Source organism: Cherax quadricarinatus, chromosome 74 (genome assembly GCF_038502225.1).
Source record: "Cherax quadricarinatus isolate ZL_2023a chromosome 74, ASM3850222v1, whole genome shotgun sequence".
Lineage (NCBI taxonomy): Eukaryota > Metazoa > Arthropoda > Malacostraca > Decapoda > Parastacidae > Cherax > Cherax quadricarinatus.
The window spans coordinates 4,884,191-4,956,279 of NC_091365.1; the positions used below are offsets into that span (position 1 = coordinate 4,884,191).

The 72,089-nt window shown below is 41.1% G+C and overlaps 1 protein-coding gene across 10 annotated transcripts; it reads left to right on the top strand.

Annotated features, from left to right (window-relative positions):
- Window positions 1–13,736: 13,736 nt before the first annotated feature.
- Window positions 13,737–54,985, top strand: LOC128700176 (ipis-1). 10 transcript variants are annotated; one of them, XM_070100709.1, is made up of 9 exons: window positions 16,189–16,282; window positions 20,233–20,411; window positions 22,107–22,254; window positions 24,881–25,063; window positions 27,104–27,317; window positions 28,621–28,835; window positions 41,050–41,235; window positions 50,497–50,638; window positions 54,661–54,985. In XM_070100709.1, exons 2-9 carry the CDS (start codon window positions 20,335–20,337, stop codon window positions 54,816–54,818), a joined length of 1,323 nt encoding a protein of 440 aa, XP_069956810.1. In that variant the 5' UTR covers window positions 16,189–16,282; window positions 20,233–20,334; the 3' UTR covers window positions 54,819–54,985. The 10 variants fall into 10 exon arrangements, with proteins under 10 accessions (XP_069956816.1, XP_069956820.1, XP_069956813.1 ...); XM_070100715.1 differs by lacking the exons at window positions 16,189–16,282; window positions 20,233–20,411 and adding an exon at window positions 13,737–13,884 and having other exon boundaries at window positions 24,928–25,063; XM_070100719.1 differs by lacking the exons at window positions 16,189–16,282; window positions 20,233–20,411 and adding an exon at window positions 13,881–13,999 and having other exon boundaries at window positions 24,928–25,063.
- Window positions 54,986–72,089: the final 17,104 nt, after the last annotated feature.

Genomic DNA, 72,089 nt, shown 5'->3' on the forward strand with positions numbered 1-72,089 from the left:
TCCACTAGTCAATATGGCTTTCCCAAGGGCCATTCTACCATTGACCCCTTACTACACTTAGATACGTATGTCCGTAATGCCTTTGCCAGTAACCATTCAGTTATCGCCATCTTTTTTACCTTGAGAAAGCATATGACAACTTGGAGGTATATCTTGTCCCAGGCCCACTCCTTAGGCCTTCGTAGCAGTGTACCATTTTTTCTTAAGAACTTCTTAACTGAAAGATATTTCCATGTTCAGGTTAATAATATGCTTTCCCCGGACTTCGTCCAAGCTGAGGGTGTCCCCCAGGGGTGTGTTCTGAGCACCACTTTCTCTCCTGGCTATTAATGATCTGCCCTTGTGGTTTAGCACTTCTTTTGATTATAATAATAATAATGATCTGTCCTTTTTTTTTTTCCAACAAGTCGGCCGTCTCCCACCGAGGCAGGGTGACCCAAAAAGAAAATACTGTCATCATCATTCAACACTTTCACCTCACTCACACATAATCACTGTTTTTGCAGAGGTGCTCAGAACACAACAGTTTAGAAACATAGACGTATAAAGATACACAACATATCCCTCCAAACTGCTAATATCCCAAAACCCCTCCTTTAGAGTGCAGGCATTGTACTTCCCATTTCCAGGACTCGAGTCCGGCTATATAAAAATAACCGGTTTCCCTGACTCCCTTCATTAAATATTACCCTGCTCACACTCCAACAGATTGTCAGGTCCCAAATACTATTCGTCTCCATTCACTCCTATCGAACACGCTCATGCACGCCTGCTGGAAGTCCAAGCCCCTCGCTCACAAAACCTCCCTTACACCTTCCTTCCAACCTTTTCGAGGACGACCCCTACCCCACCGCCTTCTACAGATTTAAATGCTCTCCATGTCATTCTACTTTGATCCATTCTCTCTAAATGACCAAACCACCTCAACAACCCCTTTTCAGCCCTCTGACTTATACTTTTATTAACTCCACACCTTCTCCTAATTTCCACACTGAATTTTCTGCATAATAATTACACCACACATTGCTCTTAGACAGGACATCTCCACTGCCTCCAACCGCCTCCTCGCTGCTGCATTCACAATCCAAGCTTCACACCCATATAAGAGTGTTGGTACTACTATACTTTCATACATTCCATTCTTTGCCTCCATAGATAACATTTTTTGACTCCACATTTTCCTCAACGCACCACTCACCTTTTTTTCCTTCATCAATTCTATGATTAACCTCATCCTTCAAAAATCCATCTGCCGACACATCAACTCCCAAGTATTTGGTCATCACACTGTATTGATGACGTCGCTATAGCTTGTGCAGGTGCTGACTGTCACCTCATTGCCGTTTCTCTCCAGCATGTGGTCAACAGTGTTTCCAATTGGGCCACCACTCTTGGGTTTAAATTTTCTAGTAATAAAACTCGCCAAATTACTTTCACTAGACATTCTGTCATCTCTGATCACTCATTGTACCTATGGCTCACATACCCTAGAATGTGATATGGTCAGGTTTCTCGGCCTTCTCTTTGACCATAGGTTGTCCTGGAAACCTCTCATTACCTCTGAAGGCAACTTGTCATAGCTGGCTGAACCTCCTTAAAACACTCGCTCATCTTTCATGGGGGACTGATCGTAGAACTCTCCTTTGACTACATTCAGCCCTAATTTTATCGAAACTTGATTATGGCGACCAGATGTATTCGGTGGCCTCTCCTGCAACTCTCTCTAGCCTTAATCCCATCCATCGCCATGGATTACGTTTATGCCTCGGTGCTTTTCGCTCTTCACTGGTTGAGGGCCTCTATGCAGAGGCAAAAATTCCATCCTTGTCCAATCGCTGTGATGCTCATAGGATAGTCACTGATGCTAGTAGATGTTCTTTATTTGTTCGTCACCCCTGTTTACTCCGTCCCTTTTCTCTTCGCCTACATTCACTCTTGTCTTCTCTTCAATTACCACCTTTCTATGTTCATGTAGCATCTCACTTTTCCTTACCCCCTTGGGAAGCTCCAACGGTTTGTGTGTGTTCTTTCCCACTGCCATGCGTGAAAGCCCAACTGCCTACAGTGGCTTCTCGCTCATTTTCTTAACCACTTCCAATCTCGTTCTCGTGCCATTGCAGCGTACACCGATGGTTCTAAGTCTTCTCCCCTCAAGGAAGGTTCCTTGATGTTGGTGAGGGGCTCTTGATTTAGGGAATTGGATCTGTGCTCCAGTTCCCCGAATTAAGCCTGAATGCCTTCTACATTCCCCTCCCCCAGGTGCTGTATAATCCTCCGGGTTTAGCGCTTCCCCCTTGATTATAGTAAGTCTTCTGATGGCGTTGGATTCACAGCATTGTTTCTGGACAGTGTCATGCAAGGGCATTTATTATCCTCGGCTAGTATTTTTACGGCTGAATTGTATGCCATTCTTGTAGTACTTATCTGTATTGCATTTGTGCATGTGTCACCATTGGTTATGCCGTATCTCTAGCAAGCACAAAGATATTGTTTTTTTGTTGGGGCCCCGGTCATGTTGACGTACAGGGCAATGAACAGGCAGATACTGCTACGCGGTCAGCGATACATGACCTCCCAGTTTCATATAGAGGTGCTCCATTCATGGACTATTTTGCTGTAATTGCTAGCCACCTTCGCACCCGTTAGCAACAATGTTGGTCTGATCTGCTCCATAATAAACTACAGTCTATTAAACCGAGTATAGGTTTCTGGCCGTCTTCTTGTCATCAGTGTCAAGGTTGGGAGACTACTCTCTCCCGTCTTTGCATCGTCCACACTCGTCTTACTCTCTGGTATCTCATGGAGAGGAGCCCTGTTCCACTCTGTGAGAATTGTCAGGTTCTGGTCTGATACCCACATTCTGTTGGACTGCCCACTATCAACGAGCATGCAAAATTTACCTCCAACGTCGTCACTGCTCTACTGCTCTTACTTTGCCTTCCCTTGCTGATGGACCCTCCTTTAACCCAGACACACTCATTGACTTTTTGACAGCAACTGATTTACTGCACAACTCTGATGATGATGACTTTAGCACTCCTCACAGACCTTTCTACCTCAATCTCTTGCTACCCTCTACCCCTACACTATCCACTGCCCCACTGCACTCCATGCCCTAATAATCATCCCTCTCTCTTGTTACCCAATACCCCTGCATCCTTCCCTGCCCTGCTGTGCTGTATGACCCTTGCAGGTTTGGCACCTCTTTTTTATTATAATAATCATATTCACCACATGACTGAGCACAGACTAATTTGTGCCATTAATTTAAGCATACTCTCCAGCTGCAGGTACTGTTGTATGCCTTTTGCCCCTCAAGGAAGGTTCCTTGGCACTGTTGAGGGGCTCTTGATCTAGAGAATTGGATCTGTGCTCCAGTTCCCTGAATTTAGCCTGAATACATCCACATCCCCCCACAGGCGCTGTATAATCCTATGGGTATAGCGCTTCCCTCTTGATTATAATAATGTATGCCCTTCGGGTAGATATTTTAAAATGTATACCCTGGTGATCATACTGCCCTCTTACATATTCATCTAAAACATCCTGTGGGAACTAGGAGTACAATTACACAACAGTGTTTTACATCAAGGAAAGTAGTTATACCTTGTAGCAGGTGAAGGACTTGATCCAAGGAGCAACCTTCCTTCCCCTTAATTGGCATTTGTGGTTTAGCGCTTCTTATTTGATTATAATAATTTCCCTTAATTGGATGAAACCTGATTTCCTCATATTTCTCCAGGGACTACAACTTCCAGTAGGTTTGTCACTAAATATATAATATAATGACCCCTTCAATCAGATCTGATCCGAGGGAACTTTACCTCTGTATTCCCTTGTGGGTTTAGCACTGTTTTGATTATAATACCTCTGCATTGGCTTCGCAGATGCTGGGTCCCTCCCAGTGGTAAGTCACGTAATAAGGGGTGCTCGATCTAAGGAATTGGACCTGTGCTCTAATTCCTTGAATCGAGCCTGAATGCCTCCCACTCCTGCAAGCGCTATTGAAAGGTTTGTGCTTAAGGGTGGCTGGTCTTTTGAGGGGAGGTAGCAGCGCTGTATGGCCCTTGTGGTTTAGCGCTTCTTTTTTGATCATAATAGTGGGAAGGGAAGTGTGCCACTCCCCACAGGGTGCTTGCCTGGTTAAGAGCTCAGTATCTTTCGGCATACGTGGTGGGGAACTCGAGTGGTTTAGCGCTTAGTTTTAATTATAATAATAATAATGGTGGGGATAATTTCCCCTTGTCTAAATTTGTTGACACTTACGGGCTATGACTGTACAAATTAAATAGTATAGATGCAGAATAGTTTCCCATGTGGTGTATGACCCATATGGGTTTAACACGACCTTTGTTTTGTAATATCCCCTCAAGGAAGGTTCCTTGATGTTGGTGAGGGGCTCTTGATTTAGGGAATTGGATCTGTGCTCCAGTTCCCCGAATTAAGCCTGAATGCCTTCCACATCCCCCCCAGGCGCTGTATAATCCTCCGGGTTTAGCGCTTCCCCCTTGATTATAATAATAATAATAATGTTTTGTAATATGGGTTTAATATTTTCCCCCCCCCTGACAGAAATATACCAAGCAGTTTACTTGATTCGTAATTATGATTTATGTAATATGATAGTGAACTGATCATGGCATTAGTAAGCTGGCAGTGTAAATTTGAAAATCTTAGACACTGACTATATAAGTAAGTTTAGGCATACTCTCCAGCTGCAGGTCCTGTTGTATGCCTTTTGCCCCTCAAGGAAGGTTCCTTGGCGCTGGTGAGGGGCTCTTGATCTAGGGAAATGGATCTGTGCTCCAGTTCCCTGAATTAAGCATAAATACATCCACATCCCCCACAGGCGCTGTGTAATCCTACGGGTACAGCGCTCTCCCTTAGTTATAATAATGTATCCCCTCAAGGAAGGTTCCTTGATGTTGGTGAGGGGCTCTTGATTTAGGGAATTGGATCTGTGCTCCAGTTCCCCGAATTAAGCCTGAATGCCTTCCACATCCCCCCCAGGCGCTGTATAATCCTCCGGGTTTAGCGCTTCCCCCTTGATTATAATAATAATGTATGCCCTTCGAGTAGAAAAGCTGAATTAGCAAATAGTTCGTGCTATGTAAATAGTATTCAATGAACTACACTTGTTTAACACAATAAATTATATAATAAAATAGGTGTGGAGCAGTGCCGCGTGCCTCGTTGTGCTCCGGGTTTTCTCGTGTTTACACGGTCGCTCTTACGTGCTAGAACTTTAATTTGTGCCATCAATCCTATACGATACATCCCTCTAGCGCCTGGAACCAATCTTGGGCAAGTAAGTAAGTAAGTAAGTAAGTTTATTCAGGTATACACAAATACAGTTACATAGAATTATCATACATAGCAGCATATGTGTAGAGAACCTAGGATAACCCAAAAAAGTCAGAGTGACTTATTTCCATTGGGCGGAAAACATTATATACTGAGTCAAAAAAAGGAGAATTAGTGTGCACTACCTAGCAGAGTTTACTGCCAGAGGGGAATCATAGGCCTGTGTCCCGTGTGCAAAATAATAATAACAACTTTTCTTTGTCAGAGGAAAGAAAGTTTCCCTGATAACATTGTGTATACATAGTGTATAGTGCATACTACAGTGGCTCCCTAGTATATAGATGATAAAGGCTAAAGTGTCATTTGAAAACAGGTGAATTTGTAAATGAAGTGATAAGCCTATAGAGGCAGGTGCCAGAAGTCGCCAGAATCTTACCACAGGTCAGCTGTTTTAATAATCTTCCTGGCTTGCTAGTGTACTCGCATATAATCTAGTGATACCAGTGAATAGCAGAATACAGTGTTGTAGTAGCAACTAACCAGTATTATAATGGTACTTAGTGGAGTGGAGTGACTTTCATTAGTTTCTTTTTTCTTGAAATACCAGACGTTACTGTGAATTTCATATAACCTGTAGTTACCAGCGGTCGCAATATATACAACGAGAAGCAATTATTATTACAGAAAAAGCGTCCTTCCTCCAAAATTTCCACCAGTCAACTATAATGATAATATAGCATTTATTGTGGTGGAGACGAAAAAAAACTAGAAAAGCTAGATACAGCAATTGATAAACAAGGGTTGAGGCTCGATCGTTCGTCACTGTAGGAGCTGCCAGAAATCACCGGCTCTTCAACACGCAAGTTATACTTTTGTATCAATCAAATCACATATTACTCGGGTAGATAATTTCAAGTAGATCCTTCATGTGTTAGCCCAAATCACCGACTAGTATGTTTTAAATATGTGACCCACTGATCAGATCAGATCGACTGGTCCGAACCCTCGACTGGTCCGAACCCTTGATGGTCCGAACCCTTGACTGGTTTCAAACGGATTCGTTGGACAATAAAGCAGACTGTAAACGGATGGGGTTGTAGGCGCCCTTATCAAACACAAACAATAAATATAAATCAGGAACGTACACGGTAAGCTGTCCAATATACAAGTACAGTTAGAAATAGAAATACAAATAGCTAGAGCTTCATTTAAGGAGGTTATTAATAGAGTATTCAAGAGGTTGCTAGTAGAATTACAGTAAATCAACCATTCAAATCATTATGAAGCTCTGTATAGTCTGCAGTCAATCAAACAAACGGGCTTCCACATGGATAAATTGTCATTTTTGTGGAAATTGGTGTCACGCCCCTTGTGCAGATATCCAAGAACTAGCTACAAGCAGTATTAAAACAGGGAAGTGTTTTTGGATATGCCCAAATGAGGAAAATCTGTGGACTAAAATCACAAGGGTATTAAAAGAGGATAACATCAAAGCTGCTTTCATAGACAACCTGGAAGCTTTCTACAACAGATGGGAACATAAAAGTCTGGGCTGAATGGTACTGCCCTTGATACTGGCCATGTAGTCAGAAACTGTAAGGCTGGAGGTGATGTCCTTGTAGTCAGTAAATGTGGGGCTGATAGTGCTGTCCTGGGAGACAGTAATGGTGAAGCTGGAGGTGCTGTCCTGGGAGACAGTAATGGTGAAGCTGGAGGTGCTGTCCTGGGAGACAGTAATGGTGAAGCTGGAGGTGCTGTCCTGGGAGACAGTAATGGTGAAGCTGGAGATTTTGCCCAGGTAGTCGGGAATTATACGCAGGAAGGAATACATATAAATGACCTCATAGGGGACAGGAGCCGTAGTGGGGAAACAAGTGTAGTCAAAGATAAGATAAAACCAATATTGCAAACTAGAAATACCGCAGGAAATAGCAAACAAGAGGACTCCACTAGCTATAGTGAGGATATATTACCAAAAACAACTGGTGGGAGCTCCATTGTTGGTGCTAGGGAGGATAGGAATAAGACAGGGTAACATGCACCAACAGGGAATACAGTCACAGAAACCCAAGGCAAACGGAAACCAAGCCTGTGCACATACTATGCACTTGGTATCTGCAGACATGGGAAATCTGGAAAAACAGACGGGACGTGCAACTATGACCACCCTAGAAAATGCCATGCCCATATGACAACAGGAAAATGCAAACTCCCTTCCTGTAAGCTTTTTCACCCTGAAATGTGTACCTCTTCACTACAGGAAAGACTGTGCTATAACTTAAATTGCCAGGCACACCATCTAAAGGGTACAAAAAGATACAAAACATCCAGGCCATGGGAAAACCTGGGTAGCCACAGCCACTCAAGAGGGAGAGGTTTTTAGTGCCAGGAAGGAAAAAAACTGGCAGGAAATGGCAGAAATCGTACACCAAATCCAGTCATTCCTGGAGTGGAACCACAGTCGATGGCCTCCACTCCAAACCAACAGATACAGATACTAATGCTGGAGAAAAAATCCCCCCCCAGTACCAACAATACCACCAGTCCTATAACATTCTTCTTTGCAAATATACAGGGTCTAAAGCCAGCAACAAACAACAAAATACCTTTCATCCGTGGACTGCTTGCAGAGGCAAAGGCAATGTTCGCGGCTTTCACTGAGACCCACATAAAGGATCACTTGGACAACGAAATATGGATCCCAGGTTACAACCTATACAGATGTGACAGAGTGAACAGGCAAAAGGAGGGGGGGTTGGCCTGTACATTGCAGAGTCACTTGTTTGCACAGAACTGCTAAATGCCTCAAATGATGTAGAGAAAGTTTTAGCAGTAAAGGTCGAGAACCAAAACCTAGTCATTGTGGTAGTCTACAAGCCTCCGGATGCAACATCCCAGCAATTCCAGGAACAGCTGTTAAAAATTGACCACTGTCTGGAAAATCTTCCAGCTCCTGCACCCATCATCTTGCTCCTGGGAGATTTCAAATTAAGGCACCTAAAATGGAGGAATATAGCAAATAATATTGTTGCAGTAATAACACCAGGAGGCAGCTCTGATGAAAACTCACACTCACACGAGCTTTTAAATCTCTGCACAAAATTCAATTTAAACCAGCAAATAATAGAGCCTACTAGAATGGAGAATACACTAGACCTCATCTTCACTAACAATGATGATCTGATAAGAAATGTCACCATATCAAAAACAATATACTCAGATCACAACATAATTGAGGTTCAGACATGTATGCGTGGAGCCCCAGACCGACATAATGAGACTAGTCACGAGGGAGCATTCACCAAATTCAACTTCAATAACAAAAACATAAAGTGGGACCAAGTAAACCAAGTCCTAACCGATATAAGCTGGGAAGATATACTAAGCAACACAGACCCCAACTTATCCCTAGAACAGATTAACTTGGTGGCACTCGATGTATGCGCTCCCTTTACAGGCGACGGAAAAGAATAACAGAGCGGCTAAAAGAGGTCAATATATCTGAAATGCGTAGGGAGACACTGGTCAGAGAAATAGCAAGCATCGAACTCAAGCTAAAGGAATCTTATAGGAGTCAGGATTCGCTGGAAGAACTAAAAGCCATAAATGAAATCGAAAGAAACCCAAAGTATTTCTTCTCCTATGCCAAATCAAAGTCGAGAACAACGTCCAGTATTGGGCCCCTACTTAAACAAGATGGGTCCTACACAGATGACAGCAAGGAAATGAGTGAGCTACTCAAGTCCCAATATGACTCAGTTTTTAGCAAGCCGCTAACCAGACTGAGAGTCGAAGATCAAAATGAATTTTTTATGAGAGAGCCACAAAATTTGGTTAACACAAGCCTATCCGATGTTATCCTGACGCCAAATGACTTCGAACAGGCGATAAATGACATGCCCATGCACTCTGCCCCAGGGCCAGACTCATGGAACTCCGTGTTCATCAAGAACTTCAAGAAGCCCTATCACGAGCCTTTACCATCCTATGGAGAGGGAGCATGGACACGGGGGTCGTCCCACAGTTACTGAAAACAACAGACATAGCCCCACTCCACAAAGGGGGCAGTAAAGCAACAGCAAAGAATTACAGACCGATAGCACTAACATCCCATATCATAAAAATCTTTGAAAGGGTCCTAAGAAGCAAGATCACCACCCATCTAGAAACCCATCAGTTACACAACCCAGGGCAACATGGGTTTAGAACAGGTCGCTCCTGTCTGTTTCAACTATTGGATCACTACGACAAGGTCCTAAATGCACTAGAAGATAAAAAGAATGCAGATGTAATATATACAGACTTTGCAAAAGCCTTCGACAAGTGTGACCATGGCGTAATAGCGCACAAAATGCGTGCTAAAGGAATAACAGGAAAAGTCGGTCGATGGATCTATAATTTCCTCACTAACAGAACACAGAGTAGTCGTCAACAGAGTAAAGTCCGAGGCAGCTACGGTGAAAAGCTCTGTTCCACAAGGCACAGTACTCGCTCCCATCTTGTTCCTCATCCTCATATCCGACATAGACAAGGTTGTCAGCCACAGCACCGTGTCTTCCTTTGCAGATGACACCCGAATCTGCATGACAGTGTCTTCCATTGCAGACACTACAAGGCTCCAGGCGGACATCAACCGAATCTTTCAGTGGGCTGCAGAAAACAATATGAAGTTCAACGATGAGAAATTTCAATTACTCAGATATGGTAAACACGAGGAAATTAAATCTTCATCAGAGTACAAAACAAATTCTGGCCACAAAACAGAGCGAAACACCAACGTCAAAGACCTGGGAGTGATCATGTCGGAGGATCTCACCTTCAAGGACCATAACATTGTATCAATCGCATCTGCTAGAAAAATGACTGGATGGATAATGAGAACCTTCAAAATTAGGGAGGCCAAGCCCATGATGACACTCTTCAGGTCACTTGTTCTATCTAGGCTGGAATATTGCTGCACACTAACAGCACCTTTCAAGGCAGGTGAAATTGCTGACCTAGAAAATGTACAGAGAACCTTCACGGCGCGCATAACGGAGATAAAACACCTCAATTACTGGGAGCGCTTGAGGTTCCTAAAACTGTATTCTCTGGAATGCAGGCGGGAGAGATACATGATTATATACACCTGGAAAATCCTAGAGGGACTAGTACCGAACTTGCACACGAAAATCACTCACTACGAAAGCAAAAGACTTGGCAGACGATGCAACATCCCCCCAATGAAAAGCAGGGGTGTCACTAGCACGTTAAGAGACTATACAATAAGTGTCAGGGGCCCGAGACTCTTCAACTGCCTCCCAGCATACATAAGGGGGATTACCAACAGACCCCTGGCAGTCTTCAAGCTGGCACTGGACAAGCACCTAAAGTCGGTTCCTGACCAGCCGGGCTGTGGCTCGTACGTTGGTTTGCGTGCAGCCAGCAATAACAACCTGGTTGATCAGGCTCTGATCCACCAGGAGGCCTGGTCACAGACCGGGCCGCGGGGGCGTTGACCCCCGGAACTCTCTCCAGGTAAACTCCCTCCATGCCAGTCAAAGAGGGTTTTTGCTCTAAGGAATTTGACCAGTGCTGCTGTTTCCTGGATCAAACATGAAAGCCTCGCATTACTCCCAGGCATTATATGACCCCCATGGATTTTGCACTTTGAATATATAATAACACCTTTGATTAAAAACTGATGCATACGTATTTTGCAGTTTCTTGTAAATATGAAGCTACATACTACTGTAATAATTTGACCCCTCAAGGGAGGTTCCTTGATGCTCGTGAGGGGCTCTTGATCTAGGGAATTGGAGCTGAACTCCAGTTCTCTGAATTAAGCCTGAATGCCTTCCATCCTTCCCCAAGTGCTGTATAATCCCTATGGGTTTAGCACTCCCCCATAATAATAATGTAATTTGGGAGGGGTGCTATGTAACAAGAAATTAAGCTACCCAGTTCTAATATCATTACTTTCTATTTCAAAGACCCTCTATAATTCCTACGGGTCTATCACTTTCCAAAAAATTTGGTTCGGATTATTTCCCTAGATAACCAGTAACCCATGTTAACCCAATAAGCCATGTTATCAGACTTGGTTTCCATTGGGTTCCTTTAATCCTCTCCCCCAGGGTGCAACCCCCACATGAATCTAACGCCCAGGTACCTACTTACTGCTAGGTTAACGGAGGTAGTAAATACATACTATAAGGAAAAATACACAAGGTTGCCACTTGTCCAAGGCTGGAACACTAGTCCCTCAGTGAGAGTTGAAGCTGCTCCCAAATGAGCCAATGAACATGATCTCATTCTAATTAGGCCTGACTGCCTATCATTCCATAGGTGCTACGTAACTATTACAGGTTTAGTGTTTCCTCATTGATAAATGAAAACTATTTTTATAAAATATAACTTTCAAATAATTCTGGAATAACTGCCATTATTGATATACCTGGAGTATCCCTGGAAAGAATTCCGGGAGTCAACGCCCCCCGCAGCCCGATCTGTGACCAGGCCTCATGGTGGATCAGGGCCTGATCACCCAGGCTGATACAACTGGCCGCACGTAATTCAACGTACGAACCACAGCCCGGGTGGTCAGGTACTGACTTTAGGTGCCTGTCCAGTGCCTACTTGAAGACAGCCAAGGGTCTATTGGTAATCCCTCTGATGTATGCTGGGAGGCAGTTGAACAGTCTTGGGCCCCTGACACTTACTGTGTTGTTTCTCATCGTGCTAGTGACACCCCTGCTTTTCATTGGGGGGATGTTGCACCGTCTGCCGAGTCGTTTGCTTTCGTAGGGAGTGATTTTCCTGTGCAAGTTCGGTACTGGTCCCTTTAGGATTTTGCAGGTGTATATAATCATGTATCTCTCCCTCCTGCATTCCAGGGAGTACAGGTTTAGGAACTTCAAGCGTTCCCAGTAAATGAGATGGTTTACCACAGTTAAGTGCGCCGTAAAAGTTCTCTGTACATTTTTTAGGTCAGCAATTTCACCTGCTTTAAGGCAGGTGCTGTTAGTGTGCAGCAATATTCCAGCCTAGATAGAACAAGCAACCTGAAGAGTGTCATCTTGGGCTTGGCATCCCTGGTTTTGAAGGTTCTCATTATCCATCCTGTCATTTTTCTAGTAGATGTGATTGATACAATGTTATGATCCTTGAAGGTGAGATCCTCTGAGATGATCACTCCCAGGACTTTGACATTAGTTTCTCGCTCTATTGTGTGGTTGGAATTTGGTTTATACTCCGATGAAGTTTTAATTTCCTCACATTTTCCATATCAGAGTAATTGAAATTTCTCATCATTGAACTTCATATTGTTTTCTGCAGCCCATTTCAAGATTTGGTTGATGTCCGCCTGAAGTCTTGCAGTGTCTTCAAAGGAAGACACTGTAATGCAAATTCGGGTGTCATCTGCAAAGGAAGACACGGTGCTGTGGCTGACATCCTTGTCTATGTCCGATATGAGGATGAGAAACAAGATGGGGCAGAGTACTGTACCTTGTGGAACAGAGCTTTTCACCGTAGCTGCCTCGGATTTTACTCTGTTAATTACTACTCTTTGTGTTCTGTTTGTGAGGAAATATGACTATAGAAATCCCCTGGTTATGCAGAATGCTAAAGTTTGCAGTCCTTGACATTAACACCGACTTAGGATTAACATGTTTTTTTTTTATTTTTGAAACGTCATAACGTTTGTAGCTGTTATTGCAAATGTTGGTCAAATACTAATCTACGTTTCAGTATTACTACATTAATATAATAATAATAATAATAATAATAATAATAATAATAATAATAATAATAATAATAATAATAATGGTAATCTGATAAAAAATGTTAACTCTTTCGAACTAGAACCAAGAGTTTGACCTAGTCAAGGAGTGCGTTGTGCCCTTTTTGATGGTGAAGGGCTCTTGATATAAGCTTATGAGTTTCATTATTATTATAATCAAGAAGAGGCGCTAAACCCGTAGGATTATACAGTGCCTGTGGGGGGATGTGGAAGGTATTCAGGTTTTATTCAGGGAACTGGAGCACAGATCCAATTCCCTAGATCAAGAGCCCCTCACCAGCATCAAGGAACCTTCCTTGAGGGGCTATTAGTTTGAGCTTCCCTCCGCATCCTCGAATCAAACCTGATTATCTCCCATTTCCCAGGCGCTGTACAGATGAAGTTCTTCCCCATCAATATATAACAGTTACACTTCACTGTTACTCTCTGCAGGTGTTCAGGTAGTCCGTTTTTGTGATGTAATTAATATATTCACAGGGAAGCGCTAAACCCAAAGAGGTTGTGAAGCACCTGGGGAATGGGAGGCAATGATTTTTGACCCAAGGAAAAGAAAGGTAGCTCCTATTCCTTGGATCAAGAGTCCAAGGTGTGGTAATGGACAGGCAGCTCCCTCTGTTGACACTTGTCAGTCAGCTGACACCAGTATACATCGACACCTGCTGCTGTTGCTGCTGCTGCCTGCTTTACCTCACTGCTGCAGCTAACACCCTCATGACAGGTGTTTATACGTCATGCATGAGTCACTGGTACCCTCAGCGTTATTCCTGGCATGTTGGAGCGCTATCTTCCTCACTCAGGTGAAGAAATACGTGTTAAGGGTGAAAGGGCTCTTGATACAAAAAAAATGGAAGTGTCCTGAATTTCCTTGAATTGAACCTGATTATCACCATTGCCAGCCGCTGTATGACCCACGTGAGTTTAAGTTCTATGAATATAAGAGTGTTCAAGTCTTGAATAATGTGATGGCTGTGGTGGGCGGAGTTGTCATGGGTTCCAGAAACACAGCGCTGCATGACCCTTGTCGGTTTAGCGCTTTATTTGGTGATGATAATCTTGCCTCACTCTGGCTAATATGGATATCAGGTCCTGAGAACTCGCGCATTATTTTATTTTTAAAATTCAAACATGCTTTCAATAGGTACAAATTGTTATTTTAATAATTATAGACCTGATCCTTATGTGAATCTGGTTATAATTTATTCTTGTAAATGTGCAATATCAGGTTGACTTTGTCATTTGTTTTATGTTATGCAGATGTAACTTCAAGAAACCCATCCTAATATTACCTAATGTAACTTAACCTTACTCTGCCAGTTTTAGATATGGGAATGGCGTGCTTTTCTTTAAAATTCCCATCGTGTTTCTTTATATTCACTGATTGGCCAGGAACGTTAATGTCAACCGTTGAGAGGCCCTGGCGTGCTGTACATCCCAAAATAATAATATTTTTGCTAATGTCTCCCAAAGTAAGTTCCCACTATAACTAATTTGTGCTGGGGTAGATAACATGCTTGTATTAAAAAAAAATATGTAGGCGAATCGAATGTAAATAAAGGCGCAATTCCTCAAGGAAGGTCCCATGATGCTGGTGAGGGGCTCTTGATCTTGGGAATTGGATATGTGCTCCAGTTCCCTGAATTAAACCTGAATACCTTCCACATCTCCCCACAGGCGCTATATAATCCTACGGGTTTAGTGCTTCCCCCTTGATTTTAATAATAAAGGCGCATTAGTCCCATATCTACCGCTGATGGAGTAAGGTTAAGTTCAGATAACGACATTTTAAGTTCGATTTCGTTAGCTTACGTTTGCTTTTATCCACATGGACAGTATAAAACAATAGCCATGACAAAACCAACTTCATATTCGGACATTTTTAATAATAAATTATGGCTCGGATCGCACAAGGACTTTGATCTTCATAATTACCACAGCTGCCCAGCTTCAAGGCACGCGCCCTTGAACAGGAAGCACAAAACCCGTAGAGGTTATACAACGCTTGGATAATTTGAGGCAGTTTCACTCCAGGGAAAGCGGAGAATTTCAGTTCCTTGGACAAAGAGCTCTTTACCAGTGTCACTGTATAGCCCTTGTGGCTTAGCGCTTCTTTTTTATTATAATAATAATTTACCAGTGTCAAGGCACCCCCCCCCATTGAATGGTGATTGTGTAGTGGTTATCTTACATGCAATTGACATTAGACACCACCGATTAGATATGAAATTCGTTGTTGTGGTGCCAAAAACCGTTCTAGGGAAGTGCCTTGATGTCGGTGATGTCTTGATCTGATCTCTCCCTTAAATCTAACGTGATTGTTTGCCAGTTTTCATGCGTTGCATAACCCCTACGGGTTAAGTGCTTTCCATTAATTTAATAATATAAATTATTATTATTAATATAAATTACGAGTTTTGAACGTAAGACAGCCTGATATTATTCATGGGTGAGCGCTAAACTCCATAGGGGTCATATAGCGACTGGGTAATGGGAGTCAATTATGGTCGATCCAAGGAAGGGAAAGGAAGGATCCCAATGGAAATAAATCACCTTGACTTTTTTTTAGGGGTTATCCTAGGTAATTTACACATGTTAAACTCTGTATGGTAATTGTATTTGTGTACCTGTACCTAAATAAACTAAGTTCCTTGGATGAAAAGCCCCTTTTCAGGCGTAAAGGAACCTCTTGGTTGAAGGTTAGCGTGTAGCCATAGTAACCATCGCTGGTGCAGCTCTAAGCTACAAGTATTGCACCGTTGTATATTAAACTTACCTTCCTGTGTGGGATGCTATAATAATAACAACATCAGTTAGTTTTTTGGATACGGTAGTTATGAGGCAGGATGTATTAGCTAGCTTAATTGCAATAGACAGTGGAAATGTTAAGAGGTGGCAACGGGTTGCGTCATATTAGGCAAACCTGGTTGGAAAATAGTGGAAAGTGAACCATTTAATGTTGTATATTAATCATTATTACAGTTTTGAGTAAATATATGGGGTAGATTAAGAGTACATGAATTCCCAGGTATTGTAAAATAATAAGGTAAAATAGAAGGTATGGCAAGTATGGAGGAGTGGATGTGCCAGGCTGGTTGGGTCCAGGGAGGCGTGTTCAGTAACTTGGGTTCACTAGCGCTGTAGACGTGGTCGTGGTCTTGGTCAAGCTTGAAATATTACATTTTAATTTTGACGTTTCTTGTAAGCAGTTATTTCCATTTTAACGCATCGATGTAGTGTATGCATTTAAGGCAGTATAAAGGCTTTGTGATTTAATTTTTGTTAACGTACAAACTAATTTGCCGTTTTTCATAATTACAGCTGTGTTTGGACTTGATTGGTGCACAAATAAAAGTATTTTCTATAAATAGGCAAAAACATTTAAATATTTTAAAAGTGCCAACATTTTAATAATAAAGATAACGTCAAATAATTTTTATTTTAATATTGATATATTAAAAAAAAGACCATGCATGTTACTTCTTTTTTTTGCATTTAAATAATGAATCAGTTTCTGAACATTAATTTTAGTGTAATTCATATTGTCTCCTGTTGCAATTTTATACTTATTTAAAACCTTTCTTTAACCTTTTATCGTAATCATTATTATTATTTCGTGTTTAGCTTTTAAGCTGATTATATACCTTGGAAGAATTCAAATTCAAATTCAAAGTTTATTCTCTATAAAGATTACAATGTTGAATTTACAGAATTTGGTTGTTGTGTGGTTTACATGTAGTTAAATAATGATTACAGAGTGTACCACTAGAACGCCTAGCATGGCTAGGCATTTCGGGCAGACTTAGTTTAATTCTTTATTTTAAAATATTACAAATTATGAGGTAAGTTGGTATTATGGCTAAGTGACTAAATACTAGTTTGTGAGTTTAGCAATGTGAATGCTTTTGTTTTGGCACAGTACATAGTTTCAGTATTGGAGTATCATAGGATTCATTATTTTAAGATTGAGATTAATATTTCTGTTTATGGTCAAATGGGTGAGTGAGTGTAAGTGTGAACCACCAGGTGGTATTCGTGTAGTTAGTTGATGGGGTGTATCAGGGAGATAAGATATTTTCTAATGGTAGTTTTGAAGGTGATGAATGTGTCTGCAGTTCTAGAGTTCTCAGGTAGGGTGTTCCAGATTTTAGGGCCTTTGACAGACATTGAATTTTTGTAAAGGTTTAGTCGGACACGGGGAATGTCGTAGAGATGTTTGTGTCTGGTGTTATGCCTGTGGGTTCTGTCACAACTATCAAGAGAGCGTTTTAGGTAAAGGTTGATATTGGAGTTTAAGGTCCTGTAGATGTAGATTGCACAGTAATAAGTGTGGATGTACTGAACAGGGAGTAAGTTTAGATCTATGAAGAGTGGGGGTGGGGGTGTTGCCAGGGATGGGATTTAGTGATTATTCTTACTGCAGCTTTTTGTTGGGTTATTATTGACTTTAGGTGTGTTGCTGCAGTTGATCCCCAAGCACAAATAGCATAGGTGAGGTATGGATATATAAGTGAATGGTATAGTGTGATAAGGGCAGTTTGCGGCACGTAGTATCGTATCTTGGAGAGGATCCCAACTGTTTTGGATACTTTTTTGGTTATGTGTTGGATATGTGAAGAAGAAGAATTTATACCTTTGAAGAATTTCGAGAGTATATCTACTCTCTGAGCCCGGCCATGGGCCTATAACCCTTAACCCATTCGGGTTTGGCGATTGTTTTTAGTAATAATGACACCCTTATAGTTTTACGCAAATCTCCTAATATTTCGCTGTATCTTCAACCAACAAGTTATAATATCACTAACAGTGTTACTCATGTAGGCTTTTCAGGGTAAATGGTACTCACCTAGTTGAGGTTGCAGGGGTCGAGTCCGAGCTCCTGGCCCCTGGTGTCTTAATGCCCGTGAAGGGCTCTGAATCTGAGGAACTGAAGTTAATCTCGTATCAAAACTGATAGCCTACCATTCCTCGGGTGGTATATACTCAGTATGTAAGTTTTATTTAGGTATAGGTACACATAAATACAGTTACGTGATTTATCATACATCGTAGCATGTGTGTAATTATCTAGTATAACCCAAAAGAGTCAGAATGACTTATTTCCATTGGGGTCCTTTGGAAATAAGTCACTTTGCTCATCTCAAAGTGCAGATGTGGAGACAGTCTCGAAGTAAAATGCAGAACTTCTTGACTAAACATTCTGCTCTTCTTACCACCTTATCTTTTATCCATAAAATGCATACATGTACTCTTTATGCAAAATGGTGTGATAAATGGTTTTGAAAACCGACAGCCCGAAAAATTGAAACACTTATGCAACATATGGGAATCTTTGCATAAACGTTTCGCCACACAGTGGCTTCATCAGTCCAATACAAAGCAGAAAGATATAAGGAGAGGAGCCTTCGACTCCTCTGACTGCAGTATATAAGCCACTTCTCTGGCCCTATGCTGTACTTCCTACAAGGGTGATGCACCGAATCGATTCCAGGCTGAGGGACTGATTACCTCAACTACTCCTCTTCTTATATCTTCCTGCTTTGTATTGGACTGATGAAGCCACTGTGGCGAAACGTTTAAGTAAAGATTCCCATATGTTGCGTAAGTATCTCAATTCTTCATGTAAAATGGTACAGTACAAGGATGCGATTAGTATAAAGGACCAAAAAAAAAAAAAGAAGTCTGATATACTACTTACGAGAGAATTATCAACTAAGTAACATTAGTTAGTGAAGCTTGACTGATTAGTGGACTAAATGGCCCACACGGGTTTAGCGCTTTGCAGTAATGATTAGGAGTAGCTACTACTGTTGTTAGCATCAACCTTTTGATTATAGAAGATGCCATTTGTAAAGCAAATAGTCGTTAATAAATTTTATTTAATATAATTATTATAAATTTACAACGAATGTAAACTGGTGGGAATTTTATTGTACTTGTGTGAGAAGTGAGGGGAGTGTCATCTGGATTGTGATATCTACACACTTCTGGCAAGATAGTTATTGAACGAATGATAGTGACTACGTTTTTTTTTTTTTCGGGGGGGGGGGGGGGGGGGGGAGGAGTCTCCTTACTTTGCTTGGAGACTTCATATGCGGTAAAAGAAAATATTTATAATTCAGTATTGATGCATTAAAGAAAGTTGCTGCAGGAAGATGAGAGGTAACTTAGAAGATGCAGTTTAATGTCTTATCAATAACCTAGGCATTATTATTATTATAATCAAAAAGAAGCACTAAGCCACAAGGACTATACAGCTATAACCTAGGCAGCAGTGGCTGTGTTCTCCTTATCTCTACGGAAATGACGACAGCTGCAGCCTGTGATTACCGCCTCTTATAATAATAATAATAAATTTTATTTCTGAAAGTACATGTACAAGGTATACAGTCTTAGTTGACATCAATAACATACTACTGTATAGAAAGCCACTTGTTATGCAGAGCATTTCGGGCAAATTAGGTCAGTTTTGTTCCAGGATGCAACCCACACCAGCCGACTAACTCCCAGGTACCCATTACACTGGACCCCCGCCTTACGATATTAATACATTCCTGAGAGCTCATCGTGAACCGAAATTATCGTTAGCCGAATTAATTTTCCCCATAAATAATGGAAAGCAAATTAATCCATTCCTGACACCCCAAAGTATAAAAAAAAAAATTTTACCACATGAAATATTAATTTTAATACACACAAACTGAAGAAGACATGCACAATTACTGCTCTACTAAGAATAGAATACATGACACTTACCTTTATTGAAGATCTGGTGATGACTGATGGGATGGGAGGAGGGGAGAGTGTGGAAGTTATTGTTTAGTAGGGGAATCCCCTTCCATTAGGACTTGAGATAGCAAGTCCTTTTCCAGGGTTACTTCCCTTCTTCTTTTAATGCCACTAGGACCAGCTTGAGAGTCACTGGACCTCTGTCGCACAACAAATCTGTCCATAGAGTTCTGTACCTCCCGTTCCTTTAAGACTTTCCTAAAATGGGCCATAACATTGTCATTGTACAGGTTGCCAACATGGCTTGCAGTAGCTGTCAGGGTGATTTTCATCCGTAAAGGTTTGCAGTTCAACCCACTTTGCACACATTTCCTTAATCTCTTTTTTCAATTCCATACTAATTCTCACCCTTTTTACCACAGGGATGGCACTAGAAGCTTTCTTGGGGTCCATGGTGACTTATTTTGCAGTTATAAGCACTAAAAACACTGGGATAATGTGAAATGTACCGAATGTATGCGTAGATGCGACCACACTGGCTGGCTTGTAAACGCTGGTGCTTAGGCCACACATGGGATGCGTCCCGGATGAATCACGTAAGGCGAGTTTTTTATCATGAGGCAAAATTTTTTGCATGCAAATGCTTCGTATGGCAGATTTAATGTAACGCGATGTGTTTGTGAGGCGGGGTCCACTGTATTACTGATGGGTGAACATAGACAACCGGTGTAAAGAAACCCCTAATGTTTCTACCCTCGCCGGGAATCGAACCCTGAACTCGCCATGCAAGGCGAGAGCTTTAGCCACCAGGCCACAGGGCACCGGGGATCTTGATCCAAGGAATTGTAGCTACTCTACTCTTCCTTGGATAAAATCTTTATTTCTCTATTTGGGGTGCTCATTTCTTAAATTGCCAGCAGCCTCAGCCTATACACTGAGTGACTGGTAAAGAGGGGTTTGGTTCCCAAGGAGTGAAACTGAAAACCAACTGACTGCTTGGCAGTAGGTACAGCGTTGTATGACTCTTGTGGGATTAGCGCTTAGTTCTGATTGTAATAATTAGCAGTAAGTAGGTATCTGGGTGTTAGCTAACTGTTCTGGGGTCGCATCCTGAAGGAAAGGACTAAAGAACCCCAATGGAAATAAGCCATAGTTACTAACTCTCGAGTTGATAAATCGAATAAAATCTACCCAAGTATGTACTATATGACACCCACAATTTTAGAGCTTCCCATTAATAATATACGCAACAATCTGATTATGGTATCAAAGTTGAATACAGCACTTGCATCCTGTGGTCAGTTGTAAGCTTATTCAGGTACAGGTACACACAAATACAGTTATAGATTATCATACATAGCAGCATGTATGTAGATTACCCAGAATAACCCCAAAAAGTAAAAAAAATGACTTATTTCCATTTTGTCCTAAATATCTCAATGTAACTGTATTGATTAGCAACGAATTATTCAAACTACTAGTGATCACTTGAAAGCTCTAAACACTCAGTCATACAGTGCTTGGGAAATGAGAGGAAATGTTTCTATGTAAGGAACAGGAGAATCCATCCAATTCCTTGAATACATTCCTTCACCAGGATCAAGGCATCTATCTCCCTTGAAGGGTTGGAGATTTCAGGATGGTGGCATCTTTGTCTACTCTATTTTCACACTGTTGAGTTTAGAGGCCAAGTATTTATCTTACTGCAGCTCATGTAAGGTATAGTAGCCATAACAGTTGGCTGATTTTCAGGTACCTATTTACTGCTAGGTGGGCAGGGGCAATTAGTGTAAAAAAGGAAGATGGAGAGGAATGAAGAAAGAAGGATAGAGAGGGAATGAGGAAAATGAGGGGAGAGGAGAGAGGGAGAAAAAGAGACTGAGGGAGGGGGGAGGAGGGAGAGAAAGGAAAGAGGGATGTCAGAGTGAACTTTAACCTAAACTTTTAAATCTTTTTTTTTGCATTCCAAATCAACCTAAGTTTCTTGGCATACTCTGGAAATTATTTTTCAGAATATTATTCTTAAATTTGAACAACTTTTCATGCATAATTCTGAATTAGAGATTATTGTACCATATGTTGCTGATCACCCTAATGTAATCAAGCCATTTACAGTGTACCTCTAAACTATGTACAGTAGAGATTTTGATTGTATTATAATACTGTACATATTAATATGAGTAAAATTAAAATGCTTGACAGTAATACTGCACTGTATTACCATGTTTTCAAACTATAATGATAAAATGCTCTGCTTAAACATCACCAAAAATTAATGTGTATCTGTTCACTACAGGCTGCTGTTGGGTGTTATTGTGGTTTTAGTAGCTGTGGGACCAGTAATGGCAAGAAAGCAACTCCCAACCTTTCCACAGTATCCACACCATGATGAAGTTGTCAAGCTTGCTGTTAGTCAGAACAACTTTACACGTGATCTATATGTGGTGAGTTGTGTGTATGACAGTGACAGAACAATTAATTATAAAGTAATAATTTTTTATATTTTTTATTAACACATCGGCCGATTCCCACCAAGGCAGGGTGGCCCGAAAAAGAAAAACTTTCATCATCATTCACTCCATCACTGTCTTGCCAGAGGGGTGTTTTACACTACAGTTATAAAACTGCAACATTAACACCCCTCCTTCAAAGTGTAGACACTGTATTTCCCATCTCTAGGACTCAAGTCTGGCCTGCCAGTTTCTCTGAATCACTTCATAAATGTTACTTTGCTCACACTCCAACAGTACATCAAGTATTGAAAACCATTTGTCTCCATTCACTCCTATCAAATATGCTCACGCATGCTTGCTGGAAGTTCAAGCCCGTCACACACAAAACTTCCTTTACCCCCTCCCTCCAACCCTTCCTAGGCCGACCCCTAAACCATTTTCCCTCCACTACAGATTTATACATTCTCAAAGTCATTCTATTTTGTTGCATTCTCTCTACATGTCCAAACCACTTCAACAACCCCTCCTCAGCTCTGGACTCTGGATAATAGTTCTGTTAATCCCACACCTTCTCTTTATTTCCAAACTACGAATTCTCTGCATTATATTCACACCACACATTGCCCTCAGACATGACATCTCCACTGCCTCCAGCCTTCTCCTCATTGCAACATTCATCACCCATGCTTCACACCCATACAAGAGTGTTGGTACAACTATACTCGCATACATTTCCCTCTTTGCTTCCACGGTGCTTTCTTTGGTGCGCTTAGGAGTCTCCACAGACTCTAAAGTGCACCACTTACCCTTTTCCCTTCATCAATTCTATGATTCGCCTCATCCTTCACAGACCCATTTGCTGACACGTCCACTCCTAAATATCTGAATACATTCACCTCCTCCATACTCTCTCCCTCCAACCTGATATCCAGTCTTTCGTCGCCTAATCTTTTTGTTATCCTCATAACCTTGCTCTTTCCTATATTCACTTTATTTTCTCCTTTTACTTACCCTGCCAAATTCATCCACCAACCTCTGCAACTTCTCTGCAGAATCTCCCAAAAGCACAGTGTCATCAGCAAAGAGCAACTGTGACAACTCCCACTTTGTGTTTGATTCTTTATCTTTTAACTCGACACCTCTTGCCAAGATGCTCGCATTCACTTCTCTTACAACCCCATCTATAAATACAGTGGACCCCCGGTTAACGATATTTTTTCACTCCAGAAGTATGTTCAGGTGCCAGTACTGACCGAATTTGTTCCCATAAGAAATATTGTGAAGTAGATTAGTCCATTTCAGACCCCCAAACATACACGTACAAACGCACTTACATAAATACACTTACATAATTGGTCGCATTCGGAGGTAATCGTTATGCGGGGGTCCACTGTATATTGAACAACCACGGTGACATCACACATCCTTGTCTAAGGCCTACTTTTACTGGGAAATAATCTTCCTCTCTCCTACATACTCTAACCTGTATCCTGCATTAGTTGTGCTGTAGATTATTACTAGTGTATTATATTCTTGGTTAAATGCACAGATAACCCCCACATAGGAGAGAGAAGCTTACGACTTGGACCATTTACAAAATCGGTGTGACTTTGTAAATGGTCCAAGTTGGACTGAAACATCATTGTAAGTTTCTCCTCTGTATGGGTTATTTGTGTGTTGTTCCAGTCTTGTATTGTGCCTTTTTATTCTTCCTGAGAAAGTGCCTAGGGAATTGGAGGTAATCAGGTTTAATCCAAGAAATGAGAGGTAGTTCCAGTCCCTCGAATCAGAAGAGGTTCACTGGCATCAAGGCACCAGTTAAAGAGAGGCAAGTTTATTTGGGTACAGGTACTCATAAGTACAGTTATCATACCTAGTAATGTGTATATACCTGGAATATACCTGGTGAAGGTTTTGGGGATTAACACCTTCGCTGCCCAGTCTGTGGCCAGGCCTTGTAGTAGATCAGAGCCTGCTCAACTAGGCTGTTACTGTTGGCCACATGCATACCGGGATATGAATCACTGCCCGGCTGGTCAGGTACTGACTTTAGGTATCTGTCCAGTGCCTTCTTGAAGACAGCCTGGGGTCTATTTGTAGTCCCCCTTATCTGTGCTGGGAAGGAGGCAGTTGAACAGTCTTGTGCCCCTGACACTTATTGCATTGCCTCTTAGTGTACTCATGGTGCCCCTGCTTTTCATTGGGGGGGATGTTGCATCTGCCCAGTCTTGCTTTTGTAGGCAGTGATTTTTGTGTGCAAATTTGGGACTAGTCTCTAGGATTTTCCAGGTGAATATTATCATGTATGTATCTTTCTTGCTTGTATTCCAGGTAGTGCCTAGTTTAACACCAAAAAGTCAGACTTAGTATTTCCATTGGGGTCCTTGAGACTTAGAAATATGCCTAGGCTTTTATTTCATGAGATCATACAGTACGTACTAGTAGCACAATAATATACTATTTCCCTGTTAATTTTAGAAAGTATTTCACTATTGCTGTACACTATCATCAACATTATTATCCTGCAATATCAACTGATTAGTAACAAAGTTAATATTTATACATATTTTAAAAATAATAAGCATTTTCCTTATACAGTTGTTATTTTTTCTGATAGCAAATAGCTCAGAGGAGTTCGAGAAATCTCTTCTTCTCCCCGTTTAGTATTGTGATGGCTATGGGAATGACGCATGCTGGGACAGCTGGCAACACTGAGAAAGAGGTGCATGCAGTTCTGCATCTCTCTCAGGATAAGGATGCAATGCATAATGCCTTTCAAGATATTGTCACTGATCTGAAGGTGGGAATCTTCATAAATCAGTATTTTATTGTTTATGTATACACAGTAAACAGTATTTTATTGTTCATGTATATACGGTAGAATATACAGTGGTCCCTTGATAATCGTCAGGCTTCACAGTCGTCCTTTTCGGAAATCGTCGCGTTATTTTCGTCCAAACATTGGCTCGCAAATGGTCGGTTGACTCGCTAATCATCGTTCGTCCTGGACGTGTACTCACGGCTCTGAGCTGCCTCAGCCTCCCTTCCCAGCCAGTGTGCCATTGTTTACCAGTGAGAGACAGTCCCCTCACTTGTTCATACGAAATATTTCATAATATTCCATTCATTTTAGTGCTTGCAAGTGCTAAATAAGGTACCATGGCACCAAAGAGAGCTCCTAGTGCCAAGCCTTTGGTAAAGAAGGTGAGAAATAAGATTGAATTTAAGAAAAACATCATTGAACAATATGAAAGTGGCATACGTGTGGCCAAACCAGCCAGGATGTATAACAAACCCCATACAACCATATCTTCCATCGTGGCAAAGAAAAAGGAAATCAAGGAAGCTGTTGTTGCTTGAAGAAAATTGTGGCCAGATTGTGTCCACAAGAGGGATTTTGAAGGGTTTGTGGCTGACCCTGATGAGCCTATGTCAGTTGTGAAATCTACTGTGGCATTGGGGAGTTCCATGGGGTTGGATGTGAGTTTAGAGGATGTAGAAGAGGTGGTGGAGGACCACAACGAAGAGCTAACCACTGAGGAGCTGCAAGAGCTTCAGCAGGAACAGCAATAGATCGCAGCTCAGAATCTTGCTGAAGAGGAGGAGGAAGAGAGATGGAAGAAGGTGCCTTCTTTAGAAATTAAGGAGATTTTTGAAATGTCGGGTAGGATGGAAAGATTTATGGAGAAATATCACCCTGAGAAGGATGTTGCAGTCCATATCGGCAACTTGTACAGTGACAGTCTTGGGCCATTTTAGGGAAGTTTTAAAGAGATGCCAGAAACAGCTCTCTGGACACTTTTTTTGCAAGACAGGACTCCAGTGACTCTCAAGCTGGTCCTAGTGGCATTAAGAAACAGAGAAGAGAAGTATGTAACCCCAGAAAAGGACTTGGTACCTGAGGTGTTGATGGAAGGGGATTCCCCTTCCAAGCAGTAACTAATCCAATCTCTCTCCTCCTCCAATCTTCCATACACTAAGAGGAATCGCCAATAAAGGTAAGTGTTATGCTGTTAATGTTTCATTCATCATGTCCCACTGTATTGTTTATGTACTACATCTATATTTCATGTAAAAATTTTTTGTTTTAATACTTTTGGGTGTCAGGAACAGATTAATTGTACAGTGGACCCCCGGTTTACGATATTTTTTCATTCCAGAAGTATGTTCAGGTGCCAGTACTGACCGAATTTGTTCCCATAAGGAATATCGTGAAGTAGATTAGTCCATTTCAGACCCCCAAACATACACGTACAAACGCACTTACATAAATACACTTACATAATTGGTCGCATTGGGAGGTGATCGTTAAGCGGGGGTCCACTGTATTTACATTATTTCTTATTGGGAAAATTGATTCGAAAATCGTCTATTTTGATAGTCGTCGCACTTCCAGGAGCGGATTAATGACGATAAACGAGGGACCACTGTATTTTATTTTTCATGAATGTACTGTAGATATTTTTCAGCAAATTTTACTTGCCACATACTGTATACAACACTTTGAGGACTGAGCTGTATTGGCTTACTGTATTTTGCAATATGTATTCTAGCTGGATAGTAGAAATGTCACAACAAAGCTAGATTCCTTGTAGTATTTTACGCACGAGCCACCTCCCACCAAAGTAAGGTGACCCTAAAAGGAAGAAACACACTCACCATCACTCACTCTTATCATGGTTTTGCCTTCAGGAGGTGTGCCCTCCCAACTACAAATATCCCCACCTCCTTCAGTGCCGACAATGTACTTCTCACCTCCGAGATTCAAGTCCAGCTGGTTATTTTCCCTCATTTTTTTCACAAATGTTACTTAAGTATATATTTTTTTATTTCTTTGCAGACTGAAGCAGCTGACTATGAGCTCAGGACATCCAACATGGCTTATGTTTCTCATAAAATGACTTTGTTGAGTAACTTTGAATGCATTCTAAAAGAAAAGTACCTGAGTTATGCAAAGACTGTAAATTTTGAAGAAAGTGAAAAAGTAAAGCAGGAGATAAATGATGCTGTTGAAAAGGAGACCAATTCCCGCATTAAGAATCTCATTCCATCAGGTACTGTATTTATAACTTTCTTATTATGTAATAATTTGATGAAGTAATGATCAGGTCTTTTGAGCTGCATGGCTTTATACTACCTGAATCAAGCATCAAAAAAGTACAATGGGAGCAGCATACAGTGTTCAATATCAATCCTGGTTTATACAAATTGCTGTACACTCGTTCATTGTTCTAAACTTCATTAGCATGCTTAAAAATTATGGTTCAAGTAGTTGAGACCTACCTTCGATTATGCAAAATTAACATTCAAGTGGGGCATGGACCCATGTTGAGGCACATCAAAATGGATGTTTCCTTGTGGACCTGCCCACTTTCCTTGCTTGAAATATAATTTTAAAATTACTGTGTATCTGTAGTATTTGAGCATTCTGCATTGTAAAACTTCTGAACTGGTGCACATGAGACAAGATGAAATTGTTCTTGTATGCTCTCTAGTCTCCAAAAATGTTCCCAAGGTTCATACACAAGCATGTAGTTGGTGAAATTGCTCACCACATACAGTACTTGACAGTGTAGTGATACAGGGCATCATAGTTTTAAAATTTTGACCTAGCTGGCATATTGTATGAGTTTAAAGCACGAGTTAGTGTTTTAGCATACACCTGCATATGCATTCCAACAGTACATCAAATCCCTAAAACTAATCAGGTTTCCTGCAGTTTACTTAAAACTTTCATCATCCTTCCAGTGATGTTCTTTGCATTTTTCTTCCGTCCACCTCAGATTTATATAACCTATTGGTCATCTTATCTTGCTCCACCCTTTCTAAAAGCCCAAACCTTCTCAACTTCCCTTGTTTTTCTGTACTACCACGATCTTATAATTTCTATGCTTCTTATTCTTTCTATAATACTCAAACTACACACTGATATCTCTGCAACATTCATTTTTTCCTTGTCAGTTTAATGGCTTACTGTACAGTATAAACAAATATAAATTTTCTTTTGCTACATTGTATTACAGCAATAGTAATAGTATGTATTTCTAAATCCTCCATGGGAAAGTGGAACAGAATTCTTCCTCTGCAAGCCATGCATGTCGTAAAAGGTGACTAAAATGCCGGGAGCAAGGGGCTAGTAACCCCTTACTAAATTTAAAAGGAGAAACTTCTGGTTTTTCTTTTTAGGTCACCCTGCCTCAGTGGGATGTGGCCAGTTTGTTGAAAAAAAAAACTACTGAGTGTAAAAAGAAGAAAAACTTTTATTTTTTCAGGTCACCATGCCTCAGTGGGAAATGGCTGGTCTGTTAAAAAAAACAATACAGTAATAATAAAAATAATACCAGTAATATTTTTCAGGTATATTGGATTCTTTAACAAGAATGGTGCTGGTGAATGCAATTTACTTTAAAGGCCTATGGGAAAATCAGTTTAAGAAATCAGATACACATGACCAGATGTTTTGGCTATCAGAAAGTGAGAGTGTCAAAATCCCAATGATGAACGTAAAGTCTGATTTTCATTTAAAGCACAATAAGGACCTGGATGCAGATATTCTAGCATTGGATTATAAGGTCAGTGATGTGTTATGAAATTTCTTGTTACAGTACTGCACCTTATAATTGGTATGTATGTCATGCATTTAGTTAGTTTAATATGTTTATTATGCACCCCATACCCATCCTGTGGGCGGTAGTCAAAAGATTACAGAGGTACATAATTGGTCCAGGGACTGGACTCCAAAGTTTTGATAGCTGAGCAAGTTACAAAGGTAATGAACTAGATCTGGTCATAATCATGACCAAGTTACAAAGGTAATGAGCTCCAGGTAGAGCTGGTCACACTCATGAATAATTGCAAAGGTAATGAATCAAACACATTAATCATGAGAATTTACAAAGGTAATGAGCTCCAGGTAGAGCTGGTCACAGTCATGACAAGTTTCAAAGGTAATGAATGATAAACACGTTATGACATGATTACAATCATAGACAAATTACCGAGTAATGAGCAGTTAACAAACATAGTAGGGAATTCATCCAATGCCCCAACAACAGATGTTGCTAGGTGCCTGTCTCTCCTCGGCAGAGAGCCATTGCAAACAGCAGCAAGTTGCCCCGGGATCTGCTGCTTGCACGAGCACCATCGACCCTCCCCAAGAGGTCCAAGAAGCCAGTGACTCCGTTAGCAGCCTGATGGAGAGCTGCCCTAGGGACATGTCAGCGTCCTGGTGGACGCCAAGTTGATTGAAGATCCCAGGCCCTCATGTGCACGGATGTTGAAGCTTGAGGAACTGAGTACACACTGCCTGTGGCACACCTGACAGCTGCCTCGTGGTCGAACTCCACGATGCTGTCCCTGTAGTAGAAGTTCCTGTGAGCCCGGCACTCCCTGCAGTGCCATCGCTGACATCGTGGGTTAGGGGAGAAGTACCCTCTATAGATGGGGTGGCGCTGGGAGTTGGGTGGGTGAGGCGGGGAGACGCGCAGGGGTGAGGCGTTATGAGAGAGTCACTGTTTACTACACACGCCCCCCCTCCCCCCAGCGGAGACGGGGGGAGGCGCTGACTGGTCCTGACTCAACAACACCAAACCCTCTAAAACTGCACAACACTTCAACTATTTACACTGAAACGATGCACTGGGATGTCCGTTCGCTGCTCTGGTATCTTCTCAAAGCATTCACACTGAGTTCTGTTAAGTAAGAACCTGGTCAGCCTCTTTGACCAGGAGCTATGTCATGCATCTAATGTATTTGTCATAGCCTCCTTTTCATTGTTTGGTTAATATAGTATATAAAGTTCTTTCTTTAGTCACTATAGACCCATGGTTACAACAGTATTTACACCGGCTTGTTTTCTGTAAAGCCATTTTTGTGGACATAGGGAAAATTTGCTACTCTACTACTAGTACAGTACCTTCTATTTTTTCAGTGTCCCATATTGAAAAAAAAAAAATTATCATAATCTGGGATGTAGGTTTACTAAAATGGATTTAAGCATTAATTTTATGTATGACCCACACAGGTTTACCACTTATTTTATCATACAATAATAACGTGAGCTTGTTAGGTAGGAGTGAGTGGAGACGAATGGTTTTTGGGACCTGACAAGCTGTTTGAGTGAGAGAAGGATAATATTTTGTGAAGGATTCAGGGAAACTGGTTAGCTGGATGTGAGGTGGGAAGTACAGTACAATGCCTGCACTGTAAAGGAGGGGTTTGGGATATTGGCTGTTCAGTGACATCTGAGCTGTCCTATTTGGGCACCTCTTCAATGACAGTAATTGTGTGAATGATAGTGAAAGTATTTTTCTTTTATGGGTCACCCTGCCTCAGTGGGAGACAGCTGACTTGTTAAAAAAAAAATCTGTTTAATGTTATTTTATTGAACATTAAAATGGTATAAAATACCAACAGGTTGTTAGGTAAGACACATATGCAACAGTTAGGTATCTTTATTTCAAAACGTTTCGCCTACACAGTAGGCTTCTTCAGCCGAGTACAGAAAAGTTGATAGAAGCAGAAGAGACTTGAAGACGATGTAATCAGTCCATCACCCTTAAAGTTTTGAGGTGGTCAGTCCCTCAGTCTAGAGAAGAGCATTGTTTCATAGTCTGAAACAATACTATGGAACAATGCTCTTCTCTAGACTGAGGGACTGACCACCTCAAAACTTTAAGGGTGATGGACTGATTACATCGTCTTCAAGTCTTTTCTGCTTCTATCAACTTTTCTGTACTCGACTGAAGAAGCCTACTGTGTAGGCGAAACGTTTCGAAATAAAGATACCTAACTGTTGCATATGTGTCTTACCTAACAATGTTATTTTATCTCTATAAATATAATACCTCTTTGAGGGATCTTCCTGCCTGGAATCTACCTGGAGGGCATTCCAGGTATGAATGCCCCCGCGGCCCGGTCCACAACTAGGTCTCCTGGTAGATCAGGGCCTGATCAACCAAGCTGTTACTACTGGGTGCACGTAGTCCAACATGTGAACCACAGCCTGGCTGATCCGATACCAACTTTAAGTATCTGTCCAGCTCCCTCTTGAAGGCACCCAGGGGTCTATTCGTAATTCCCTTTATGCATGGTGGGAGGCTGTTGAACAGTTTTGGGCCCCGGACACTTATGGTGTTTTCTCTTAGTGTACCAATCACGCCCCCACTTTTCATTGGGGGTCTTTTGCACCGCCTACCCAGTCTTTTACTTTTGTAGGGAGTGATTTGTGTGTGCAGATTTAGGACTCTAGGATTTTTCAAGTGTAGACTATGATATATGTCTCTTGCCTGCATTTCAATGAGTACAAGTCAAGTGCCTCCAAGCATTCCCAGTAGTTGAGGTGTTTGATAGAACTTGTATGTGCAGTAAAGGTTCTCTGTACACTCTAGATCTGCAGTTTCACTTTGAATGGAGATGTTAATGTGCAGCAATATTCCAGCCTAGAGAGAAAAAGTGATTTGAAAAGGATCATCATTGGCTTGGCATCTCTTGTTTTGAACATTCTCATTATCCATCCCATCACTTTCTTTGCAGTTGTGATTGTGGCACTGTTGTAATCCTTGAAAGTGAGATCCTCAGACATTACCACTCCCACGTCCCTCCCTTTATTTATTTTTCTGCTCTATTGTATGATCAGACTTTGTAGTATACTCAGTTCTAGTTACTATCTCCTCCAGTTTTCCATAACGGAGTAGTTGGAATTTGTCTTCATTGAACATCATATTGTTTTCTGTTGCCCAGTGGAAAACTTGGTTTATATCTTCTTGGAGGTTAACTGTGTCCTCAATAGATGACAGTCTCATGCAGATCCTAGTATTGTCTGCAAAGGATGACACAGTACTGTGGATTACATCTCTATGTCTGATATAAGGATGAGGAACAGGATGGGAGCAAGTACTGTGCCTTGTGGAACAGAGCTTTTCACTATGGCAGCTTCCAATTTAACTCTGTTGACCACTACTCTTTGTGTTTGATTGGTTAGAAGTTGAAGATCCATCTCTCCACTTTGCCAGTTATTCCTTTAGCCATGGTCACACTTGTCAAAGGCTTTTGCAAAGTCTGTGTATATTACATCTGCATTTTGTTTTTCTTCCAGTGCATCCAAGACCATATCATAGTGATGCAGTAGTTGCGATTGGCAGGAGCAACTTGCTCTGAACCCATGTTGCCCTGGATTGTGCAGTTTTTGGGAATCCAAGTGGTTTGCAATTGTGCTTCTTAGTACTCTTTCAAAGATTTTTATAAATGGGGCTATATCTGTTGTTTTTAGTGATTTTGGAATTTTACCCATATCTAAGCTCCTTCTCCATATTATACTTAGGGCACATGAAAGGGGTTTCTTGTAGTTCTTAATGAACACAGAGTTCCACAAGTCTGGGCCTGGGGCTGAGTGCATAGGCATGTTGTCACTGGCTTTCTCAAAGTCTATCGGAGTCAGAAATATGGCATACATTGATGGAGTTTTGAGGCTCATTCATGAAAAAATCATTTGGATTGTTGATCTTTAGACTGATTAGTGGCTCGTTAAACACAGAGTCATATTGGGATTTCAATATCTCATTCATTTCTTTGTTATCATCTTTGTAAGTCCCATCTTGTCTGAGCAAGGGCCCACTACTAGATGTGGTATTTGCCTTATTTTTGGCATATGAAAAGAAATACAGTATGTCGAATTTCTTTCAATTTTGCTAATCGCTTTTGGCTCCTCCTGTCTCCTGTAAGAGTCCTATTCCTTAAGTTCGATACTTTCCGCTTACCTGGTCCGCGCTTCCTTCCTTGTATCAGATAATTTAACATTCTTGAAGAGCTCAGTGATTCTTCGTCGTCTTCTATAGAGGGAGCATCTTTCTCTCTCCAGTTTACTTCTCTTCTTTCTTACAGGAATATGCCTTGAACATAGTTCAGCTGCCAGGAAGTTGTTCCTTTCAAGGCACTGGTTTGGATCCATGTTATATAGGATATCTTCCCAACATGTTTCATTTAAGACATGGTTCACCTGGTCCCAGTTGATGTTCTTGTTGTTGAAGTTGTATTTGGTGAAGACACCTTCACAGCTATGTGTATTTTGCTGATCAGGACCCCTGTGCATGCAAGTCTGAATTCTGATTAGATTGTGATCAAAATTAGTTGTTTTTGATATTTTTGTCTCTTACCAGGTCCTCATTATTTGTGAAGATAAGGTCAAGTGTGTTTTCCAGTCTTGTTGGCTCCACTATCTGCTGACTTAGGGTGTGTTTGTCACAGATTTGGTAGCTCATGTGTGTGTGACCTTCCATCTGCACTGCCTCAAGGGATTGTTTCTGCTATAACATTATTTGCTACATTCTTCCATTTTGTATACCTTATGTTGAAATCACCAAGCAGTAAGATCTTTGGGGATGGAGCTGGAAGGCTTTCCAGACAGTAATCAATTTTCAGTAGCTGTTCCTTGAACTGTTGGGAGGTTGCATCTGTGGCTTATATACAACAATGATGACTAGGTTTTGGTTCTCAATCTTTATTGTTAGAACTTCAACTGCATCATTTGTGGTGCTCAGCATCTCCCTGCAGATGAGCAACTTTTTGATATACAGGCCAACCCTCCCCCTTGTTGCCTGTTCTTTCTGTCACATCTAAAAAGGTTGTACCCATTTATCCATATTTCATTGTCAAAGTAATCTTTTGTATGGATCTCTGTGAAGGCTGCATACATCACATTTGACTCCTCTAGAAGTCCACTGATAAAAGGTATTTTGTTGTTGGTGGATGGCTTAAAGCCCTGTATATTAGCAAATATGAACGAGGTTGTAATTTGTGTTTGTTGGGGGGGATTTTGTTATTGGCATCAGTAGTTGTGGTTCTGGAGTGCCATGGGCAGCCACTGGCTGTGCCTCCAGTCCAAAAAAGGCTTCAAGGTGGAGGACTATTTTTGCTATTTCCTTCCATTTTCTTTTTTCGTTTCCTGCTACTAAAAAATAACTTGGGGCTGTCATAACTATTATTGTTTGTCCTGTGAGGTCTGTACCTCCTGGTCCCTTTTAGATGGTATGCAGGGCAGCTGATGTTGTAGCACTGTTTTTGGAGGACCGAAGAATGGCACATTTCCGAGTGAAAGAATTTACAGGAGGGAGAATGACACACTCCTTTAGTCAGGAGGTCATGACAATTTTTGGGATGCTCAAAGTTGCGTGTCTCGTTTGTTTTTCCTGATATTCCATGCTTACAGATGCCTCAGACATAGAATTTGCAGTTTCATTTTTGGTTGGGTAGAATTTTTGGTAGGTGTGTTCTCAGTTTGTGCAGTTTCTAGCTGCACTATAATCCTCAGTATCCAAGCCAGGGCCACCCCGTCCTGTTTCCAGGGAACTGCTTTTCCCAGAAGAAGACTCTTCCACTACATCTGTAATGTGGGCTATGGTCTTGTACGATGATGGTGTATTTGAGGTTTTAGTGGTGACTGTGGTAGTCCCTAGCAGAGTCTGGACTGGCACTAAGGTTGGGGGCTGAGTCTTAGTCAGCACTGGGGCTGGGGGCTGAGCCTGGGCCAGCACCAGCACTGTGGGGAGTAATGCTAGAACTGGGAGAAGGCTCTGGGTTAGCACTGTGTGGGGGTTGGGTTAGCTGACATTGTTGTTTGCTGTTTTTTTTTTTCAGTGGATGACTATATAGTTTAAAGTCATCTTTTGTGGTATGGGCATTCTGCATTTTTTAGTTCACTCCTATTTCTTCCTCCCATGTTTTATATATCTTTAATTTTTATTATTTGTTCTACTAAAATAGCAGTTCAGTGCTTGGACATCCCTCTTGATATATTTTAATAAATCTTATCCAAGCAATATTTCAATAATAATGTTTTCCTTAAATGTAGAAGAAAATATTTTATTTGCTAGCACATTTTTTTAATATTAATTCCCTCCTATGCTTTTCTTCTACCACTGCCACTTCCATCATCAAAATTGTAAACATCATATTTATGCATTTAGGTCTGATATCTATATGGATTTACATGGTTCTTAAAATAGTACTGTATTTCAAACTGCTGGAGTACAAAAGTTTCATGAAACCATTTCTTATAAACACTGGAAGAGCTTGTTTAATTCCACAAATACCCTATACATACATGTATGCTTAACAATTCGCAAACAGGTGAAATTATTTACATTGTCTCTACGTCCACAGCAGGACTCAAACCTACTAACTCTGTATCAGTCCACAGTACTTTACCACAGAGCTATATCCAAGATAAGTATGGGCACTTAGCCAAAGCTAAGCGATGTTACCCCATACCCCCGGGCACCAAGCTCGTTTTGAAAGTTATTTCATCGAATCCTGCCACATGCAGTGGACAATGAAAGAGATTTGAAATGCTTAACAATTCGCAAACAGACGAAAGTACTGTGGACTCTGATACAGAGTTAGCAGGTTTGAGTCCTGCTGTGGATGTAGAGACAATGTTTGTACATACATGTATATACACAAACAACCCACACATAAAGAGAGAAGCTAATGATGATGTTTTGGACATTTTGGACCAAGACAGACTGAAATGTTGTTGTAAGCATCTCTTCTATGTGCGGGTTATTTGTGTATTGTTCCAGTTACTGTACTGTGCCTTTTTTTTTTTCTTTACATGTATGTATATGTAAAAACAGGGATCTAATAAGTGTTGCTAACATGTTGCAATCCATGTCTTGCCAGTGTTACTTGTACAGTGGAACCTTGACTTGTGAGTTTAATCCATTCTGTGACCTAGCTTGTAACTCAATTTGCTCGAATATCAAATAAATTTTCCTCTTTTTAAATTAATTGGAATGCCATTAATCCGTCTCAGCGGCAGGACAAAATATTTCAATGTGACAACTCTACAGCTTATTTATCTATCACAGTTCATCTAATATGACATAATAAACAATATAATTAACAGAGTAACATGATATATACTGTAGAATGAATAAAATAGGCCATAATATGATGAGCAATGATACAATTTGTTTTGTTTGACTGCTGAACTTGAATGATATAATTTGCTTTAATTCCATAGAAATCATGCTCTTTTTCTTCTCAGCACTGTCCTTTGCACTTATTTTCTTAGGACCCATGGTTAGAAAAAAGAAATTTGGCCAAATTACTGTTAAAAATGCAAACAAGCAAGCATGAGAGAAATGCTCCTATGGCGATGTAAACGTGTGGACTCCTTACCGTATGTTTTGAAATCGGCTGTGGCAACTAGTGGCAGCATTCTGAATTGTTATTATGTATTACGTATGTGTGTATGTATTATTATTATTATTATTAATTTGGGGAACTGAAGCTCACTCAATATTATTAATAGTATAATAATAATAATAATAATAATATATATATTATATATTATCACACCGGCCGATTCCCACCAAGGCAGGGTGGCCCGAAAAAGAAAAACTTTCACCATCATTCACTCCATCACTGTCTTGCCAGAAGGGTGCTTTACACTACAGTTTTTAAACTGCAACATTAACACCCCTCCTTCAGAGTGCAGGCACTGTACTTCCCATCTCCAGGACTCAAGTCCGGCCTGCCGGTTTCCCTGAATCCCTTCATAAATGTTACTTTGCTCACACTCCAACAGCACGTCAAGTATTAAAAACCATTTGTCTCCATTCACTCCTATCAAACACGCTCACGCATGCCTGCTGGAAGTCCAAGCCCCTCGCACACAAAACCTCCTTTACCCCCTCCCTCCAACCCTTCCTAGGCCGACCCCTACCCCGCCTTCCTTCCACTACAGACTGATACACTCTTGAAGTCATTCTGTTTCGCTCCATTCTCTCTACATGTCCGAACCACCTCAACAACCCTTCCTCAGCCCTCTGGACAACAGTTTTGGTAATCCCGCACCTCCTCCTAACTTCCAAACTACGAATTCTCTGCATTATATTCACACCACACATTGCCCTCAGACATGACATCTCCACTGCCTCCAGCCTTCTCCTCGCTGCAACATTCATCACCCACGCTTCACACCCATATAAGAGCGTTGGTAAAACTATACTCTCATACATTCCCCTCTTTGCCTCCAAGGACAAAGTTCTTTGTCTCCACAGACTCCTAAGTGCACCACTCACTCTTTTTCCCTCATCAATTCTATGATTCACCTCATCTTTCATAGACCCATCCGCTGACACGTCCACTCCCAAATATCTGAATACGTTCACCTCCTCCATACTCTCTCCCTCCAATAATAATAATTAATAATAATAATATAATAATAATAATAAGAGTGCAGGCATTGAAATGGGAAGTACAATGCCTGCACTCTAAAGGAGGAGTTTGAGATATTGGCAGTTTGGAGGGATATGTTGTGTATTTTTGTACGTATATACGTACTTCTAAACTGTTGTATTCTGGGCACCTCTGCAAAAACAGTGATTATGTGTGAGTGAGGTGAAAATGTTGAATGATGATGAAAGTATTTTCTTTTCGGGGATTTTCTCTCATTTTGGGTCACCCTGCCTCGGTGGGAGACAGCCGACTTGTTGAAAAAAATTAAATAAATAATAATAATAATAATAATAATAATAATAATAATAGGTAAATTTGGGGTGCCAGGGGTAAATGAAAATGGGGGAACCTTTAATTGAGCTATGTGTAGAAAGAGGTTTGGTAATAGCAATACATATTTTATGAAAAGGAGGATAAATATATACAAGGTATGATATAGCACGTAATGAAAGTAGTTTGTTAGATTATGTATTGGTGGATAAAAGGTTGATGGGTAGGCTCCAGGATGTACACGTTTATAGAGGGGCAACTGATATATCGGATCATTATCTAGTTGTAGCTACAGTTAGAGTAAGAGGTAGATGGGATAAGAGGAAAATGGCAACAACAAGTAAGAGGGAGGTGAAAGTGTATAAACTAAGGGAGGAGGAAGTTCGGGTGAAATATAAGCAACTTTTGGCAGAAAGGTGGGCTGGTGCAGGTATGAGTAGTGGGGGTGTTGAAGAGGGTTGGAATGGTTTTAAAAATGCAGTATTAGAATGTGGGGGCAGAAGTTTGTGGTTATAGGAGGGTGGGTGCAGGAGGAAAGAGGAGTGATTGGTGGAATGAAGAAGTAAAGGGTGTGATAAAAGAGAAAAAGGTAGCTTATGAGAGGTATTTACAAAGCAGAAGTGTTATAAGAAGAGTAGAGTACATGTATATGGAGAGTAAAAGAAAGGTGAAGAGAGTGGTGAGAGTGCAGAAGGAGAGCAGATGATAAAGTGGAAGAGGCACTGTCAAGAAATTTTAATGAAAAAAAGAAAAATTTTGGAGTGAGTTAAACAAGTTAAGAAAGCCCAGGGAACGAATGGATTTGTCAGTTAAAAACAGAGTAGGGGAGTTAGTAGATGGGGAGACGGAGGTGTTGGGTAGATGGCGAGAATATTTTGAGGAACTTTTAAATGTTGAGGAAGAAAGGGAGGCGGTAATTTCATGCACTGGCCAGGGAGGTATAGCATCTTTTAGGAGTGAAGAAGAGCAGGATGTGAGTGTGAGGGAAGTGCGTGAGGCATTACATAGAATGAAAGGGGGTAAAGCAGCTGGAACTGACGGGATCATGACAGAAATGTTAAAAGCAGGGGGGTACGTAGTGTTGGAGTGATTGGTATTTTTGTTTAATAAATGTATGAAAGAGGGGAAGGTACCTAGGGATTGGCAGTGTGTGTATAGTCCCTTTATATAAAGGGAAGGGGGACAAAAGAGATTGTAAAAATTATAGAGGAATAAGTTTACTGAGTATACGAGGAAAAGTGTACAGTAGGGTTATTATTGAAAGAATTAGAGGTAAGACAGAATGTAGAATTACGGATGAGCAAGGAGGTTTTAGAGTGGGTAGAGGATGTGTAGATCAAGTGTTTACATTGAAGCATATATGTGAACAGTATTTAGATAAAGGTAGGGAAGTTTTATTGCATTTATGGATTTAGAAAAGGCATATGATAGAGTGGATAGGAGAGCAATGTGGCAGATGTTGCAAGTATATGGAATAGGTGGTAAGTTACTAAATGCTGTAAAGAGTTTTTATGAGGATAGTGAGGCTCAGGTTAGGGTGTGTAGAAGAGCGGGAGACTACTTCTCAGTAAAAGTAGGTCTTACACAGGGATGTGTAATGTCACCATGGTTGTTTAATGTTTATAGGGGGGTTGTAAAATAAGTAAATGCTAGGGTATTCGGGAGAGGGGTGGGATTAAATTATGGGGAATTAAATACAAAATGGGAAGTGACACAGTTACTTTTTGCTGATGATGCTGTGCTTATGGGAGATTCTAAAGAAAAATTGCAAAGGTTAGTGGATGAATTTGGGAGTGTGTGTCAAGGTAGAAAGTTGAAAGTGAACATAGAAAAGAGTAAGGTGATGAGGGTATCAAATGATTTAGATAAAGAAAAATTGGATATCAAATTGGGGAAGAGGAGTATGGAAGAAGTGAATGTTTTCAGATATTTTGGAGTTGACGTGTCAGTGGATGGATTTATGAAGGATAAGGTTAATCATAGAATTGATGAAGGAAAAAAAGGCGAGTGGTGCATTGAGATATGTGTGGAAGCAAAAAATGTGAGTGGTGCATTGAGATATATGTGGAGGCAAAAAATGTTATCTATGGAGGCAAAGAAGGGAATGTATGAAAGTATAGTAGGACCAACACTCTTATATGGGTGTGAAGCTTGGGTTGTAAATGCTGCAGCGAGGAGGCGGTTGGAGGCAGTGGAGATGTCCTGTCTAAGGGCAATGTGTGATGTGAATATTATGCAGAAAATTCAGAGTGTGGAAATTAGGAGAAGGTGTGGTGTTAATAAAAGTATTAGTCAGAGGGCTGAAGAGGGGTTGTTGAGGTGGTTTGGTCATTTAGAGAGAATGGATCAAAGTAGGATGACATGGAGAGCATACAAATTTGAAAGGGGAAGGAAGGCGGGGTAGGGGCCGTCCTTGAAAAGCGTGTTAGATAGGAGTGAATGGATACAAATGGTATTTGGGACCTGACGAGCTGTTGGAGTGTGGGCAGGGTAATATTTAGCAAAGGGATTCAGGGAAACCGGTTATTTTTATATAGCTGGACTTGGGTCCTGGAAATGGGAAGTACAATGCCTGCACTTTAAAGGAGGTGTTTGGGATATTGGCAGTTTGGAGGGATATGTTGTGTATCTTTATACATATATGCTTCTAAACTGTTGTATTCTGAGCACCTCTGCAAAAACAGTGATTATGTGTGAGTGAGGTGAATGTGTTGAATGATGATGAAAGTATTTTCTTTTTGGGGATTTTCTTTCTTTTTTTGGGTCACCCTGCCTCGGTGGGAGATGGCCGACTTGTTGAAAAAATAATAATAATAATAATAATACATATGTAATAATAATAATAATGAGAGCTTCAGAAAGCCATCAACTTAGTGCACTGTTTACCTCACTGTGGGAGCAGTTTTCTCATGCTTTGTTTACATTTTTGACAGTCATTTGGCCAAATTTCATTTTTCTAAGCATGGGTCCTAAGAAAGTAGGTACGTATAAAGGACAGTGCTGAGAATGAAAAGAGGTTGATTTCCATGGAATTAAAGCATGAAATCATAGATGATCAAGTGAGGTGTGCAGGTTTTGGGTTGAGGGGGAAGCAGGGGGAGCTGGCTCGTAACTCAGAGCAAAAAATTGACCGAGCGACGGCTCGTGTATCGAAAAACTCGTATGTTGGGACACTCGTAAGTCAAGGTTCCACTGTATTAGATTGTAGAATTGAATGATTTAAGGTCTCTTATCTTGATAAAATTTTCTACTGCTTAAATTATGTGGCTTTTGCAGGGATCTAGACTGAGCATGGTGCTTGTGTTGCCTACCAAGCGTGATGGATTAGCAGAGCTTGAAGCAAAACTAGCTACCACAGATTTGAATGATTTAGGCAAGAGGATGCATAAAAGCAAAGTAGTGGTCACCTTACCTAAGTTCAAGCTGGAAGAATCACTTTTTTTGAATGAACATTTGGCGAAGGTAAATTATGTTTTATTATTCTTAATTTATTAGACTCAATCATGTACAATATTTAAGTTGTATATATTTATCCAGGGAGGTACTACCATCCTGCCAAATGAGTGTAAAACGAAAGCCTGTATTTGTTTTACATGATGGTAGGATTGCTGGTGTTTTTTCTTTCTCATAAACATGCAAGATTTCGGGTATGTCTTGTTGCTTCTACTAACACTTAGGTCACACTACACATGCATGTACAAGCATATATTTATATACACACCCAAAAGATTAGTGCAGAAGCTGGAGGATCAGGCACGTATAACAGGAAGGGCACTGCAATGGATCAGAGAATACCTGACAGGGAGGCAACAGCAAGTCATGGTACGTGATGAGGTATTACAGTGGGGACCTGTGATGAGCGGGGTCCCACAGGGGTCAGTCCTAGGACCAGTGCTATTTTTGATACATGTGAATGACATGATGGAAGGGATAGACTCTGAAGTGTCCCTGTTCGCAGATGATGTGAAACTAATGAGAAGGATTAAATCGGATGAGGATCAGGCAGGACTACAAAGAGACCTGGACAGGCTGGACATGTGGTTCAGCAACTGGCTTCTCGAATTCAACCTTGCCAAATGCAAAGTCATGAAGATTGGGGAAGGGTAAAGAAGACCACAGACAGAGTATAGGTTAGGTGGACAGAAGCTGCAGACCTCACTCAAGGAGAAAGATCTTGGGGTGACTATAACACCGAGCACGTCTGCGGAGGTACACATCAGTCAGATAACTGCTGCAGCATATGGGTGCCTGGAAAACCTGAGAATAGCGTTCTGATACCTAAGTAAGGAATCATTCAAGACACTGTACACTGTGTACGTCAGGCCCATACTGGAGTATGCAGCACCAGTTTGGAACCCACACCTGGTCAAGCACGTCAGGAAATTAGAGAAAGTACAAAGGTTTGCAACAAGGCTAGTTCCGGAGCTCAGAGGAATGTCCTACAAAGAAAGGTTGAGGGAAATCGGACTGATGACACTGGAGAACAGGAGGGTCAGGGTAGACATGATAACATACAAAATAATGCATGGAATAGACAAGGTGGACAGACAGGATGTGCCAGAGAGGGGACACAGAAACAAGGGGTCACAATTGGAAGCTGAAGACTCAGACGAGTCACAGGGATGTTAGGAAGTACTTCTTCGGTCAGAGTCGTCAGGAAGTGGAATAGCCTAGCAGGTGATGTAGTGGAGGCAGGAACCATACATAGTTTTAAGACGAGGTATGACAAAGCTCGGGAAGCAGAGAGGACCTAGTAGCGATCAGTGAAGAGGCGGGGCCAGGAGCTGAGTCTTGACCCCTGCAACCACAATTAGGCGAGTCCAGTTAGGTGGGTACCCTTCTGTGTTTTCTTCTATTTTTCTTACTAATTCTTGTTCTTGTTTATTCCTTCTTATCTCCATGGGGAAGTGGAACAGAATTCTTCCTCAGTAAGCCATGCGTGTTGTAAGAGGTGAGTAAAATGTCAGGAGCAAGGGGCTAGTAACCCCTTCTCCTGTATATACATGTATTACTAAATGTAGGAGAAACTTTCGTTTTTCTTTTTGGACCACCCCACCTCTGTAGGATACAGCCGGTGCATTGAAAGAAAGAATTTGGAAAATTATACCCAGTGGATACATCTTCGACCTGAGAAGTGAAGACAAGTATGTTTAAATTACACATTGAGTAGGGCCTTTGTTTAGCTAAAACTAATAATTAGATCAATTGATTTATCTAGGATTATAAGCTATAGCCATTACATATCTAGTTGAGATGTCTGACTTTTTTGGGTTATCTTAGGTTCTTTACACTATATGAAAATAACGACCCCTACCCCGCCTTCCTTCCCCTATAGATTTATATGCTTTCCATGTCATTCTACTTTGATCCATTCTCTCTAAATGACCAAACCACCTCAACAACCCCTCTTCTGCCCTCTGACTAATACTTTTATTAACTCCACACCTTCTCCTAATTTCCACACTCCGAATTTTCTGCATAATATTTACACCACACATTGCCCTTAAACAGGACATCTCCACTGCCTCCAACCGTCTCCTCGCTGCTGCATTTACCACCCAAGCTTCACACCCATATAAGAGTGTTGGTACTACTATACTTTCATACATTCCCTTCTTTGCCTCCATAGATAACGTTTTTTGACTCCACATATACCTCAACGCACCACTCACCTTTTTTCCCTCATCAATTCTATGATTAACCTCATCCTTCATAAATCCATCCGCCGACACGTCAACTCCCAAGTATCTGAAAACATTCACTTCTTCCATACTCCTCCTCCCCAATTTGATATCCAATTTTTCTTTATCTAAATCATTTGACACCCTCATCACCTTACTTTTTTCTATGTTCACTTTCAACTTTCTACCTTTACACACATTCCCAAACTCATCCACTAACCTTTGCAATTTTTCTTTAGAATCTCCCATAAGCACAGTATCATCAGCAAAAAGTAACTGTGTCAATTCCCATTTTGAATTTGATTCCCCATAATTTAATCCCACCCCTCTCCCAAACACCCTAGCATTTACTTCCTTAACAACCCCATCTATAAATATATTAAACAACCATGGTGACATTACACATCCCTGTCTAAGACCTACTTTTACTGGGAAATAGTCTCCCTCTCTTCTACACACCCTAACCTGAGCCTCACTATCTTCATAAAAACTCTTTACAGCATTTAATAACTTACCACCTATTCCATATACTTGCAACATCTGCCACATTGCTCCTCTATCCACTCTATCATATGCCTTTTCTAAATCCATAAATGCAATAAAAACTTCCCTACCTTTATCTAAATACTGTTCACATATATGCTTCAATGTAAACACTTGATCTACACATCCCCTACCCACTCTGAAACCTCCTTGCTCATCCGCAATCCTACATTCTGTCTTACCTCTAATTCTTTCAATTATAACCCTACCGTACACTTTTCCTGGTATACTCAGTAAGCTTATTCCTCTATAATTTTTACAGTCTCTTTTGTCCCCTTTCCCTTTATATAAAGGGACTATACATGCTCTCCGCCAATCCCTAGGTACCTTCCCCTCTTTCATACATTTATTAAACAAAAGTACCAACCACTCCAACACTATATCCCCCCCTGCTTTTAACATTTCTGTCATGATCTCATCAGTACCAGCTGCTTTACCCCCTTTCATTTTACGTAATGCCTCACGTACCTCCCCCACACTTACATTCTGCTCTTCTTCACTCCTAAAAGATGGTATACCTCCCTGACCAGTGCATGAAATTACTGCCTCTGTTTCTTCCTTAACATTTAAAAGTTCCTCAAAATATTCTCGCCATCTACCTAATACCTCCATCTCCCCATCTACTAACTCCCCTACTCTGTTTTTAACTGACAAATCCATATTTTCCCTTGGCTTTCTTAACTTGTTTAACTCACTCCAAATTTTTTTCTTATTTTCATTAAAATTTCTTGACAGTGCCTCTCCCACTCTATCATCTGCTCTCCTTTTGCACTCTCTCACCACTCTCTTTACCTTTCTTTTACTCTCCATATATTCTGCTCTTCTTATAACACTTCTGCTTTGTAAAAACCTCTCATAAGCTACCTTTTTCTCTTTTATCACACCCTTTACTTCATCATTCCACCAATCACTCCTCTTTCCTCCTGCACCCACCCTCCTATAACCACAAACTTCTGCCCCACATTCTAATACTGCATTTTTAAAACTATTCCAACCCTCTTCAACCCCCCCATTACTCATCTTTGCACTATCCCACCTTTCTGCCAATAGTCGCTTATATCTCACCCGAACTTCCTCCTCCCTTAGTTTATACACTTTCACCTCCCTCTTACTTGTTGTTGCCACCTTCCTCTTTTCCCATCTACCTCTTACTCTAACTGTAGCTACAACTAAATAATGATCCGATATATCAGTTGCCCCTCTATAAACATGTACATCCTGGAGCCTACCCATCAACCTTTTATCCACCAATACATAATCTAATAAACTACTTTCATTACGTGCTACATCATACCTTGTATATTTATTTATCCTCTTTTTCATAAAATATGTATTACTTATTACCAAATTTCTTTCTACACATAGCTCAATTAAAGGCTCCCCATTTACATTTACCCCTGGCACCCCAAATTTACCTACTACTCCCTCCATAACATTTTTACCCACTTTAGCATTGAAATCCCCAACCACCATTACTCTCACACTTGATTCAAAACTCCCCACGCATTCACTCAACATTTCCCAAAATCTCTCTCTCTCCTCTACACTTCTCTCTTCTCCAGGTGCATACACGCTTATTATAACCCACTTTTCACATCCAATCTTTATTTTACTCCACATAATCCTTGAATTAATACATTTATAGTCCCTCTTTTCCTGCCATAGCTTATCCTTCAACATTATTGCTACTCCTTCTTTAGCTCTAACTCTATTTGAAACCCCTGACCTAATCCCATTTATTCCTCTCCACTGAAACTCTCCCACCCCCTTCAGCTTTGTTTCACTTAAAGCCAGGACATCCAGCTTCTTCTCATTCATAACATCCACAATCATCTCTTTCTTATCATCTGCACAACATCCACGCACATTCAGACTTCCCACTTTGACAATTTTCTTCTTCTTATTCTTTTTAGTAATCTTTACAGGAAAAGGGGTTACTAGCCCATTGTTCCCGGCATTTTAGTTGACTTTTACAACACGCATGGCTTACGGAGGAAAGATTCTTATTCCACTTCCCCATGGATATAAAAGGAAAATTAATAAGACCAAGAACTATTAAGATAAAATCAAAGAAAACTCAGATGAGTGTGTATAAATAAATGTGTACATGTATGTGTAGTGTGACCTAAGTGCAAGTAGAAGTAGCAAGACATGCCTGTAATCTTGCATATTTATGAGACAGACAAAAGACCTCAGCAATCCTACCATCATGTAAAACAATCACAGGCTTCGTTTTACACTCACTTGGCAGGACGGTAGTACCTCCCTGGGTGGTTGCTGTCTACCAACCTACTACCTAGTATATATGCTGCTATGTATGATAATTCTATGTAACTGTATTTGTGTATACCTGAATAAACTTACCTACTTACTTATTTTTTTTTTTCAACAAGTCGGCCGTCTCCCACCAAGGCAGGGTGACCCAAAAAAGAAAGAAAATCCCCAAGAAGAAAATACTTTCATCATCATTCAACACTTTCACCTTACTCACACATTATCACTGTTTTTGCAGAGGTGCTCAGAATACAACAGTTTAGAAGCATATACATATAAAGATACACAACATATCCCTCCAAACTGCCAATATCCCAAACCCCTCCTTTAAAGTGCAGGCATTGTACTTCCCATTTCCAGGACTCAAGTCCGACTATATGAAAATAACCGGTTTCCCTGAATCCCTTCACTAAATATTACCCTGCTCACACTCCAACAGATCGTCAGGTCCCAAGTACCAAGTACCATGAGCATTATTAATCAACAAAAAAAATTATATGCATTCAGCTATTTTCCTACTATGCATTGGCATGAATTGTAAAAATGCATACAAGCAATAAAATGTTTGAGGAGTATTGCCAATTATTAATGACAATGTATCCTGATAATAGGAACAACCATTGAATGAATAAATTAATACCCTGTGTTTAATTGTAATGATAATGTTGGTAGACATGGAGGTGGCATCAGGAAAGTATAGAATTAGTTATTTTGAGCACTTATGCACTAAAACCATAAGGGTCATATTGATAATTCTCATTAAACCAGCTCAGTATTCATTTGCTAAAATACTCAGCATCATAAGAAACATAAGAAAGGAGGATCACTGCAGCAGGCCTGTTGGCCTATACTAGGCAGGTCCTTTACAATCCATCCCACTAACAAAACATTTGCCCAACCCAATTTTCAATGCTACCCAAGAAATAAGCTCTGAAAACTCCATCCACTCGTATGCAAGTCCCACTCAAATTCAGCCCTTCTCACTCGTTTATTTATTATTATTTTTTATTTTTTTTATTATCACACCGGCCGATTCCCACCAAGGCAGGGTGGCCCGAAAAAGAAAAACTTTCACCATCATTCACTCCATCACTGTCTTGCCAGAAGGGTGCTTTATACTACAGTTTTTAAACTGCAACATTAACACCCCTCCTTCAGAGTGCAGGCACTGTACTTCCCATCTCCAGGACTCAAGTCCGGCCTGCCGGTTTCCCTGAATCCCTTCATAAATGTTACTTTGCTCACACTCCAACAGCACGTCAAGTATTAAAAACCATTTGTCTCCATTCACTCCTATCAAACACGCTCACGCATGCCTGCTGGAAGTCCAAGCCCCTCGCACACAAAACCTCCTTTACCCCCTCCCTCCAACCCTTCCTAGGCCGACCCCTACCCCGCCTTCCTTCCACTACAGACTGATACACTCTTGAAGTCATTCTGTTTCGCTCCATTCTCTCTACATGTCCGAACCACCTCAACAACCCTTCCTCAGCCCTCTGGACAACAGTTTTGGTAATCCCGCACCTCCTCCTAACTTCCAAACTACGAATTCTCTGCATTATATTCACACCACACATTGCCCTCAGACATGACATCTCCACTGCCTCCAGCCTTCTCCTCGCTGCAACATTCATCACCCACGCTTCACACCCATATAAGAGCGTTGGTAAAACTATACTCTCATACATTCCCCTCTTTGCCTCCAAGGACAAAGTTCTTTGTCTCCACAGACTCCTAAGTGCACCACTCACTCTTTTTCCCTCATCAATTCTATGATTCACCTCATCTTTCATAGACCCATCCGCTGACACGTCCACTCCCAAATATCTGAATACGTTCACCTCCTCCATACTCTCTCCCTCCAATCTGATATTCAATCTTTCATCACCTAATCTTTTTGTTATCCTCATAACCTTACTCTTTCCTGTATTCACCTTTAATTTTCTTCTTTTGCACACCCTACCAATTTCATCCACCAATCTCTGCAACTTCTCTTCAGAATCTCCCAAGAGCACAGTGTCATCAGCAAAGAGCAGCTGTGACAACTCCCACTTTGTGTGTGATTCTTTATCTTTTAACTGAAACTACCCAAGGTTTTAGCCTCAATAACCCAACTAGGTAGACTGTTCCACTCATCAACTACCCTATTTCCAAACCAATACTTTCCTATGTCGTTCTAAATCTAAACTTGTCTAATTTAAATCCATTACTGCGGGTTCTCTCTTGGAGAAATATCCTCAAGACCTTACTAATGTCCCCTTTATTAATACCCATCTTCCACTTAAACACTTTGATCATGTATTCCCTCATTCTTTGTCTAACAAGTGAATGTAATTTAAGGGTCTTCAATCTTTCTTCATAAGGAAGATTTCTAATGCTATGTATTAATTTAGTCATTCCATGCTGAATGTTTTTTAACGAATTTATGTCCATTCTGTAATATGGAGACCAGAACTGAGCTGCATAATCTAGGTGAGGCCTTACTAATGATGTATAAAGCTGTAATATAACCGCTGAACTTCTGTTGCTTACACTTCTTGATATAAATCCCAGTAATGTTTGCCTTATTACGTACGCTTAGGCATTGCTGTCTTGGTTTAAGGTTGCTGCTTATCATAACCCCCAAGTCCTTTTCGCAATCTGTATGGGTAAGTTCTACATTATTTATCTTATAAGTCCTAGGGTTGTGGACACTCCCGAGCTTCAAAGACTTACATTTATCTGCATTGAACTGCATCTGCCACTATTCTGACCAGGTATTGAGTTTGTCTAAATCCTCCTGAAGTTCCCTGATATCTATGTTTGAATCAATTATCCTACCTATCTTTGTCATCGGCGAATTTGCTCATTTCACTAGTAAAATTCTCTCATCAAGGTCATTGATATAAATTATAAACAACAATGGGCCCAAGACTGATCCCTGTGGAACACGAATTGTTAGGAAAGGCACTAAGCAATGTATAAGGCAGTAGATAAAAGATTGAGTTTGTGGTACAGCACTTCAGCATTGCTGGGCGATAGAAATTTTGCTGCTACAGTGACCGTCTTGCCCTAAATAAGATGTCTGAATCACTGGAAGGTCTATCCCTAGCTCCTGATGATCCTTGTTTTAAATACAGTATGAATTAGTTATTTAAAAGAAAATTTATGTTCTCTCTCTTCTTTCCCAGTCTTCTGCAGTGAAGCTTGGATTAAGGAAGATTATGCAACAGAAATTAAGTCTCTAGGAGCAGGATCTTGTGTAAAAGTGTCCTACAAAGGCAGATGGTGGCACTGGGAAGAGTGGTGCTATAATCTAACAGTCCTGTGAGGAGGAGGATCATATTAATATACTAGTGATTGGAATCCCTGGAAGACCAGGCAGATAGATGAGGTTAATACCTGTAAAATGCTTGGCGAGGCAGAGGGAGAACCCATTGAATCCTGATGACTGATGAAAGGCCCTGAAGAAACTGGGAGACTAAATCAGAGCACTGAGAACAATCAATGTTGGAATGGCCAAAGAAAGTTTGTTGAGCCTGGATTTTGGTATATAGTAGTCATTCATATTCATAGCAAAATACTGTTGAGTGCAACATATAAGCCCAAAACAGTTGAAGACCTGAGTACATAGGCATTGTTCAACCGAAATATCTTGTCAAGAATCATACAAAGCTGGACTATGAGTATCTCCTTGATATCCACCCTGGGAGAAAACAGTGTTACAGGTATTTCATGGATGATATACCAGCAGAGGCCAAAATCTGTACACTCCCAACAAAAGCGGGGTTTAGCATGACCTGGCGTTGGGGTTAGGGCTCCAGAAAATCAAAGACCTACATCCAAGATCTTTATGTAACTGAAATGGAATGGGATGTTGCAATCCCCTTTTTATTAAAATAGTAACACTACTACTTATGATTACCACAAAATTAAAAATATATTGCAAAATATTTGAAATTAAGAAAATTTATTGGATAAGTTCAGAGTTTAAAGAACCTCAAATTTAGCTGATTTTTTCTAGTGTTTAAATCACGGTTGAAACTTTTCATTATTTTAAACCACAGTTGAAATTTTTTTTCTAATATTTTTAATGACTTGTGTAGATTCTTTGGTAGTGTTAGTCTTGGCTTTCATCCTGGGCATATTACCTAGGTTATTGAGTAAATTGAATGCCCTTTATGTACTTAAAATTTAATTTTGTTTTTATTTAATGAATTTATGGATATTTGTGTTTGTTTTCCAGATGGGTATTAAAGACCTATTTGATGTGAATCATTGTGATTTGTCTGGGATCACTGGCACCAACGATCTTTATGTTTCCCACGTGATTCACAAAGCCTTCCTGGAGGTTAATGAGGAGGGTAGTGAAGCTGCTGCAGCTACAGGTTTGTTCTTTATTTGTTCCATTTTTATTTCTAATAAAAATAGCAAGAGAGGTATTGAATGAGTAATGGTGAATGTGTTTTCTTTGCATCACCCTTCCTTGGTGGAAAAAGTCCATGTAGTTACAACAAAATTAATGTATGTTTGTTTTAATACTGTATGTAGCATTATCTATGACATTCCCTGGGAAACTCTCATGATAATTCTAATTCAAAACTAATGCATATATTGTACTGTTTAGCTAAATATGGAAATGGTATATAAAATACTGTACATATCCCTGAGAAAGATGAAGGGGAAAGGGGGGGGGAAAGTGATCATAAATGTCTTCCATGGTAAACTCAGTGGCATTGGAAGAAAATGAAAGTGCAAATGTCATTTAAACATATTTTGGAAAGGTAAGTAGGGAAGTGCTTAGATATTAAAACTTCTAGCAAAAGTATTAAATAAAGCTATAGTAAAAGAAAAATTCAGTGTGAATGTAGTTGATAGTTCAGCTCTGCAAGAATTGAGATATTCTTTTATTATCATAGTAGACAAATGCACAAATCAAAATTAGCAGGAAGGTTGTTGCAGTAGAAGAGCTTGAAAGTCTGATATTGCCTAAGTCTTCCATTGAGCAGTGGGAGAACATTGTGATAATGAGTGGTAAAATTCCAACTGTTTTGATAAATGAGAAATATTTTAGTACCTGGCAACTTGACACAGTATAGTCAAGGCCAGGTAAAGTATAGTGGATTATGAGAATGTAAAAATGAGAGATGTCATGCCAGTGATGGTTTAGTCTTCAAAACCCTTGTGATCTCTATAGAATACTCTCCTGACATATTTACAGGCAATTGAGATATTAGGGCTAGAATGTACAGAGATCAATTACTCTTTGCATAGTCTAAGTAAATACATTTAAACTACTGGAATTGTATTGAACGCTCTTTAATGAACAGAGATAAGTGAAATCTCATTCATTAAATTTCTTTTGGTGTCATTACCTTTAGAAAAAGATTCTCTATTTCAGAATTTTTTTTAAAGTGGACATTGAGAGTAATATTAATTTTGGGGGACTGGACAATACAGTGAAAGGGCTAAATCTGCCTTCATAGATCAGGTTCTTAATCTAATGGACTAATGGTGAAATATCTCTGAGCCTTCTTAAGCTTTGTGTTTAACCCTTAAACTGTCCAAGCAGATCTATGTTCACATGCGTAGTGCTCCGAAAGTCGATCTACGTTTTTTACATATTTTCAAATATAACAAAAAAAAAAGTAGATCAAAGTTATTTTACACGTTTTCAAATGTAAAAAAACAAAGATTACTTTTTTTACATACTTTCAAATGTTGAAAAAAACATAGATCTACGTTTGGACAGTTTAAGGGTTAAGATGCAAGTTCAAAGCTAGCTTTGCATACTATACTATTTTGTATGTCTTTCTTTGTGTTTGTATGACAGATGTTGAAAGTCATACATAAAAATATTTAAAATTCTTTGCATAGGGGAATAATTTTTGGAAGGATGCTCTGTTAATGCGTATTAAAATATTTCATGAAAAAAGCATGGTGTGTGAATGTTTTTTTTTTGAGAGAGAGAATGAGAGAGAGAATGAGAGAGAGAATGAGAGAGAGAATGAGAGAGAGAATGAGAGAGAGAATGAGAGAGAGAATGAGGGAGAGAATGAGGGAGAGAGAAAATGAGAGAGAGAGCAGAGCAGAAATCAGCAACTACAGACCAGTGTCACTCCTGTCAATCACTGGTAAGATCCTTGAGACAATAATCTCAAGACAAATGACAGAGTTTTTTGACTACCACTCACTACTTTGTGATCGTCAATATGGCTTCAGGAAAGGTTACTCTGCTGCTGATCTGTTGTTAAACCTCTCCACTAAGTGGCACCAGTCACTGGATGAATCCAAAGTCAGCTGTGTGGTAGCACTGGACATTGCTGGCGCTTTCGACCGGGTGTGGCACTAGGGCCTCTTAGCAAAACTTCAAGCACTGGGAATTGCAGGCTCTATGCTATGTCTCCTCAGTGATACCTTCATGGTAGATCTCTAAGTGTAGTTCTCAATGGAACGGAATCAGCAAGACATCCTATTGGGGCAAGTGTTCCACAAGGAAGCATGCTGGGTCCATTGTTATGGAATGTCTACTTCAACGACCATCTTCATCTCATCCCAGAATCACATGCATATGCAGACGACTGTACACTGACAACCTTCACGGCGCGCATAACGGAGATAAAACGCCTCAATTACTGGGAGCGCTTGAGGTTCCTAAACCTGTATTCCCTGGAATGCAGGCGGGAGAGATACATGATTATATACACCTGGAAAATCCTAGAGGGACTAGTACCGAACTTGCACACAAAAATCACTACGAAAGCAAAAGACTTGGCAGACGATGCAACATCCCCCCAATGAAAAGCAGGGGTGTCACTAGCACGTTAAGAGACCATACAATAAGTGTCAGGGGCCCCGAGACTGTTCAACTGCCTCCCAGCATACATAAGGGGGATTACCAACAGACCCCTGACAGTCTTCAAGCTGGCACTGGACAAGCACCTAAAGTCGGTTCCTGACCAGCTGGGCTATGGCTCGTACGTTGGTTTGCGTGCAGCCAGCAGTAACAGCCTGGTTGATCAGGCTCTGATCCACCAGGAGGCCTGGTCACAGACCGGGCCGCGGGGGCGTTGACCCCCGGAACTCTCTCCAGGTAAACTCCAGGTATCCAAGAGAAGAAATGCCAGCTGCTCTAAGCTACATCAATCACCAGCTGAGAGCTATATCAGCTTGGGGAAATAGATGGCAAGTAACATTTGCACCTGAGAAAACGCAAATGATGATTGTCTCTAGGCACCATGATGGTAATGCTGGTGCAGTAGTAAGGATGAATGGGAGGGTGTTGGCACCTGGAGAAGAAGTTGATATCCTTGGGGTGAAATTTGACTCCAAACTAACCATGAAGAACCATGTTGTAAATTTTGCAAACAAGGCAGCCAGGAAGCTTACAGCACTTCGCCGTATCTCGCATCTGCTTGACAGTAGGGGTTGCAAGATCCTGTACGAGGCACAAGTACGCTCACACCTTGAGTATGCCCCACTTTCTTGGTTTGCCTGCCCCCCCTCTCATCTGCGACTGCTTGACAGAGTAGAGAACAGAGCAAGACGTCTCATCTCTCGCCTGGAGCCATCCTGGATAGATCTGTCATTTCAGCAGAGCCTTCAACATAGGAGGGATGTGGGTGGCCTTACTGTTATGTACAAGGCCAATATTGTCAAAGTACCACACTTGGATCCACTTTGAGGACAGCGTGAAACAAGCTTTTATGCCACAAGACTGGCAGAAAGCAGCAACTTCACTCTGGCTGTACCCTTCTCCAGAACATCACTCCATCTGAGATCATACATACCCAGGACGACTCGAGTATGGAACACATTCGTACAGCATAACGATTGTCAACGAGATAGTCAGTTGATCAAATGAAAATGCTGGCCCACAGATGGCTCCAACTTCATCCTGTTCCTTACTTGTATGTCTCATAACAATAAAAATGCTTTCAAATGAGCTAGCCCTTGTGGCTTAGCGCTTCTTTTTGATTATAATAATAATAATAATAATAATTTCAAATGAGCTGATGTAGGTAACAGCTCTTAGCTTGCCAATAAAGGTAGGAATCCTTAGCCTGTAAATAGCTTGTCAATAAAGCTAGGGATCCTTAACCTTGTCAAACCCTGTGTAAAAAAAAAAAAAAAAAAAAAAAAAAAAAAAAAAAAAAGAAAAAGAGAGAATGAGGGAGAGAAAATGAGAATAAGAGAATGAGGGAGAGAAAATGAGAATAAGAGAATGAGGGAGAGAAAATGAGAATAAGAGAATGAGGGAGAGAAAATGAGAATAAGAGAAAGAGAGAGAAAGAGAATGAGAATGAACACTAGCAAGGTTGTGTCTGTTCTACATTCATTGTAATATTTTTGTCAATACTAGTAGATAATCATTGACTATAATTAATATTGATTTCTTTTTTCCCTTTAGCCGTGGTTATTAAAATGAGAAGTCTTCCAAAGCCTCCACACACCTTCATTGCTGATCACCCATTCTTTTTTTGCATTCGAGATGAACAGTCTGGATTCATTTTATTTTCTGGTAGATTTATTCATCCTGAATTTGTGTCATCAAAGGATGAGCTTTAAACATTTTAATTAAAATTAAATGTACAGTGGAACTGAATATTGGGCATAAGCCGTTCCAGAAGGTCGGCCTAAATTCAAAGCAATAGTATTTCCCATAAGAATTAATGTAAATACAATTAATCTGTTCCAGACACCCAAAAATAATTAAAATAAAAACATTTTTTAAAGATGAATTATAATTTTACACACACAACAATGAGAACTAAAAAAAATAAATGAACATTTAAATCACTATTACATACCTTTATTGAAGACTTCTTGGCTTATGGAAGACAGGGAAGAGAAGGACTGATTATTATTTGGAAGGGGAATTCCCCTCCATAAGGACTTCAGGTATCAAAGCCCTCTCTGGGGTTATTTCTCTCCCTGCCTGCTACACTCCCTGCCTGCCTACTACACTCCCTGCCTGCCTGCCTGCTACACTCCCTGCCTGCCTGCTACACCCTGCCTGCCTGCCTGCCTGCTACACTCCCTGCCTGCCTGCTACACCCTGCCTGCCTGCCTGCCTGCCTGCCTGCTACACTCCCTGCCTGCCTACTACACTCCCTGCCTGCCTGCTACACTCCCTGCCTGCCTGCCTGCTACACTCCCTGCCTGCTATACTCCCTGCATGCCTACTACACTTCCTGCCTTCCTTCCACACACCCTGTTTCCCTGCTACACTCCCTGCCTCCTTGCAAATATTAATTGTTGTGGGACACACACACACCACAGACACACACCACAGACACACACCACAGACACACACCACAGACACACACCACAGACACACACCACAGACACACACCACAGACACACACCACAGACACACCCCACAGACACACCTCACACACACACACCCCACAGACACACCCTACAGACACACCTCACAGACGCACCACGCAGACAACCCACAGACACACCCCACACACACACACACCCCACACACACACACACACACACCCCACACACACACACACCCCACACACACACACACACCCCACACACACACACACACCCCCCACACACACACACACACCCCACACACACACACACACACCCCACACACACACACACACACACACACACACCCCACACACACACACACCCCACACACACACACCCCACACACACACACACACCCCACACACACACGCCCCACACACACACACGCCCCACACACACACACGCCCCACACACACACACACGCCCCACACACACACACGCCGCACACACACACACACGCCGCACACACACACACACGCCCACACCCACACACACACACGCCGCACACACACACACGCCCCACACACACACACGCCCCACACACACACACGCCCCACACACACACACGCCCCACACACACACACGCCCCACACACACACACGCCCCACACACACACACGCCCCACACACACACACGCCCCACACACACACACGCCCCACACACACACACACCCCACACACACACACACGCCCCACACACACACACGCCCCACACACACACACGCCCCACACACACACACGCCCCACACACACACACGCCCCACACACACACACGCCCCACACACACACACCCCCACACACACACACGCCCCACACACACACACACACACGCCCAACACACACGCCCCACACACACGCCCCACACACACGCCCCACACACACGCCCCACACACACGCCCCACACACACGCCCCACACACATACACACGCCCCACACACACACGCCCCACACACACACACACGCCCCACACACACACACGCCCCACACACACACACACGCCCCACACACACACACCACCCACACAAACACACACCCCCACCCCCCCACACACACACACCCCCACCCACACCCCCCACACACGCCCCACACACACACACACGCCCCACACACACACACACGCCCCACACACACACACGCCCCACACACACACACACGCCCCACACACACACACGCCCCACACACACACACACACACGCCCCACACACACACACACACACACACACACGCCCCACACACACGCACGCACGCCCCACACACACACACGCCCCACACACGCACGCCCCACACACACACGCACGCCCCACACACACACGCACGCCCCACACACACACACGCCCCACACACGCACGCCCCACACACACGCACGCCCCCACACACACACACCCCACCCCCCACACACACACACCCCCACACACACACCGCACACACACCGCACACACACACACACCACACACACACCACACACACACCACACACACACACCACACACACACCCCACACACACCACACACACACCCCACACACCCCACACACACCACACACACACCCCACACACACCACACACCCACACACCCACACACAACCACACACACACACACACACACACACACCCCACACACACACACACACCCCACACACACACACCCCACACACACACCCCACACACACACACCCCACACACCCACACACCCCACACACACACCACACACACCACACACACCCCACACACACCCCACACACACACACACACACACACCACACAGAAGTATTTCTTCAGCCACAGAGTAGTCAGGAAGTGGAATAGTTTAGGAAGCGATGTAGTGGAGGCAGGATCCATACGTAGCTTTAAGCAGAGGTACGATAAAGCTCAGGGTTCAGGGAGAGTGGCCCAGTAGCGACCAGTGAAGAGGCGGGGCCAGGAGCTTGGACTCGACCACTGCAACCTCAACTAGGCGAGTACAACTAGACGAGTACACACACACTGTTGCGGCCCCCTACCAAACTAGCGGTTAAATGGTTAACCTGCAGGCCGGCAGTACCACTGGGTACGTCATCAAACCCAATGTGGGGACTGCTGAGCTGGCTTTAGAAGCAGTATGTACCAGAACACCTTACGGTACGCATCTAAGCAGTAACTACCAGAACACCTTACGGTAGACATCTACTGGCAGTAGAGTATTCGTCTGACCGTCTTATATATATCTACTAGCTTTAGAAGAAGCTCTCACCGCAGCTCACTGAGTCTGTTGGCCTCAGTTATTTGACGGCCGCATTCAGCGAGCTTGCACCATAGTGTATTCTGCACCGGACCACCTTGCTGTGTGTCAACTGTTCTTGAAGGCGGTAGACAGTGCTCACCAGACCATCTTACGGTGTGCTTCTGCCGGCCTTAGAGAGTATTTACAGGACTACCAGGTGATGTCTGCGGACTCGCCGCCTACGCTGGTCAACTGTGGGCCGAGTCATCTGATGCTGTTTTAGTGGAACACCCACTACGGTCCTATAGCATATCTCAGTGTGATACTCAGTCATGCTTCCTTAAGTGTCACACTACCCTTTTCTTCTCAGTGTTCCACTAAAACCATCATGAGTTAAGAGCATTTATGGATGACAGAGAATCGGTTAGTTAAAATGTCAACCTTGGATACATGGATGCATTTGAGTGCAAGAAGTATGGCAAACAGTTCTGGCTGAAGGGTAGAGGCCCAGTTATTGATGCATGCTCCAATTTCTTTAAGAGAGCCATCACTCTGTATGATGTTGGGGCCTAGTCCCTGGACCTATTATGTATCTCTGTAATCTTTTGACTACCACCCACTGTATGGGTATGGGGTGCATAATAAACATATTAAACTAATTCCCTCCATGCTGTATTTCCTGCCTCCCTGCTACACTCCCTGCCTCACTGCTAAACTCCCTTTCGCAACATTAGCTTCCTTAATTTCTGCTTTCTTTGCCAGGATGGAAGTGATTGTTGATTTGGATTTTCCATACATCCTGGCAAGTTCTAGCACTCGAACACCACTCTCATGTTTTTCAATAACTTCTTTCTTAAATTCCATCGTGTTTCTCACTTTCTTTATCAAAGGGCTGGCACTCTGAACTTTCTTTGGGCATATGGTGGCTTATTTCACAGTCGCACTTAATAAAGAAGCACAAAAACCGATGGATTTTACAGAAATGTTTGGATGAATGCGTGAAGTATATGCTCATTCACCAAGAGACGCTGGGAGACTTGACTTGCCTACACGTGGCGTCCCAGCGGGAGGTGGGCTGATGTGTATTGATATGGACAATTTACGAGGCACCAGCCGAAATATGGAGCAAAATTTCCGCCCCAAAACTAGCCTAATTACGAATCGGCCAATAAATGCAGTGGTCGATATTCAGGGTTCCACTGTGTGTATAGTACTGTATTTACAAAATTACAAGATTAGTACAGTATATTTCACTGAGTAGTAAGGGAGAAAAAGTTAGCATATGAGAAGTTTTTACAAAGTAGAAGTGATGCAAGGAGGGAAGAGTATATGGAGAAAAAGAGAGGTTAAGAGAGTGGTGAAGCAATGTAAAAAGAGAGCAAATGAGAGAGTGGGTGAGCTGTTATCAACAAATTTTGTTGAAAATAAGAAAAAGTTTTGGAGTGAGATTAACAAGTTAAGGAAGCCTAGAGAACAAATGGATTTGTCAGTTAAAAATAGGAGAGGAGAGTTATTAAATGGAGAGTTAGAGGTATTGGGAAGATGGAGGGAATATTTTGAGGAATTGTTAAATGTTGATGAAGATAGGGAAGCTGTGATTTCGTGTATAGGGCAAGGAGGAATAACATCTTGTAGGAGTGAGGAAGAGCCAGTTGTGAGTGTGGGGGAAGTTCGTGAGGCAGTAGGTAAAATGAAAGGGGGTAAGGCAGCCGGGATTGATGGGATAAAGATAGAAATGTTAAAAGCAGGTGGGGATATAGTTTTGGAGTGGTTGGTGCAATTATTTAATAAATGTATGGAAGAGGGTAAGGTACCTAGGGATTGGCAGAGAGCATGCATAGTTCCTTTGTATAAAGGCAAAGGGGATAAAAGAGAGTGCAAAAATTATAGGGGGATAAGTCTGTTGAGTGTACCTGGTAAAGTGTATGGTAGAGTTATAATTGAAAGAATTAAGAGTAAGACGGAGAATAGGATAGCAGATGAACAAGGAGGCTTTAGGAAAGGTAGGGGGTGTGTGGACCAGGTGTTTACAGTGAAACATATAAGTGAACAGTATTTAGATAAGGCTAAAGAGGTCTTTGTGGCATTTATGGATTTGGAAAAGGCGTATGACAGGGTGGATAGGGGGGCAATGTGGCAGATGTTGCAAGTGTATGGTGTAGGAGGTAGGTTACTGAAAGCAGTGAAGAGTTTTTACGAGGATAGTGAGGCTCAAGTTAGAGTATGTAGAAAAGAGGGAAATTTTTTCCCAGTAAAAGTAGGCCTTAGACAAGGATGTGTGATGTCACCGTGGTTGTTTAATATATTTATAGATGGGGTTGTAAGAGAAGTAAATGCGAGGGTCTTGGCAAGAGGCGTGGAGTTAAAAGATAAAGAATCACACACAGGGTGGGAGTTGTCACAGCTGCTCTTTGCTGATGACACTGTGCTCTTGGGAGATTCTGAAGAGAAGCTGCAGAGATTGGTGGATGAATTTGGTAGGGTGTGCAAAAGAAGAAAATTAAAGGTGAATACAGGAAAGAGTTAGGTTATGAGGATAACAAAAAGATTAGGTGATGAAAGATTGAATATCAGATTGGAGGGAGAGAGTATGGAGGAGGTGAACGTATTCAGATATTTGGGAGTGGACGTGTCAGCGGATGGGTCTATGAAAGATGAGGTGAATCATAGAATTGATGAGGGAAAAAGAGTGAGTGGTGCACTTAGGAGTCTGTGGAGACAGAGAACTTTGTCCTTGGAGGCAAAGAGGGGAATGTATGAGAGTATAGTTTTACCAACGCTCTTATATGGGTGTGAAGCATGGGTGATGAATGTTGCAGCGAGGAGAAGGCTGGAGGCAGTGGAGATGTCATGTCTGAGGGCAATGTGTGGTGTGAATATAATGCAGAGAATTCGTAGTTTGGAAGTTAGGAGGAGGTGCGGGATTACCAAAACTGTTGTCCAGAGGGCTGAGGAAGGGTTGTTGAGGTGGTTCGGACATGTAGAGAGAATGGAGCGAAACAGAATAACTTCAAGAGTGTATCAGTCTGTAGTGGAAGGAAGGCGGGGTAGGGGTCGGCCTAGGAAGGGTTGGAGGGAGGGGGTAAAGGAGGTTTTGTGTGCGAGGGGCTTGGACTTCCAGCAGGCATGCGTGAGCGTGTTTGATAGGAGTGAATGGAGACAAATGGTTTTTAATACTTGACGTGCTGTTGGAGTGTGAGCAAAGTAACATTTATGAAGGGATTCAGGGAAACCGGCAGGCCGGACTTGAGTCCTGGAGATGGGAAGTACAGTGCCTGCACTCTGAAGGAGGGGTGTTAATGTTGCAGTTTAAAAACTGTAGTGTAAAGCACCCTTCTGGCAAGACAGTGATGGAGTGAATGATGGTGAAAGTTTTTCTTTTTCGGGCCACCCTGCCTTGGTGGGAATCGGCCAGTGTGATAATAATAAAAAAAAAAAAAAAAAAATAATATTTCACTGATAATTTTGGTGTGATATTTTTGAAAACTTTTAAATATGGATTTGCTATTTTGTTAATAGTGTTGTTGACAAAGATTCAAATTAGTTCATATTAGGCATAGTATACATGTCTTATAAAGTACATATGTACTTTGTCTATAGTCTTGTTACCTTGTACCACATTTTCTTTCTACATATATTCATGGTATTTTGGGGGTTGTAATTACTAGTAATATTATATTATAGTCTTGAAGTTCTGTAGTAAACATTTACTGTATATTTCATGTGCTGTATAGTATACTGATTAATAAAATTGAATTTTTTGAAAAATTTTCCTAGCTTTCAAACCACGTATTAAATCCTTGCTTAATTTACAACACAGGTGTACATTATTCTTGAGTAACCTCCTGTTAAACAGAAATAGTTCGATATCAGAAAACATTTCTGCTGTGTCTCCCGTTATGTAATTGTGGCTTTCTAGATTTTATTTTTTCCATGTTATATTGTATATATGTACAGTGTAACTTCCATAAAAAAAAAAAAAACTTGATAGTGGGAGGGGGGGGGGGTGCTTAAGCAAAAATTTCTTGTATTGATGTGACTGATGCTGAAGATAGTGCTGTATATAGCTCTTTGAGCTATAGTTGTGCCTCTTGAGCATTTTAAAGTGCAGTTATTATACCTCTTATGTGGGTTGAGATAAAGGGGGCTGGGCTTATGGGATACAGGATATCTTTTTTTTGGATCACTGAAGAAGAGGGTACTGGGATTATGGGATGCAGGTATGTCTCAGATCACTGAGGCAGAGGGGGGTTGGGATGGTTGGATATGGATATATCTTTCTTGAATCAATGAGGTAGAAGTGGCTGGGGTTATAGGATATGGGAATACCTTTCTTGGATCAATGAGGCAGAGGGGGGTGGGGTTATGAGATATGAGATACTTTTCTCAAATTATAGAGGTAGAGCAGACTAAGGATACGGGGATACTTTTCTCAGATTGAGGAAGAGGTGGCTGTGGGTCTTGGATGATTGAGGCAGAGGGGGTTGCAAATATGGGTTATGGGGATACCCTTTTGGATTGCACAGCAGCTGAAATATTTTTAGTTTTTAATGTGGTCTACATGCATTTCTTTGGTGTTGAGTTCATATGCAGAGAACTGAAGAAAATTTTAGTAGCTCAAGCAGGGCAGGAAATTATTTTCCGGAACATAAGGCGCACGATCGTTTGAACCACATAAGGTGATGTTTCTAAGCAATTGTAACATAACTTTAGTAAACAACTGCTAAAACATAGCCCAAAGCCTACCCTTGACCCTATAAGATATAAGGCACAGGGTGATTTTTCCAAAACTGTGGGGAAAAAATATGCCTTGTGCCAGAAAATACACAAGACCCATCAGAAGATAACTTTTTGGATTATTTTTCAAAATATATTCAGCATGGGTTCTGAACTTGCATTATTGTTGTAATTTTCTGAAAAAGAAAACTAATAACTTGGGAACAATTTGAAGAAAATTTTTCTCAGGTACTCAGGTGAAACAAGAGCACATAATAAGTTTTGTGAGTTGCTTGAAAAATGTCAAGTTTTGATGTCAAGCTTTTGGAGGAACAGGCAAAAAAAGCAATAGATTTTTTTATATTCCTCTCAAAGGAGGTTCCTTGATGCTGGTGAAGGATTTGTTTTCAAAGGAATTTGACCTACCTTCCCTTTCCTTGAATTAAACCTGATTATCTCCCATTTCCTGAAGTACTGTATGACCCCTATGGGTTTAGTGCTTCCTCCTAAATATAATAATAGTTGGTGTCAAGGGAGGCTTGTTACTTCAGTTCTCCCCAGAATTCCCTTGGATCCCCAACAAAAATAGTAATAATGCTGCTTCAAAATAAGTAACCTAGGCCCCCTTCTAACGAGACAGCCACTCCAGTATAGAAATTCTGGTCCCACCCCTGAATAATAATATTTAAGGGAAAGTGATAAACCCATAAAGGTCATAAAACATTAGGAAAATTGGAGGCAGGAAAGTTCAAACTGAGGAAGAGAAGGGGTAGCTTAAATTCCTTGGAGTAAAAGCTATTACCAACATCAAGGAATTGCTCCTCCCAGCTTTGAGAGTGACTGAAGAACAGGAGAGAAAACAAAAATGAATTTGTCCAGGGATGGGGACAGCCTTGATGCTGGTAAAGGACCATTATGATCTATAACACTGGAGCTACTATCTCTATCCTTGGATAGACCCTGAGTGCCTCATATTCCCAAGGTGCTATGTGATTCCTGGCACAAGTTTAGTGCTCTCCTCATGACTGTAAATTTTGTTGGGTAGTTGCAAAGTACATGTATATTAAATGATACTGTATGAAAAAGGCACTCTTCTTCTTTCAACACATCGGCTGTTTCCTGCTGAGGCAGGGTGGCCCAAAAAGAGAAACAAAAATTTCTTTTTAATTTTAGTAATGTATACAGGAGAAGGGGTTACTAGCCCCTTGCTCCCGGAATTTTAGTAGACTTACGACACCATGGCTTACGGAGGAAGAATTCTGTTCCACTTCCCCATGGAGATAAGAGGAAAATAAGAACAAGAACTAGTAAGAAAATCGAACACAACCCAGAGGGGTGTATATATATGCTTGTACATGCATGTGTAGTGTGACCTAAGTGTAAGTAGAAGTAACAAGATATACCAGAAATCTTGCATGTTTATGAGACTAAAAAGACACCAGCAATCCTACCATCATGTAAAACAATTACAGACTTTCGTTTTACACTCGGCAGGACGGCAGTACCTAGGTGGTTGCTGTCTACCAACCTACTACCTAGAAAAAGGCACTCATATACTTATTATTATTGCATTGATGAAGAGCACTAAAGATGAAGGGGTGCTGCTTTGACCAGCTGGGCTGTGGCTCTCACATCAGTTTATGCACGGCCAGCATTAACAGCCTGGTTGGTCAGGCCCTGATCCACCATGAGGCCTGGTCACAAACTGGGCCGCGGGGGCGTTGACCCCCGAAACACCCTCCAGGTATTCCATTTTCAGTTTGCCGTATACTATTAGACTGTTCTATCTACCTGCTAGCACACAGAATTTACCTCCAGCATCACCACTGCACTAATTTCGTTACTTTATCTGTCTTCGCCATATACTATTAGACTGTCCTGTTTACCAGTGAGTACGCAGAATTTACCTCCAGCGTCACCATCACTAACGCCCTTTATCTGACCTCGCTGACAGCTCCACCTTTAACACAGACTCCCTCTTTGACTTTGCCAGCCACAGCTTTATTATACAGACTTTGCTCCTTAAGGGCAGTTCCTTGATGCTGGTGAGGGGCTCCTGATCTATGGAATTGGATCTGTGGTCTGGTTCCCTAAATTGAGCCTGAATACATTCCATCCCGCCCCCAACATGCGCTGTATAATTTACGGGTTTAGCTCCCCATGATTATAATAATATACAGACTGATTATACATACTTCCTTTTAGCACTCTCACTGCCCTTATTAACACTGCCTCTGGCATCCTTCTTACCCTCACTGGTCTCTGATCTGGCATATTACATCTTCACCACATCCTACCCTGCAGCGCTGTATGACCCTTGTAGGTTTAGCGCTTAGTTTCGATTGTAATAATAAAGACGTTTGATAGTATCTATGGAAAGTCCCCGGGTATTATGTACAGCAGTTGTGGCAAACATATTCCAGTGAACCTTCGTTCTGATGAATGTTTACATTCTGATGAAGGTGTACATAATTATGGTGACTATACATTCTGATGAATATTAATATTTTGATTATCATTATTATTATCATGAGGAAGCGCTAAACCCGTAGGATTATTTAGCTCCTTTGGGGGGATGGAAGGTATTCAGGGAACTGGAGCACAGATCCAGTTCCCTAGATCAAGAGCCCCTCACCAGCGTCAAGGAACCTCCCTTGAGGGGAATATTTTGATGAATATTTGTTCTGAAGCTGTATAGCCCTTGTGGCTTAGCGCTTCTTTTTTGATTATAATAATAATAATGTATAGCCCTTGTGGCTTAGCGCTCCTTTTTGATTATAATAATAATAATAATGTTCTGATAAATATTTTACGTTCTGATGAGTGTTCACATTGATGAATGTTTATATTCTTATGAGTTTATATTCTGATGAATGTTTTCATTTTGATAAATGTTAACATTCTGATAAATGTTTATATTCTAATAATGTTTACATTATGATGAATGTTTTCATTCTGATGTGTACATTTATATATTTATTTATTTTGTCTTTGCAAACAGTACAATGACATTTTGTATTTACAATAGTGGGTTGCAATGTAGAGAGAGCTGTATAGCCCTTGTAGCTTAGCGCTTCTTTTTGATAATAATAATAATAATAATAATAATAATAATAATAATAATGTAGAGAGAGCCTCTATTATGCCTAGGCATTATGAGCCAACTTAACATTACTGGCTTACAGATTACTTAAAACTAATAATAATAACAATAATAATAATAATCTTTACAAGTACATGTACAAGGTATACAGTCCTTGCTAACATCAGTGACATACTACTATATAGATTACTTATTATAATCATGAGGGAGCGCTAAATCCGTAGGATTATACAGCGCATGTGGGGAGGGGATGGGAGGCATTCAGGTTCAATTCAGGGAACTGGAGCACAGATCCAATTCCCTAGATCAAGAGCCCCTCACCAGCGTCAAGGAACCTCCCTTGAGGGAACTACTATATACAAAGCCCCTTCTTATGCAGAGCACTTCGGGCAAATTAGGTCAGTTATGTCCCAGGATGCGACCCACACCAGTCGACTTACACCCAGGTACCTATTTTACTGATAGGTGAGCAGGGACAACAGGTGTCATAAGGAAACACCCTAATGTTTCCACCCGTACTGGGGATCGAACTACAGACCTCAGCGTGTAAAGCTAAAGTTTTGCCTACCAGGCCACGGGCCACGACCACGTAACAGTTAGTTAGTTAGTTTAATATGTTTATTATGCACCCCATACCCATCCTGTGGGCGGTAGTCAAAAGATTACAGAGGTACATAATTGGTCCAGGGACTGGACTCCAAAGTTTTGATAGCTGAGCAAGTTACAGAGGCAATGAACTCACAATTTACAAAGGTAATGAACTCACAATTTACAAAGGCAATGAACTCACAATTTACAAAGGTAATGAACTCCAGGTAAGTCTGGTCACAATCATGACAAGTTACAAAGGTATTTACAGATTACAGAGGTACGTAATGGGTCCAGGGACTGGGCCCCCAAAGTTTTGATAGCTGAACTAGGTACAAAGGTAATGAGCTCACAAGTTACAAAGGTAATGAATTCTGTAGAATGGTTACTTACGTTTATACGTAACATTCTGATGAATGTTAACACTCGAATGAATGTTATGCTGAATGTTTACACTGATGAATTTATACAACTTCTCGAAATGTTATCCAGCCTCTGGGCTTTTAAAATATTGCAAATATTACAAAAAATCAATATTTATTTATATTTGTTAAATAAGTAAGCTAATTCAGGTATACAAAAATAGTTACATAGATGATGAACTGTATGCAAGGGTTCTAAAGGAATGTAAAGAGGAGCTTAGCACACCTTTGGCTAATCTTTTCAACATATCACTACAAACTGGCATGGTGCCAGATAAGTGGAAAATGGCAAATGTGATACCTATTTTCAAAACAGGTGACAGGTCCTTAGCTTCGAACTATAGACCAATAAGCCTAACCTCCATAGTGGGAAAATTTATGGAATCAATAATTGCCGAGGCAGTTCGTAGCCACCTTGAAAAGCATAAATTAATCAACGAATCTCAGCATGGTTTTACAAAGGGGCGTTCCTGCCTTACGAATTTATTAACTTTTTTCACTAAGGTATTTGAGGAGGTAGATCATGGTAATGAATATGATATTGTGTATATGGACTTCAGTAAGGCTTTTGACAGGGTCCCACATCAGAGACTATTGAGGAAAATTAGCTGTATAGCCCTTGTGGCTTAGCGCTTCTTTTTGATTATAATAATAATGAGGAAAATTAAAGCACATGGAATAGGAGGAGAAATTTTTTCCTGGATAGAGGCATGGTTGACAAATAGGCAGCAGAGAGTTTGCATAAATGGGGAGAAATCAGAGTGGGGAAGTGTCACGAGCGGTGTTCCACAGGGGTCAGTGTTGGGCCCCCTGCTGTTCACAATCTACATAAACGACATAGATGAGGGCATAAAGAGCGACATCGGCAAGTTTGCCGATGACACCAAAATAGGCCGTCGAATTCATTCTGACGAGGACATTCGAGCACTCCAGGAAGATTTGAATCGACTGATGCAGTGGTCGGAGAAGTGGCAGATGCAGTTTAATATAGACAAATGCAAAGTTCTAAATGTTGGACAGGACAATAACCATGCCACATATAAACTAAATAATGTAGATCTTAATATTACGGATTGCGAAAAAGATTTAGGAGTTCTGGTTAGCAGTAATCTGAAACCAAGACAACAGTGCATAAGTGTTCGCAATAAAGCTAATAGAATCCTTGGCTTCATATCAAGAAGCATAAATAATAGGAGTCCTCAGGTTGTTCTTCAACTCTATACATCCTTGGTTAGGCCTCATTTAGATTATGCTGCACAGTTTTGGTCACCTTATTACAGAATGGATATAAATTCTCTGGAAAATGTACAAAGGAGGATGACAAAGTTGATCCCATGTATCAGAAACCTTCCCTATGAGGATAGACTAAGGGCCCTGAATCTGCACTCTCTAGAAAGACGTAGAATTAGGGGGGATATGATTGAGGTGTATAAATGGAAGACAGGAATAAATAAAGGGGATGTAAATAGTGTGCTGAAAATATCTAGCCTAGACAGGACTCGCAGCAATGGTTTTAAGTTGGAAAAATTCAGATTCAGGAAGGATATAGGAAAGTACTGGTTTGGTAATAGAGTTGTGGATGAGTGGAACAAACTCCCAAGTACCGTTATAGAGGCCAGAACGTTGTGTAGCTTTAAAAATAGGTTGGATAAATACATGAGTGGATGTGGGTGGGTGTGAGTTAGACCTGATAGCTTGTGCTACCAGGTCGGTTGCCGTGTTCCTCCCTTAAGTCAATGTGACCTGACCTGACTAGGTTGGGTGCATTGGCTTAAGCCGGTAGGAGACTTGGACCTGCCTCGCATGGGCCAGTAGGCCTTCTGCAGTGTTCCTTCGTTCTTATGTTCTTATGTTCTTATTATCATACACAGCAGCATATGTGTAGAGAACCTAGGATAACCCAAAAAAGTCACTGACTTATTTCCATTGGGGTCCTTTATTTATTTATTTATGTCTTTGCAAATAGTACATTGAGATTTTGTATTTACAATAATGGGTTGCAACGCAAAGAGAGCCTCTATTATGCTTAGACATTATGGGCAATGAAGTTTTGTATATTTTTTATACAGAAAAGTTTCGTATGCTTTTATACAATAGAGTTTTGAATTTTTTCAACAAAATTTTATATGTTTTTGGACAATAAAGTATTAATAATATTATTATGTTAATGTAAACAAATGTGGGCTAAAGGAATATCTCTGTGACGTCATTCACGAATAATCTTTAAATTCCCACGAAAATATAGAGTTTTTCATGATTATTATTATTAAAATATCCGTCAAAATGTGAAAGTATTAATAATCATGCTAAAATCTGAATTGTTGTAGGGGAAAATGAGGTTAAAATATTAAATAAAAATATATAGGGCAAGCTTGGCTGCCATAGGTAGTCCGGCTCCGGCTGCTGCTTAAGTAATTATCTAAATTTTTGGACAAAATACTATGTGGAGGAGCTATTGTTAATTACAGTAACAGTGTTATTACTTATTCTATCAATTACACTGGTAATTAATGGGTAATATATCGTTTTAAGCTCAGAAAATATGGTGTTTGTGATTTTTTTGTGAAATATTTTGGTCAGTATTTATTCTTATTTTTGGGTTATGAGTCTTCAAGGTTACTAATAAAAGGTACCAAATAGAAGGTTCTTAATCCAAGGAATTTGACCTCTCCTCCCATGCCTTGGATCGAGTGTGATTGCCTCCCATTTCCCATGCGAGTTTAGTGCTCCCCCTGAATATGACCTGGACCTTGGATTATACAGTAACTATTTCCACGGTAGCTTCGTAATAAAAGGTAGCAGCTGGGAATATTGAGGACCTCAATGGATTGCTGTATAGCCCTTGTGGCTTAGCGCTTCTTTTTTGATTATAATAATAATGAGGACCTCAATGGAAATAATAATAATCGTTATTTCTACATGTACAAGGTATACAGTCCTAGCTGACATCAATGACATACTACTATATAGAAAGCCGCTTGTTATACTGAGCATTTCGGGCAAATTTGGTCAATTTTGTTCCCAGGATGCAACCCACACCAGTCCACTAACACCCAGGTACCTATTTTCCTGATGGGTGAACATGGACAGCAGGTGACTTATAAGGAAACACTCCTTAATGTTAAGGACCACAATGGAAATAGTCACACTGACTTTTTTGTGTTATCCTAGCTTCTTTTCACATATGCTGCTATGTATGATAATCTATGTAACTGTTTATACCTGAATAACCTTACTAGTGTTTCCATCTATACTTGGGATTAAACCACGGACCTCAATAGAAATAAGCCACACTGCTGGGCTTTCTTGAGTTATCCTGGTTTACTAACCCTTGAGACGTACACCTCTAGAAATAGTCTTCTTCAGTTATACCCAGGTACTCTACCTAGTGAGGACAAATATTAAATAATTGTTCTAATGAAAATTTATTGTTGATAATTGAGGAACATGTAGAGTGAATGTGTGGATTATCACAATTCTGTTTCACATCTCAAACCAAAATAAAGTCAAGTTCAGACTAGAATTATTCAGATTTTTAACTTTAGCATAGCCAGCAAAGGCTGGTTATGCTAAAGTTAAGGCTGGTTAGCTTAGGTTGGTTAGTTAACTAATGCAAATACTTTTACATGACTTATATTGAACAGATTGGGTAAACAATGCGTCACATGAGCTCGAATGTATGTACATACTAGTAGTGACACCAGGAGTGGATTTTTCCACCATCCTCAATTGCCTCCTTTAGTTGCCTTAATTTGCTTTCAATTTTCAAAACTGAAATCTTTATTACCAATAAGCTTACAATGGTTAAAATATTACAAGAAATAAATGGCATGAGTTTGAAAGCTTAATGGAAAACTACTAATTATCTTACATGGGATTCAGTGTAAGGAATACTATGACTGTCACACCTAAGATTTCAAAATATGTACAGTATTGAATAGGGCAGAGTAATTTGTGAAAAGTTATTTGTAGTGATAGTAGAACAGTAGTAACAAGTCTGTCATAACTGATAGAGAAGAAAAATATTTTATTTCTTGACCTATTTGTTCTTGTGGCCCAGGGTTAACTACAGTGGAACCTCAGATTTTGTCATTAATTTGTTCCAAAAAGTCTGATGAAAACCGAATTCAACGAAAACTGAAGCAATATTTCCCATAAGAAATAATATCTATCCAATTAATCCGTTCCAGACACCCAAAAGTATTAACAAAAAATACATTTTATAGAGAATAACTATAGTTTTACATACAGAAAACAATGAGAAATAAATATAAAGGATTAATGAAATGGATAAATGAACATTTAACATCACTTTTACCTTTACTGAAGACTCTTGTTGGCGTATGGAAGATGGTGAGGAGGGGAGAGGGAGGAGAGGTTATCTCTACCACCCTCTACCACAATCGCTACCACTGTCTACCACCATCACAACCACCACCACCCTCTACCACTCCACAACCATCACTACCACCCTCTACCACCATCACTACTACCCTCTACCACCATCACTACCACCCTCTACCACCATCACTACCACCCTCTACCACCATCACTACCACCCTCTACCACCATCACAACCACTACCACCCTGTACCATCATCACCACCACCCTCTACCACCATTACTACTACCCTTTACCACCATCACAACCACTACCACCCTGTTCCACCATCACTACCACCCTGTTCCACCATCACTACCACCCTCTACCACCATCACAACCACTACCACCCTCTACCACCATCACTACCATCCTCTACCACCATCACTACCACCCTCTACTGACGAGAAACAAAGCCAGACTGACTCAGAATGCATGGGATGCATTTGTGCAGTTACTGATGACAGTTGAATGGAGGTGATTATATGGAGTGTAACTGCATGGCATGATGAGTCTAGTGTGTGGATTCTAACTCTTCACTGCCAGCGTCACTGCCAATAATAGGCGGTGGATCATCGACATTGCTAGTCAGAGTTATGATTGGGCGGCTGGGCATTCGCGAATGTTCGAAGCTCGCAAAAGTGGAAGTCGCTAATGTGAGGGCCACTTGTAATGTATGTACTGTATATGAATTATTTAGGCCTAGCTCTATTGCTCACTTAATATATGATAGTGTAAACATGGTATCAGGCTTTTATATGCATTTGAAAATGAAAAAAGGCTGTTTCACTTTACAGCCTTAGCCCTAGAACCTAATCTGATGTATAACTGGGGTCCTGTAGAGTCAAACTCCTACATTCATGAAGGTGAGGTTCCAAGCTGTCTTCACAAATTCAGAATCCGTGAATACCACTAAATTCTGTAGGTATATAGTATTAAAAATTTGTTTTAGATTTGCCATTTTGCATTTAAGGAGGCCTAAGTTGTATACAGTGGAACCTCGGTATATGACCAACTCCATACTTGAACAAAGCTCAGCACTCTACCAAACAAATACGACCTGCCAGAACTTCGCTGTAAACTATTTCATGTTTCTTCA

Excerpts from the sequence above, each read along its gene's own strand:
- LOC128700176 (XM_070100709.1), top strand. The coding sequence starts at position 20,335 with ATGCGACCACACTGGCTGGCTTGTAAACGCTGGTGCTTAGGCCACACA. Across the intron at positions 25,064-27,103 it reads ATATTGTCACTGATCTGAAG|ACTGAAGCAGCTGACTATGA; the intron begins GTGGGAATCTTC and ends ATTTCTTTGCAG. Across the intron at positions 28,836-41,049 it reads TTCTAGCATTGGATTATAAG|GGATCTAGACTGAGCATGGT; the intron begins GTCAGTGATGTG and ends TGGCTTTTGCAG.